The sequence below is a fragment of the Physeter macrocephalus genome, chromosome 15 (assembly GCF_002837175.3).
Source record: "Physeter macrocephalus isolate SW-GA chromosome 15, ASM283717v5, whole genome shotgun sequence".
NCBI lineage: Eukaryota > Metazoa > Chordata > Mammalia > Artiodactyla > Physeteridae > Physeter > Physeter macrocephalus.
Window position 1 is genome coordinate 2,166,885 of NC_041228.1, and position 71,031 is coordinate 2,237,915.

At 55.0% G+C, this 71,031-nt stretch overlaps 1 protein-coding gene and 1 pseudogene across 1 annotated transcript; one reads left to right on the forward strand and one right to left on the reverse strand.

Moving 5' to 3' along the window:
- Positions 1 to 14,666: 14,666 nt before the first annotated feature.
- Positions 14,667 to 45,849, reverse strand: SLC45A4 (solute carrier family 45 member 4). Its single transcript, XM_055091264.1, has 7 exons — positions 45,186 to 45,849; positions 22,128 to 22,316; positions 20,595 to 20,774; positions 18,936 to 19,969; positions 18,046 to 18,145; positions 16,787 to 16,998; positions 14,667 to 15,341 (listed from the first exon to the last, which is right to left on the reverse strand). The coding sequence occupies exons 1-7, from the start codon at positions 45,427 to 45,429 to the stop codon at positions 14,979 to 14,981; spliced, it is 2,322 nt and encodes a 773-aa protein (XP_054947239.1). The 5' UTR covers positions 45,430 to 45,849; the 3' UTR covers positions 14,667 to 14,978.
- Positions 45,850 to 58,342: 12,493 nt separating this feature from the next.
- Positions 58,343 to 59,357, forward strand: LOC102980509 (40S ribosomal protein S3a-like; annotated as a pseudogene).
- Positions 59,358 to 71,031: the final 11,674 nt, after the last annotated feature.

Consider the following 71,031-nt stretch of genomic DNA (forward strand, 5'->3'; position numbering starts at 1 on the left):
TCATAGCAGCACTATTCACAATAGCCAAGACGTGGAAACAACCTGAATGTCCATCGACCGACAGATGAATGAATAAAGAAGATGTGGTACATATATATATATATATATATATATATATATATATATACACACATACACACACAATGGAATATCACTCAGCCATAAAAGAATGAAATAATGCCATTTGCAGCCACATGGATGCAACTAGAGATTATTATACTGTGAAGTAAGTCAGAAAGAGAAAGACAAATACCATATGATATCATTTATATGTGGAATCTAAAATATGACACGAATCTACGAAACAGACTCACGGACACAGAACAGACTTGTGGCTGCCAAGGGGCAGAGGGTTGAGGGAAGGATGGAGTGGGAGTTTGAGATTAGCAGATACAAACTATTACATATAGAATGGATGTACAACAAGGCCCTACGGTATAGCACAGGGAACTGTATTCAGTATCCTATGATGATAAACCATATAGAAAAGAATATTTTTAAAAAGTGTGTACGTATGTATAACTGAATCACTTTGCTGCTATACAGTAGTAACTAACACAACATTATAAATCAACTATACTTCAATAAGAAAAATAGTAACACTGAAAAAAATTAATACAGGATCATATGGATTTGTTCTTATTCATTCTAAGCACCTGTCAAGTTACTTTAATGCAGACTTTTCATTTCCTTTATTCTTGGTGATAATTTCCAAGATCTTATTTGACAGTGATTGCAACTGAAATGAGTACAGAAAAATCAGAGGCTTTTAGGAAATAATCTTTTATATACAAGAGGAAAAAGAGGTGAACAATGGAGTTAAAAAGGGAATAAACTGGGCTTCCCTGGTGGCGCGGTGGTTGCCTGTCCGCCTGCCGTTGCGGGGGATCCGGGTTCGCGCCCCGGTCTGGGGGGATCCCGCGTGCCGCGGAGCGGCTGGGCGCGTGGGCCGTGGCCGCTGGGCCTGCGCGTCCGGAGCCTGTGCTCCGCGACGGGAGACGCCGCGGCAGGGGGAGGCCCGCATATCACACACACACACACACAAAAAGATCTCATGATGAGATGGTCCTGAACCCAAAGACAAGCATCCTTGGAATAAGAGAAGAGACCAACACACACAGGGGAGAGGCCAACTACATGTCATCTGCAAGAGCTGCACTTTAAATATAAAAATGCAAATGGTAAGAGCAAAAGGATGAAAAACGTATACCCTGCAAATGATAAACATAAGGCTGGTAGAGCTGTTAATATCAGGCAAAAGACAGACTTCAACTGAAGGTATATTTACAAGAAACAAACGGGGATGTGCATGAGGATAAGAAGGTCAGTACATCAAGATGACATAATGATCCTATGTGTATACGCATTTAGTAACAGAGATTCAAGATATGTGATGCAAACATGGTACAACTGGAGGAGAAAACAGACAAATCCACTCTTGGAGATTTTAACACACTGCTCTCAGGAACTGATAGAACAAGCAAACAAAAAATTAGCCCGGCTATGGAAGATTCGACACTATCAACCAACGTGACCTGACGTTATAGAACACTACGCCCAACAATAGCAGAATATCCGTTCTTTTCAAGTGCACGTGGGGTGTTCATCAAGCTAGACCGTATGCTGGACCACAAGCTGGAAAAGATTTAAATCACAGAAAATGTTCTCAGAGTGGGCCGTGGCCGCTGGGCCTGCGCGTCCGGAGCCTGTGCTCCGCGACGGGAGACGCCGCGGCAGGGGGAGGCCCGCATATCACACACACACACACACAAAAAGATCTCATGATGAGATGGTCCTGAACCCAAAGACAAGCATCCTTGGAATAAGAGAAGAGACCAACACACACAGGGGAGAGGCCAACTACATGTCATCTGCAAGAGCTGCACTTTAAATATAAAAATGCAAATGGTAAGAGCAAAAGGATGAAAAACGTATACCCTGCAAATGATAAACATAAGGCTGGTAGAGCTGTTAATATCAGGCAAAAGACAGACTTCAACTGAAGGTATATTTACAAGAAACAAACGGGGATGTGCATGAGGATAAGAAGGTCAGTACATCAAGATGACATAATGATCCTATGTGTATACGCATTTAGTAACAGAGATTCAAGATATGTGATGCAAACATGGTACAACTGGAGGAGAAAACAGACAAATCCACTCTTGGAGATTTTAACACACTGCTCTCAGGAACTGATAGAACAAGCAAACAAAAAATTAGCCCGGCTATGGAAGATTCGACACTATCAACCAACGTGACCTGACGTTATAGAACACTACGCCCAACAATAGCAGAATATCCGTTCTTTTCAAGTGCACGTGGGGTGTTCATCAAGCTAGACCGTATGCTGGACCACAAGCTGGAAAAGATTTAAATCACAGAAAATGTTCTCAGACCATGCCAAAATTAAATTAGAACTCAGGGACTTCCCTGGTGGTCCAGTGGGTAAGACTCTGCGCTCCCAAAGCAGGGGGCCCGGGTTCAATCCCTGGTCGGGGAACTAGATCCCGCACGCGTGCCGCAACTAAGAGTTCACATGCCGCATCTAAGGAGTGTGCATGCTGCAACTAAGACCGGGCGCAGCCTAAATAGATAAATAAATTATATTTTTAAAAAACCTCTAATTGTTAAAAAATCAACAGCAATAATTACACAAAAATCTCCATATTAAAGTTATCTTGGAAGGTAAATAACATACTTGCAAATAACCCATGGGTCTAAAAAAAAAAAAAATCACAAGGGAAATTATAAAATATTTTCAGCTGAATGACAGTGAAAACACAATATCTCAAAATTTATGGGATGCAGCTAAAGCAGTGCTCAGAAGAAAAATTATAGCTTTAAATGCCTCTACTAGAAGGTTTAAAGTCAACAATCTGAATTTCCATTATAAGAATATAGAAAAATAAAAACATTTACTCCAAAACAAGGAAAGGAGGAAATAATAAAGATAAGACCAAATATCAATGAAATGGAAAACAGAATCAACAAAGCCAAAAATTGTTTCTTAAAAATAATAGGTACACTCTAGCAAGACTGATCAAGAAAAAAAAAAAAAAAAAAAAAAAAAAGCAAACACAAGTTACCAATATCACGAATGAGACAGGATGAAATCTTATAGCCATCAAAAGGATAGCGTGAAAAACTTTATGGCAATATACTTGACAGCTTAGATGAAATGTATAAATTTCTTAAAAAGCAACTTTATGAAACCAATGCAAGAAGTAGTTGAAAATCTGAATATTCCTATATCTATTAAGAAGTTGACTTTAGTCAAAAACCTTCTCACAAAGAAAATCCTAGGGCCAGTTGATTTCATTAGTGAAGTCTAACAAACTCTTAAGGATGGAATACTAAAATTCCATAGAAACTTTCAGAAGAATAGAGGAGGGGAGGACACTTTCCAACTCACTTCAGGAGACCAGCATGACCCTGTTCTAAAATCTGACAGTGATCTTACAAGAAAATAAAAGTACAGATCAGTTCTCCTCATGAACATAGATAGAAAATTCCTGAACAAGATATTAGCAAATTGAATCCAGTAATATTTTAAAAGGATAAAATAGCATGACCAAGTGGTGTCTGTTCCAGGAATACAAGGTTAATTTAACATTTGAAAACCAATCTGTATAATTCAACATATTAGCAAAATAAAGGAAAACAACAACAAAAATAACTAAACAAATAAAGGACAAAAGCCATAATGATCATCTCAATAGATGCAGGAAAAAAATTGACAAAATAAAACATTCATGATAAAATACCTTGGCAAACTAAGAATAGAAGGGAACTTCCTCAAACTGATAAAGGGCATCTACAAGAGACCTACAGCAGAAAACATCCTTAATAGTGAAAGTCTAATTGCTTTCCCTCTAAGATTGGAAAGAAGGCAAGGATGTTCACTTTCATCCCTCCTATTCAGCATGGTCCTGGAGGTTCCAGTCATGGCAGTAAGGCAAGAAAAAATAAAAGAAGGGGAAAAGTACATTTATTCACAGGCAATTATGATTGTTTACATAAATCCTGAAAAGAATCTATTTTTTTAAATTAGGAAAGTAAGCAAATTTAGCAAGGTCGCAGCTCAAGATCAATATAAAACAAATTCTAACAGCAAACAATTGGAAAATGTAAAAATACTACTTACAATAGCACTGAGAACGCATCAAATAGGAATAAATTTAAGATGTGTCAGACCTGTGCCCTGAAAATTCAAAAACATTGCTGAGAGAAATTTTAAAAGACCGAAATAAATGAAAAGATACACCATGTTAATGGACTGGAAGGTTAAATATTGGCAAGATGTTAGTTCTCTCCAAGTCGACCCGACAGAGTCCATTTAATCCCAATCCAAATCCCAACATACCTTTAAAATAGATATAGTTGTCAATATATATTTACTAAAGTTGTGTTGGGACTTGGATTGGGATTAAATGGAATCTACTGGGTCAACTTGGAGAGAACTAACATCTTGTACAATATCGATACAGATGTATGGATATATTTGGAAATGCAAAGTAGAATAGTCACGATAACCCTTAAAAAGAAGATCAGAGCCAGAGGACTCACACTATGTGATTTAAAGCTTTACTAAAAGATACGGTAATTAAGACTCAGGATAAACACATCAATGGAACAAAATGTAGGGCCTAGACACATAAGTGTACAGTCAGGTGATAGTCAACAAAAATTTCCAGACAATTCACTAAGGAAAGTCTTTTAAAAAAAAACAGTGCTGCAATTAGTGGATAAATGTATGGAAAAGAGAAAAAAACTCAACCCTCATCTCACTGTACAACCCTTATCTCACTACACAAAATTTAATTCAAGGTGGTTCACCTAAATTTAAAGCTATAAAGCTCTAGAAGCAAGCATAGGAGAATATCTCTGGAACGCTGGTATAGACAAAGATTTCTTAGAAATGATACAAAAAGTGCTAAATACAAAAGAAAAAATTAATATATTGGATTCATCAAAATATACCATTAATGTGGTGAAAAGAGAAACCACAGATTGGGAGAAAATATTGACAGTGCTACATCCAACAAAGACTTGTATCCAAAATATATAAAGAGCTCCTACAAATCAATAAGAAGACAAACATTCAATTAAAAAATAGGCAAAAAACACTTCACTAATGAAGCTATATGGTTGGCCAGTTTGAAAAGATGCTTAAAGTCATGAGTCATCAGGGGAATACATATTAAACCACAATGACATACCACTTGTGCTCGTCAGAATGGCTAATATTAAAGATTCACGATAGCAACTAAAGATGAGGCTGTTGAGCAAATAAATGGAACTCTCATACACTGCTGGATAAAAATAGCATAACCACTTTGGGAGAGCTGTTTGTCAGTTTCTTTTAGACACATAACCTACGCTACAACTCCACAATACCACACTTAAGTTTTTTTAACCCAAGAGAAATGAAAACGTATGTCTACAGAGAGACTCTTATGAGAATGTCCATAGCATCTTTAGTTGTAACAGCCCTAAACTGGAAACACCCATCAACTGGAAAATGGATGTGATATATCCTCACAATGGAGTTCTATACAGCAGTAAAAAGGAACTAAACAGCAATGTGTATGACTCTCACAAGCATGCTGAGCAAAAGTAGACAGACACAAAGGCTACGAACCGTTTCCATTTATAGAAGTTCAAAACAGACAAAAGCAGTCCATGGTGATTGAATTCATCATCAGTGGTTGCCTGTGGTACGGGGTGTGTGGGGGATTGAGCTGGAAGGCATCAAGAGAGAATTCTCTAGAATGAAGGAATTATTCCATGCAGATCGAGTGTTAGTTACTCAGGTGTAGGTATTTATCAAAACGCTCATGGAATTGCACACTTGCACCTGTGCGTGTCCCTGTATGTAAATTCACCTCACTTAAAAAACAAAGACTACAGATTCTACGGCTGTTAACAAAGAATTAGGGAATATTTTGAATTTGATACCAATAAATTTGACAACTTAGATGGAATGGAAAATTTATGTGAAAGATATAAACAACCAAAGCTCATTTAAGAAGAAATAGATAACTGAATAGGCTTATTTACGATAAAGAAATTTAACCCATAATTTAAAACCTTCACAGAAAGAAAACGACTTAAAGAATTCACCGATGAATTCTTCCAAATATATGAGGAATAAATAATACAAATTCTACGATAATTTTTTTCATAAAAGCAGAAGAGGAGTTGAATGCTAACTAACATTACCTTGCTACCGAAAGCAGACAAGACATTACAAAGAAACAAATACAGACTAATTTCCCTCATAAACATTAAAATCTTTACAGACGGTTTGGAAAACCAAATCTAGCAATACATAAAGAGGACATTACCTTATGATCAAGTGGAATTCATCGCAGGAATGCAAAGTTGCTTTAATATTCAAGACCAATTGATGTAATTCACCATCTTAACAAATGCAAAAAGAGAAAACACAAGTTCATCAAAACAGATTCAGACAGAGTATTCGACATAATTCAACATCCATTCGTGTTAAGAACTCTCAGCAAACTAGGAATAGAAAGAAACTTCTTCAACTGGGTAAAGAGCGGCTACCAAAAGACCCACAGCAAACACTGTACTTACTGGTGAAGAATGAATGTTTTCACTGCAATCAGGAACAAGGCAGACTGCTTTCTCTCACAGATTGGGAGAAAATATTTACAAAATACATATCTGATAAAAGACTTGTATCCGTAAAACTCAACAAGGAAAACAAACCAACTAAAAAACAGGACAAAAAAACTAGGTTAGACATTTCACTAAAGATATACAAACTGCAGACACAGGAAAAGATGCTTAACATCTAAGGAAATGCAGATGAAAACCACAATGGGACACCATTACACCACCCATAGAATGGCTAAAATTTTTTAAACTACGCTGACTAGGATGCTGACAAGGATGTGCAGAGACCAGAGCCCTCATTCCTTTGACTGTGGGAACACAAAATGGTAGAGCCCATTCTCAAACCCATCAGAAGAGAGTCTGGCAGTTTTTATAAAGTTAAAAATATACATACTCACCAGCTGGTCGTTTGACTCACCAATCCCTCTCAGGTATTTATCGAAGAGAAATGAAAATGTACATTTCATTACTACACACACAAGTCTCCTACTCAAATGTTCCCAGCAGTTTTATTCATAATAACCAAAAACTAGAAACAATCCAAACGTCCATCAACTGTTGAATGGATAAACAAATTGCAGTACATTCATTTCATGGAATACTACTCAGCAATAAGAGGGAACAAGCTCATGGTCCCTGCAATAATATGGATGCATCTCAAATATTTATGCTAGGGACTTCCCTGGTGGCGCAGTGGTTAAGAATCTGCCTGCCAATGCAGGGGACACGGGTTGGAGCCCTGGCGGGGGAAGATCCCAGATGCCGCGGAGCAACTAAGCCTGTGCTCCACAACTACTGAGCCCGAGTGCCACAACTACTGAAGCCCGCGCGCCTAGAGCCCGTGCTCCACAAGAAGAAAAGCCACCACGATGAGAAGCCCCCGCACCGCAACGAAGAGTAGCCCCCGCTCGCCGCAACTAGAGAAAGCCCGCGCGCAGCAACAAAGACCCAACACAGCCAAAAATAAATCAACAAATTTAAAAAAAAAATTATGCTAAATAAGGGAAACCTATCACAAAATACTGCATACTATTATATTCCATTTATATGAGACTCAAGAAAAGGCAAAAACTATAGTGACCAAAAGCAAACGAGTGATTGTCATGCGTAGGAGGTGGGAGAAGGGAACGCCTACAGAGGGGCACAAGGGAACTTCTTGGGGGGACAAAATATGCTGCCGTGAACATGTGTACAGAAGTTTTTATGTGAACATGTGTCTTCTTTCGCCTGGGTATATCCCTAGGAGTGGAATTGCCGGGTTGCATCTTAACCCGACGTGTGTTCGACTTTTTGAAGCACTGTATCATGCTTGCAGTGCTCGTTACACTCTCTACACATTTATCAGAACTTATCATATGGCACACTTAAAACTGGTCAATTTTATTGCCTGTAAATTATAGCTCAAGAAAGCTAATTTGTAAAGCAAAAATAAAAGTTGAAATCAAAGAGAAAAAGGAGGCAAATCATGATTAATCCTGAATTATACACTTTCCTGATGCACGGCGCTCAGGTTAACGAGATGACGCCGAAGGTCTACTCACTTTGTGCCACGCAGACCCAGCCGAGTCCAAAGTCTCCTATGTGCATTGCAGCAGCTGTGCCGGGAACGGTGTCACTCTGGATCTGTCACCTACCGCCAAGAGGGCGTGTGGTGGGTATGCTAGTTGCCGCCACCCCACTTGGCAAAAGTCCTCTGTGGTCCTTCAGGCTGGGTCTCCTTCTTCAGGACCCTGCTGCTCTCCACCCTTCCAGGACCCTGGGAAGAGTCCTACTCTTGTCTTTGAGAGTGCGTATGGGTGTTTTCTATCATTTCTGAGGGCCTGGGAAAGACACTGTGTTGTCCACCTTCTGGTATCTCAGAGCTCAGTTTCCTGATCTAAAAATTATAAGTCTCTCCATTTTGTTGGCAGGATCAAGCACGTAACGGAATGATGTAAAAGAACTGTGCAAATGGGAAGCATATAAAAGCTTTATAATTAAAGCCAATGTGTCCTCCAGACTGAGTTTGAAACCAAATGTGAGACTTCTAAGAATTCAACTCTCCTCCCTAATAAATTTTTCTTCTCCCACTCCCAGGAAAATCCTAAAGCATACTTCCCAGAAACACAAATTAGTGAGTTTTTAGAATGATAGATGAGGTGTAGACAGGTTAGATAGACATAAAATAGATAAGGTACATAGACATGAATACAACTTTTTTTCTGATTTTCCGATAAAGATGAAACAAACACCCCAAACAAAAACCTCTGTTCATACTGTTAAAACCATGTAGTAGACCAATATGTGCTAATAAGGAAAGCTGATCAACTAGTTTGCGAAACAAAAAAACGTACATTGCCAACTCTACATAGTGTGGTCCAATTTTTGTAAAAAAAAAAAAAAAAAACCACAAAAACATTGTTTCTGCTTTAGCACATGTGGGACAGATGTGGAGGGGTGCGGGTTGGACGGGGTCTGGGGCACTGCTCTTCCGTCATCTACCGCCCGTGTGTGTGCGTCCTCCAGCCAGCGGCCTGGAGCGGCCTCCCCTGGCGGGTGACCGCACCTGAGCCAGGTGAGGCGTGGCGGCCCAGCACCTCCGCCCCGCGCCAGGTATCGCGGGCTTTGCGCATCCTGGGCAGGGGCCGGACGGACACCAGGGGGCGCTGCGCGCCCGCTTAGCCGGGAAGAGGACGAGGGCGGGGCCCCTGGCTCCAGGCCCCTCCCCACGGAGAGGGCCCGCCTCTCGCTGCCTGCACAGCGGCAGGAGGGGCAACGCGCGGACCCTTCAGTCCCCACGACAGGGAGGCACGACCCCCTTGGTCCCCACGGCAGGGAGGTGTGGCCAGGTTCTGCCCGCGGGGGCGCTCAGGGCCAGGGCCTCCCAGTTTCCACCCTCCTGATGCCCAGGCGCAACCCCGGGAGCCCGTGGTGATCTCGCCCCCAACCCCACCCCGCCGAGGGTCCGAGCGGGCCCCTTCGCCTCTCCGCCCTCCCCAGGCAGGCCTCCCCAGTGCCCCAACTCAGAGCCAGCCTGCGCCCCACGGCAGGTCAGCAGCCTCGGAACAAATCAACCCATCCTGCGTTCATCTCTCACCGGCTGCGTGACCTTGGGCGAGCCCCTCCCCCTTCCTTCCTTCTGATGCCAAGCGCAGGGCGGCTTGCAGCACACCCCCCATGCCTTGTAGCACACCCCCCATGCCTGATGGCTGCCTGGCCGCTCCCTGGCAGGGCTGGTGGTAACCAGGGCCGTTCCTGAGCTCTCCCCCCTTCCCTGGAAGGCTCTCTTACCAGCTGTCAGGACCCCATTACCCACCACCAGGACAGGCCTTGGCAAGGAAGGGCTGGCTGCCAGACATTTGCCCACACCTGGCCTGGGGCCCCAAGCGCGGGGTCTGGCCTGAAAGGGCTGTGTCAGGTCACCAGCATGCTGGGTGGTTATCATCCCCAGCTGGCTCAGCCTGAAGCCCACCTGAGCCAGGTGAGGTGGGCCGAGCTGAGACCCCCACCCGCCCACCCAACCAACCCCCTCGCCTCTGGCAGGTGCCCTGGAGGGCCTGGGAGTTCTGACACGGGCCCCCAGGTTTGGGGCTGGGAGAGCCTCTGGGGACACTTCAGGAGCCCTTACCTAGTCCACACCCACTGGCAGCCTTCGGTCAGAGCAGGGCGTCTCTGCCCTCCCCACGATGGACCCACCCAGGTTCCAGGAGGGCAGGGGGCGGGCCTGGGTCGGGAGCCCAGCCACAAGAAGGCAGAGGGAGGGGTTCTGGAGAGGTGACACAGACACACCCACGCTGTCACCTGGCAGGGAAAGGTTTATTACGTTTCAACCACAGCGTGACAGAGCGAAACAGACATAGGGAGAGCCTGGTCTACACCGGAAAGTGAGCGTGTTACACAGACAGGACCTTACGCACAGGGATGGGGCAGAGAGCGCCATGCAGCCACATCTACCGGAAAGAAGCCCCGAGACCTAGGGCTCTGCATCAAGACACACAAACACCAGGCCGCTTGTGCCCACCTAATAAAAAAATTAAGTGATGTGCGATATTACTTTTCTTTATAATCCCTTTTCCTCATAAAACGTTATGTGTTTAACACACACTTAATATCACTGCTAAAATCAGCAAGAGCTATTACAGTGCTCCAACTTAATTAAGTTGATAAAAAAAAAAAAGTTGTCCTGTGGCCAGTTCCCAATGGAACCAAATAAGTTCTGTTCCGAGATGCCAGGGGAGTTTCTCTGGCAGCAAGAGGCGCTGCCAACAACCGGGTCACTCTGCCACCGAGAGACGGTCTCGGTCCACAGCACGTGGAGCTGTGCCCCTGGCAGCCTGGGGCAGGGCAAGAGGGCAGGGTGGGCACTCAGCTCGGTGGAGGGCCCAGCGGAGGCGGCCACTCCTGAGGATGGGCTGGCCAGGGGGCCAGGACGGCGATGGGCGGCTGCCCACGAGGAGGTAATGACAAAAGCCCCCAAACGTACCGGGTGTCCAAGGGCCGCGCTGAATCGACACCACTCCGCTGACAGCTGCGCCCCAGGAACGCTCGGGGAGGACCCTCGCGTTAGCCCTGTCAGGCAGGCCTGAGGCCCCAGGCCCGGAAGCGGGCAGAAGATGGATGGTGTGTCCTAGAAGCAGCCGCCTGCAGGTGGAACACGAAGAGTCGGGCATGTCCGCTTCTGGCAGCAACCTTCCCGGGAGGCCCCCCACAGGGGTGGCCTGCGCTCCCAGCTGGGGCGGCCGAAGGTGCACAGAAGGCCGGGTGGAAGCCCAACAGCTCGAAGGCGGCTCACGTCCAGAGAATCTGGTGTCTGACAGCCTTGCTCTGCGCAGCTGGCCCCGTCACTGGCTGCTGCCCGCCCTCCGCCGCAGAAGGGATCGGCTGGCACCTCCCGGAGCATTTTTCAGCCCAGGCTACAGAGGCCTGTGGGGCCCGGAAGGCGAAGGCTGGACAGACAGGACGGCCCTTCCCCACAGGCTCTGCCAGCCACTCCTGTCTCTGCAGCCTGAGAGGCCCCACCTCGGGGCTCCGGGGGCCGGCGAGCTGCGTCTCCACACACTCACGCCTTTAAGAAAACACACCCAAGGGCTACTGGGAGCCAACGACCCAGCCGTCCTGCCTCCCTCTGGGGGACACTGACGGCCCCCCCACCTCAGGGGCCCTCCAGCCACCCAGGCTCCACCTTAGTGCTGACCCTGCCGACAGAACGGGGACAAGGTCCCGCCTGGCCGACCCCCGCCGCGTGGTCTGGGGCATCGCTTTGAAAGATTCTCCACTCAGCGGACTTTCACAGGGGAACCAGGGGTGCAAACCAGACCTATGTGACCCTATTTCGGTAGTAAGTCCATTTATACGACACGGCGACCAACCAGATCCCTGCCAAGCCCTCTGCTCAGGGGCACCAGGCCCTGAGTGGTGCCCGCAGACCCCCGGGGCCCACGAGGCCAACTCCAGCATCAGCCACCCGGCCAGCCGACCCAGGGGTTGTCACAGCCCACTGGTCACAGCCTGACCAGTCCCCCTGGCCGGAGCACCAGACAGAGGACCTTTCGAGTCAGCAGGCCACAGGGGGACGGCTCTGGGGCAGTCGGCCCACGTCGCCCGGAGGTGCAGCGATAGGAAGCACGCACCCCCCGAGCCAGGTCGGCAACCACCGCGAGCAGGCAGCCCGCCCGCCCTGCCTCTCAGCTTTTCTTAAGACACGAGGTGAGGACAGGGCTTCAAGTCAGTGCGACCTGGGAATGAGCTCACCCCCAGGTGAGGGGCCGGGAGGGCAGTGCTCCAGGCCGGCTCCATGACCGCTCCTGAGCCAGACCGCAAGGCACCTGCCCTCCCAGACCGACACAGTTAAGACACACTTCGGTCACAAACATCCAAAGGGCTTCGAAATCTGTAAAACTCGACGGCGGCACACTCACTTCTGCACGGAGCCACCAACAGTGGCCACGCCCTTCCCTTCGCGGGCCTTTATCACAAGCACTCTCCAGCATGGTTCTTGTCCTAACAGTGACTTCAACAAACGTCCTCTGACGTCTTCGCTGGTTCAGATCACGATCAAGTTTAAGGCTGGGATCTCCGGGGTCAACACGCTTTTCAGGTGGTGGTCTCGCCACAAGCCCCTCTTGCTCCTATAAACCAAGCCCCAGCCGGGCCCTGGGGGCCCTGGGGGCCCTGGGTCTGGAAGGGAGCGCTGGCTGTGGATAGGGGCGGGCCTGCGAGGGGTGGCCCTCTCCCCACCATCCCCGCCACCCCCCACGTTGTCTGCTCTCCGGCCTCCCCGCTTTCTAGCTGCCAGGAGACCCCTCAAGGAGCAGCTAAACGCAGGCTGCGATCGAATCACAGCAGGAGGACCTACCATCCGAAAGCTATGAAGGCCACTGAATTGCATATAAGTGACCTGCTGGGGGCACCCGCTTGGTTGGCGGGGGCAGGGGGCGGGGGGCGGGGGGGAGGGTGTTGAGAAGCACACACCGGATGGCCGGTGGGTCAGTGGGGGCCTCGGGAACACCGAGAGGGCCTTCAGGGGTGGGAGGGACTTTCCCGTCCAAGCACGAGATTCCCAAGGCCATGCTCCAGCTATGATGCTATCGAAAACACTCCCATCTTCTGGCCGGTTCTCTGCGATCCTGGGCTTCTGAGGGAGGACACGTGGCCTGTGGACACGTCCGACATGGACAGGCACCGCCGCTCCTTGGGCACAAATCACAGCCTACAAAGTGCCACCAGCAGCGGAGAGACGGGGCAAGACCAGAGGCTGGTCAAATACATCAGACGCGGCTATTCCGTTCAACACACAGAAAATTCAAGTAGTTTATTTAAAAACTGCTTACTTTCATCTTGAAATATACGTTTGCTTTAGAATGATCATATTGCGGCATGATTCTCATGCATTTTAAAGTACTTTATTTAAAAAAACATCAACTTGAGGCAGCGAAGTATTACAATCCTCTCTCACTTTATCCGGGTAATGGGCGGGAGGCCTCCCTCTTTCTCCTGAGATCAGTAAACCTAGACTGACCGTTCCAAAGAAGAAAAGCAGAAACTGCTTAGTTATAAAGAGAGTGTGGTTTGAAAAGCATTTCCAAACAGCTGCAGCATGTGACGACCGTGCTTCCCCGGGGCCCGAGTTTGGCTCTCCGCTGAAACCAGAAACACCGCGCCGAGAGTTGACCCGTGGACCAGACCTTCCTTCTGTCCCAAGACCCACTTCTTCACTGTGAGGGGGCTCTGATTCCCGTGGCCAGCGGGGTGAGCAGGCGCAGAGGTCAGAAGGGTGCAGAGGGTCCGGCGTGCGGGCCTGGCGGTGGGGCGCCAGGGGCAGAGCCACACCGGGAGCTCTGCCCTCGTGATTTCCCCCACAAATGGTTTAAAGACAAATCAAAGTGCAACGCAAGGCTCACAGCCTCTCCAGGGAGGAGCTTCGGACAGGACGACGGGCGGGAGGGCGGGCCCGCAGGCAGGGGCAGGCGCGCTAGTGCGAGGGCTGCCGCGGCGCCGGCGGCCCTTCCCAGCCCGCTGGGCGGGGTTGTCTGGAATTGGCCCTTGTGAACTGCCCTGGTCACCCCACGAGAACCCGTGGGCCTTGCCTCCTCCTGGCTTTGGCGTCACTACTACTGCTGCCCGCCGCCCACGAACGGGGCTGTCCGGGCACAAAGCGGCAGACTCTGAGCAAAACAGGAGATAGATGCCGTTCTTCCAAGAAAACCACAGTTTCGGGGGGGAAAAAAAAAAAAAGAAGAAGAAGAAGAAGAAAAAAAAAATTTTTTTTTTTTTCTTAAGTAATCATAGAGAAAAATACTCTCCAATAGCTGCAGCACCAACAAAATGTGATGAGATCTGACAGAACGTCCAAATACCTGTAGGCGTCCACAGGGGAAAGAATTTGATAAAAATGTTTTAGTCACTGACTACATGACTGCTATCTGAAGAATTCAGATAAGATATAGCAAAATACATCAGATATTTTTTGTTTTCAATTATAACTTTAGAAATGCAAATTTCTTATTTTTTTTTTCTAGATCACTTATGGTCTACGTCGTAAATCTGGTTTATACTTTTAAACCATGCAGAATAATATACCTGCAGAGTAAAAGACAAAGTTGAAATTCAAAGATCTTTTTCGATTAAAAAAAAAAAGATTTCAAATGATTCTTTTTAATTGTGGGAAAAGTAATTAACGTGGTATTTTTGCCGAGTGGCGCAGAGCTACCCTACAACTCCCGAGCCTCCACTCCGGCTTGCGCTGCCGCTAAGGCCCCAGCAGCCAGCCTGCAGCGGCGGTATCGCCCGCCCCTCCCCGCCTCCCCGCCCACCCTGGAATGTGTGTGCACGGGGCGCGGGGCGCAGGGCGCGGCTCAGACCATCGACTCGGTCTCCACGAGCCCCTGCGGGCCCTCCTTCCGGGACAGCTCCAGGACCGCGGGCTTCTCGATGCCGCTGCTCCCGCCTTCGCCCAGAGCCTGGGAAGACAGGCCCTTCTGCTCTTCCTTGGCCTCTTCAGACCCCTCTGGGTAGATGACCAGGAAGGTGGCCGTCAGGAAGCCCAGGAAAGCGCCCACAGAGGCCACCATAGGGATGACGCGTACAGTCCCGACCGCATCGACCACGCTGCCCAGGGCGGAGGCCACCAGGATCTGGGAGATATAGACCTGGCAGGAGAGGATGGCACAGTCTATGCCAAAGCCACGCTTGGAGTTCCCGGGGCTGTGGTGAACGTACTGCAAGAGAGGAGGACACAGGCATGAGGGCCGGGGGCCAAGCCGTCGATCATCCTTCCCAGGGTTTGAACGTTAGCTCAGAAGCCTGGACACAAAACCTGCCTTCCCCCTCAGCCTGCGTGTCCCCGTCCTCACCCGACTTCTATCGAACATATAGCATTGGAGGTTCTGGCCCCTGCGATCGGGCAAGGAAAATAAATTAAACCTATTAAGAACTGGAGTATACGTATAGCTGACTCACTTTGTTATACGGCAGAAACTAACACACCATTGTAAAGCAGTTCTACTCCGATAAAGATGTTTAAAAAAAAAGAATTGAAAGGGCTTCCCTGGTGGCGCAGTGGTTAAGAATCCGCCTGCCAGTGCGGAGGACACGGGTTCGAGCCCTGGTCCGGGAGGATCCCACATGCCGCGGAGCAACTAAGCCCGTGCGCCACAACTACTGAGCCTGAGTTCTAGAGCCCGCGAGCCGCAACTACTGAGCCCGTGTAAGCCCGTGCGCCACAACTACTGAGCCCGCGCTCTAGAGCCCGCGAGCCGCAACTACTGAGCCCGTGTGCCGCAGCTACTGAAGCCCGCGCACCAAAGCCCGTGCTCCGCAACGAGAAGCCACAGCAATGAGAAGCCCGAGGACTGCAACAAAGAGTAACCCCCTCTTGCCGCGGCTAGAAAAAGTCTGCGTGCAGCAACGAAGACCCAACGCAGCCCAAAATAAATAAATTAATCCATTAAAAAAAAATACAAATGAGAAACAGAAGTGTTGTCTTTAAAAAGAATCGGAAAGCAAGAAATAAAGCTCATTATCCGTGGATGATGTGATTGTGTATGCAGAAAGCCCGGAAGAATCCATAAATACACTACAGCAATTAATAGAATACACCATATTTAGGGAATATCATAAAGGCTCAATACTATAAACTTTGAACTCTCTCTAAATTGATATATGTAATCAATGTGTTTCCAATTAAAAAAATCCCAGAAGTTGATTCTAACATTTAAATGGTCAAGAATACCCAAGACAACCTTGAAGAACCAAGCTGAAGAACTTAATACTACCAGGTGTCAGGTCCTATTATAAAACTACTTAAGACAGTGTAGCATCACCCGTCTAAGGACAGACAGAGCCACGGAAGAGAATACAGAGATTCCCCCCAGACAGACACCTGACTTACGACGATCACGGCCCGGCAGTGCAGGTGGGGACGCTGGGTCACATGGCCATCCCCATCCTTTGTGAGGAAGCCATAAAGTTCTGATCTACCTCAGACCACACACACGAAGTCTACCCCAGGGAGGCCACAGGCCGAGGGTGCAGGTGCGAGGGAAGACGTGAGCAGGAACGTCCCATGCAGCAGGGCCGGCGAGAACCCCAGAGCCGCCCACAGCTGGTGACCCTGCCCCGGGACCTCACCCGCCAGCCCCCCACGGCCCCGCTGGCCACACACCTCCTTGACGTCGTGGTACTGGCCGAGCAGGGCGTAGGGGCAGTAGGAGACGCTCATGGAGACAACGCCCATGGTGCTGATCATGATCATGGCCACGTAGACGTTGGCGAACACGGCCATCACGGCTGTGCCGACCGAGAAGCCCAGCGTCCCCAGCACGTAGACGACCCTGACGCTCAGCTCGTAGCTGTCCAGGTACTTCTGTAGCAGGGCTGCAGCGAGGGGCCACCACCGTGACCGACAGGCACCCCCCCGCGGCACCCAGCCTGGCTCAGAACAGGTGGGCGCCCCCTCCTCTTCCCCCGCCAGGCCACAGCTCGCCGTGCCCCCCTCGGCTGCCAGGGGCTCCGCACCTCAGAAGGAAGTCGGCGCCCTTGGTCCCAGACCCCAAGACCTGGTGCTATCCTGCAGCTCCCTGGGGCCCCCCTACGCCGCAAGGTCAGGCCTTCCCGATCCTTCCACCAATCCAGGCACGCTCAGCACCCTCCTGGGCCCTACGCCCGGTCCTGCCTCGAGGACTGAGTTGTTGCTGGTTTTCCTCGCGAGCACCCACCCCTCCTGCGTCTGGAAGGACAGACTCCTGCTCGCCCTTCCGGACCCGGCCCTCCTGGGAAGTGCTCTATTAAAGCATCGACGGCACCGTGGCCCTCGTGAAGGCTGCCCGCTGCCCCTGGCCGTTATCTCGGTCATCCTCAGGTAAGAGCACAGGCAGGGGGCCCGGCCCAGGCTCAGCCAGGAGACCCCTAACTGCGGCTCTGCCCCGTTTGCGGAAGGTGTGCCAGCAGGTCGCGCCCGGGACTGAAGCCTGTCCCTCGCACCCCTATCCTCCGGGACACAGCTGGCCCCAGGGAAAGGCTGCTTGTCTCCTCCGGCCGCCCTGACCTCCGGCAGGGCCCAAACACACCGTATGCGCTCAGGCAGGACCCAGGATGCCTGCCCCACCTCCCCCGGCCTCCTGGCTGAGGGCACAGCTCCCGGCGTGCCGCCACCCCCCGAGCCGTGGTCGGACCCCTCCCCGAGGAGCCTGGGCAGGCGCCTGCCCAGAGGACAGCCCGCGGCGGGTCTCAGGACACCGGTTCCCGGCATCAGGCTAAAGTGGCTTATTCCCAAGATGAGGATGAGTGGCTTTCTACGCTGCCGTCCCTGAGGGGTGGCCCTGTCTGGTCAGGGCCCGCCGTCCACAGAGCAGGATGCCCGTCGGTCTTTCCAGTCACGGAGCACGTCCAGACAAACGGCTCACCTGACTGGGGGCCGCTTACCTGAGCAAGTCGCACCGGTGGCCGCGTAGATGACCAGGCCCCAGCAGCCCATCTTCACGCCCGCGTTGTAGGCCTGCCATGCAGTCGAGTTAGATGGAGCCTGTTCCAGAAACGAGACTGGGGTTCAGGGGGTGGGGACAGCGTGCCGTACCTCCGGGCAAAGGAGGTCATTTACGTCGAAATCTACATCTCGACTGCAGGCAAGCCGCGTAGTACAGCGGTAGCACCACACGGAGGAGGAACGGCCAGGGCCCAGGGCCGGGACCTGTGGCAGAGCGTTTGCAATCCCGCCCCAGCCTCGCTCCTGCCCCGTGTCTGGCAGATGCGACTTGCAGCTCCTGCCTCGGCCCCCGTGGAGCCCAGAGGCCGCACGAAGCAGCTCAGACAGTCCAGGACGGTGAGGACCACGTGGGGCAGGAAGGCCGGAGCCTGCGCTGGGACCACCTCGGACCCCCCGGCCCGACTCTGGGCGACACGGGCACAGGTGCGAGGCAGCTGATGCCACGGGGACTAGGAGCCACGCCCAGCTGGCCTGGCCACGAGCCAACAACATCGCTGTTTTAACCCTCTGCACGCGGCGTCTGTGCACGTCTGTACACGGCGGGAGTGGGCCTTCCTGCCTCGGGCTCCTCGGCGCTCCGGCACTTGCCAAAGCCTGCCGTCTGCTCGCCGCGGACCCCACTGTGAATGCCCTCTCGGGGACCCGTGACGACTCCCGATCGCGTTAACAGGGGCGCGCGCTGGCTGGCCGCGCACACGCACCCCTGCAGCTTTGGGGGCGGCCTGCTGGGCGCCGGGGCGCCGGGGCACCGGGCCGTCACCGCAGCCAGGCTCCGCCCCGCCCTGCCCCGCCCCCGCAGTGCCCCAAGTGGGGGTCCCCGGGCGCTCACCTTGGGGTCCCCCTCGAAGATGACCTGGCCCATGAAGTCGGTGTAGAACACGGCCTCGGCGATGACGGAGAACCAGGTGAGCAGGTGGCAGAGGCAGAGCCGCACCAGCTCCGGGGGCATCTTCAGCATGGACAGCCAGAGCAGCCGGACAGTGGTCTCGCCCTCGCCCTCCTCGCTCTCTGTGTCCCCGCTGGACGTGGTGGCCCCGCTCTGGTTGCGGCGGCGGCAGCGCTGCCGCTGGCGCTTCTGCAGGTCGTACAGGTCGCTCATGCTGCGCGAGGGCTTGATCAGGACCACGGCGTTGGCGCGCCGGTAGCGGTAGCGGTGGGACCCAGTCTTGCCGTAGTAGGAGAAGGTGCTGGAGGCCTGCCGGCGGAACATGTGCCGGCGCCGGCGCCCAGAGCCCGCCGTGGCCGAGGGCTTCCCGTCTATCCGGCTGCAGCCGCCGAGGCCGCCGCGGGGCGGGGAGCCGCCTCCGTTGGGGAGCCCGGCTGTGCTCAGGTGGTTCTCCAGCAGGGTCTCGTCCTCCCCGGCGGGCTCGCAGAGCAGCGGGGGCAGGCGGGGCGGCCGGGCCCGGGCGAGCTCCTGGCTGGTGCTGCAGGGGGTGCCAGGGTAGGAGGCGTCGTGGAAGATGGAGGGCTCGATGTCGTGCAGGAAGAGCAGCTCGGGCTCCAGGCCCAGCGCGGCGTCCGGCACGTGCAGCACCGAGTCGCTCTTGCTCCGCGCGATGCCCGCGTCCAGGTAGTCCAGGGCCAGCTCGTGCTCCGACTGCACCTCGTCCGGGAACAGGGCGCCGCCGTCCAGCACGCCGGCGCGGGGGCCGGGGGCCGGCGCGTCGGCCGCGTCCACGCTGCGCTCCGGCTGGGGGCCGTAGTGCTCCTCGTCGATGCTGAACAGGTGCAGGGCCACCGACACCGAGAACACGATGGCCGCGAAGAAGAAGAGCACCTCGTTCTGCGTCCGGAACCAGGCGCCCAAGAAGGTCTGGGTCCAGTCCAGCCCCCCCAGCACGTAGCCGACGGCCCCGCCGAGGCCTGAGGGGCGGGGCGGGGCGGGGCGGCAGTGAGCGCGCGGGCGCCTCGGCCCCCAAGGAGGGAGCCGAGCCGGGGGGAGCCCAGACGGGGGTTCGACCCCCCCACTCCGCGCGCACACACACACACACACACACACACACACAGCGCACACACTGGGGTCCAGGGCTGCCGCTCAGAGAAAACGGGAGGAACAAGGAAATGAGGAATGACACCTGAGCCCGGGTTCGGAATCCTGACCTGACAGGTTCCGGCTTCGCGGATTAGGGCAGAAACAGGCGGCTGCCCGGGGAACGCTCTCCGCGCTAACCGCCATCCCCCGAGCTCGCATTCCCACACTCCCGGCGGATGGGAAAGCTGCCCAACTGCAGGGAGCGGCCAGCACAGGGCCCTGGACTGGGGCCACCTGGCTAGCATGTCCCCCGCCCCAGACCACAGTCACTTGGCCCCGCCAGGATCCCAGCTCACTGCCTCGCCCACCGGCGTCTGAGACAAAAGCCTCACGCGGAGGCCGCGGGAGCAGCCTCCTCCAGCCCTGCCGAGCGCAGACAAGCCGGGTAAGGACCGGGCGACGGCGAACGCGGGACAGGGGCCTGGGGGCAGGGCCGGGGGCAGGGCGCGCGCTCACCGGCAGAGAAGGCGTGGATGTTGAGGGCCATGTCCTGCTCTTCGCTGTCCACCACGTCCAGCAGGTAGGCGCGGATGGGCCCCTCGGTGGCGTCGGCGCTGAAATCCAGGACCACCACCCCCAGCACCGTGAGGACGATGCCAACGGGCTGCCGGGTGGGGACATCGCCGAGGGACAGACCTGACAGGGCACAAAGGAGCAGCCGATCTCGGCCCAGTGGCAGGCAGTGACCTCCTGGGGAGACAGCGGCCTCCCACCCCAGCCAGAAGGGCACGTGCTCCTTGGCACAGCCTCCCCCTACGGAAGGAGAGTTTTGTCTTTCCTGGCTCTGGGAAGGAGGCTGTGAGCCGTGATCACGCACCTGCCTCAGGTGAGTCCGGCCCTGAACCCAGAGACCAACCTGCTCCCCTGACAGCTGAGCTAAAGCTGGTTTTACTGGATTCACCGCCGTGGGACCGAGGGGCACTCTGTGCACAAAAGTGATGAGGGGGCACTGGGCTCATGGTCTGGAACCCAGGACCAGCCCCTGAGCTCTGCAGATGAGGCGGGTCTCAGACACACCCGCCCTGCTTGAGGGCAGGGAACCTGCTGGCTACCTGGACCCTGCAATGCCCGGGAGCAACACAGGCGCAGCAAGACAGAGGGCACCGGGCCGGAGCTCCGAGCCGCTGCGTTTGGGCCACAGTGGGCCGGGCCCACCTGCACACACAGGTCCTCGAGAGAGCCGCAACATGCCCTCTAAACTGTGCCCGTGGGTGCCAGGAGGGCGGCACCCCCGGACTCCTGATCCGGGGGCATCTGGATGGCGGGGAGGTGGGTGGGCGCTCAGCTCAGGGAGGCCTTCCTCGGCCGCCCCCACCAAGCTGGCACTAAGCTCGCCCCAGGCGGCCTCACGCAGCCTCTGAGCAGCTAGCCGAGCGAGGCTCTGGCTGCACAGCGAGGTTTTCTGCGCCGCCCTCCCCAATTCCTGAGCCTCCTGGCGTCAGTGAGCCCTGCCTGAACTGATGCAGACTTGGGGCAGGCTCGCCTATGTCAGAACACAGATTAAGCCTTCGACTTAGAAAGTCGTTGCCAGAAAACAGGGTTTTGTTTTTCACCAGTGCTGACAGTTGCTCTCAAGCAAAAGCTATTTTCCCACATGCAGTTGTTTTAATTGAAAACAAAACAACAACAAAAAGAAGCAAAACAAACCACGAGTACACGAAAGAAACAAACAAAAAAGTATCACACTAGGTCTGGACATTTTCAATACCAAGCCTAAGAAAAGGAGAGAAAAAAAAGAGAAAAGATAATTTCTGAAATAATGCTGGAAACAGGACGTGGTGTCAGATACGCATTAAAAACAAACGGATCACAACAGGAAACGCTCCCTGAGAACAGGTTCCCACGGCGTTCCCACGTGGGGCCTGTGGCCTGGCCACCGCCCGGGCGCCCAGGGCTCCGCACAGCTGCCCAGTCCGGGACCAGCCGGTCCGAATTCTTTAAACCTACACATCTTATCGAGCCCCGGTCAGGGCTCTGCAGGACACTCACCGATGGCAGAGCCGTTAAGGAAAAGTGCCACTCCAAAGAGCACGCCCACGCACAGCACGAGGATGAAAGGCCGCCGGCGGCCCCAGCCCAGGGTGCACCGGTCACTCGCGGAGCCGATGATGGGGGTGAAGATGAGGCCAAGGATGGGGCTCAGGAACCAGGTGAGGCTGTAGTACTGCTCCGGAAGGCCTGCAACAGACACGCGGGCCGTCACACACGTGGGCGGGCGGGCGCGCTGCAGACCACCTGCCCCAGGCAGCTCGGGCCACGCGCACACACCCCTGCCAGCTAGAGAGCCCCCGGGCAGACGTCCCCACCTGCCAGGCCCGGTGTCTGAAATCAGCCGAAGCCCGACCGGGAAGCATCAGGTGGCCCCGAGGCCAGACCTGGGCCGAAGAGCCGCTGTCCCGGGACCTGCCCAGGGCGCACTCGGCAGGCGGGCACAAAGCGTACGGTGCAGGACACAGGACCCAGCGGGCCCGGGCCGCCGTGCACACGTGGAGAGGCACCTGCAGGGGCGGCGGCACGAGGGCAAGACCCTCTCATTCCTCTGGCACCGACCAGGGCCTGGGGTCTCAGGGGCTGCTCAATGCCACCCTCCGGGACCAGGCACTGAGCCCGTCAGCCCAGAACAAGGCAGGCCGGGGACTGACGCCCTCCGCTCCCGGGATCCCGGGCCTCACAGCTGAAATCTATCACGAGGGTCCTGCAGAGGGGCCTCGCAGCCACTGACACACTAAATGACCCCAGCAGTGGGCTTCTGAGTGGCTACTGAGGGGCGGCAAGAGGGGAGGCCTCAGTGTGTGTCCAGCTGGAACCAGGAGGTTGTGCCTGGTGCTTAGTCCTCCTAACTGCCCAGGGAGGCCGGGATCACTGTATCCATTTCACAGACGGGAAATCTGAAGCTCAGAGAGGTTTAGGTAGGCAATCTGCCCTGGGTCACAGAGCGAAAAAGGAGGAGCCTAGGACTTAAACCCAGGGCCGCCTGATTTCAAAGTCTATGTACCCCCCGCCCCACTCTGCACGCTTCCTCCCTATAACACAAACCCCACGCCCGTCGCCACCGGAACAGCGAGAAACGAGTCGGGCTCAGTCACGCGCAGGACGACACGGCGGAATCCCGCCCATGCTGGGTGCACAAGGGCACACGCTGTGGGTTCCGTTTACACGATGTCCAACGGGGCTAGAGGAGTGTCTGCTGGCAGAAGCCAGGGTGCTGGTCGCCCGTGGGAGCGGCAGGGGCTTCGGGCTGCTGTGTTCTGATCTTGATCTGGATGGGGGTCCCCGGTGACAAGCCACCCGGCTGGAGACCTGGATCACGCACCTCTCTGTACGTCACGCGTCAGTGAAGAGTTTACATTAAAAAATAAAAGCGCGCCTCGGCACGCCAGCGATTGTTAGCTAACGTTTCACACCAAAGACGCTGAGAAACGGAATGTCGTGCTGAACTACTAAGAAAAATAAACTGTGTGGGAGGAGGAAATCGTTTTCAAAGGAGGAGGGAAGCACCTTTCAAAATCGTTGCTAACGTGCCCATTAAAATATTTACGCATTCAGCCTAGAATTCAAGGTGTCAGCCTCGACCTTTACACCACACAGGACCTTAGGAAGGGCGAATTCTGCTCCTGATTCAAGTCAGCAGAACGTGCTGGTATTTCAGGAAGTGAGAAGCTTGCCGAGCGTGCCCCGCTGACAAGCGGCGGTTTACACGGCAGGCCCGGGTCCTCGGCGTTCGCGGTCCAAGTCAGGCACTGAAGGAGAGTAGCGGATGGGGTGCCGGGCAGCGGGGGCAGAGGGGGTGGGTGTTTCTCTGGCCATGGCCGGTCGCGCTCTTTACAGAGCAGACGGCCCTGCGACCCCGGCCGGGCCCCTCACAGGGGACAGGGGACGGGGACGGGAGGTGCGGGACCCGCGGCATCATCCCACGCAGCTGCCTGGATGTCGGGGACACGGGAGGAGTCAGCACTGGATCCCTCCCGGCACCTCAGCTAGGCATGGCCGGAGGGAGGCTGCCGGGCAGGGCGGCCAGCAGGGCCCCGCTGTCATCCCGTCGCTGCTCAGAGGAGAGGTGTTCGTTCCAACCCCTCTCCTTCTCAAGGTCAATGCTCTGGACCACGACTGAGCAACTCGGCGGCCCCTTTTTGTTAAGAACGTTGCTGCGTTTTTTCATGGTCGAAAAAGATCAAAGCAAGAACATTTCCTGACATGTAAAAAGTGTCCGTAAATAAAGTTTTACTGGAACGAGGCCACACTTGTCCGCTGATGAACGGCTGCTTTGAGCCCCACGGCAGAGCTTGGAGCTGCTACAGACACGCGGCCAGAGCGCCAGGAACATGCGCTCTGGCCGCGAGAGGAACCGCCTGCCAACCCCTGCTGTAGACGCAGCGCGGCTGCGTGCTGTCCACGGTTTGTCTGTCTCCCGAGGTGTGCTCGCTCGGCTCTATGACCGACATGGGAAAGAGGGGTGCGAGATTTCCCAACAATGACTGCGAATGACTGCTGGATGCTGCCCGTCCGTCTTGGCTTCACCCGTGTCTTAGGCTCTGTTCATCAGGAGCACACGCCCCTCACTCCTGAGCCCACCCCTCCATCCTGTGAGCTGCCCTCTGTACCCCCGGCAACGCTTCGTCTGTATCCGAAGCCCCCTTTGTCTGGGGTTAATACTGCCCCCAGCCGACTCAGGCTGCCAGTTCCCACCTTGTCACCTCAGCCCCTCTGCATCAGTCACGGTGTTTTACGAGAAGATGGGCGGGTCTTGCTGTTCCATCCACTCGGGTGTGTCTCCTCGCTGGCGTGTGTTTCGTCACTTACATTTAGAGTAACTGCTCACGTGGGTGACGTCAGGGCTGCCGTTTTACCACTTGCTTCCTGTCTGCCCCCTCCTGGGGTCTCTGTTCCTCTTGTTCCTGCCTCCTTTTGGTTAACTGAGTATTTCTCCACATTCCATTTTCACTTACACATTGGGTTTTTAGCATTATTTTGTAGTGGCTGCTCTAGAGACTGCATTACATGTCAACTTTCAGTCTATTAGTGGATATCGTTCACATCACATAAAAAATTAGTGACTGTCTGTGCCCGTTTGCCCCAAGCCCCTGTATGTTGAAGCTGGCACATACGTTTCACCTGCAGACACGATAAACCCCACGCTGCGCTGTGAGTTTTACCTTCAACAGTCATTCATTTTAAGAGAATTAACAGGAAACTGGCCTTTTATTTTTACCCACCCATCTTACCATTTCCATACCCTTCCTTCCTTCCTTCTTCCTCGAGATCCCAGTGTTCGTGTGGTATCACTTCTCTTCAGCCTGAAGAACTGTTTTTAGCTTCTTCAGCATTCCTTACAGAGGTCTGTCTGCTGAGGACAAATGCTTAGAATTTACCTAAACTCTCTTTATTTCACTTTTCGTTCCTAACGGATATTTTTGCTGGATACAGAACTCTGGGTCAACTCCTCTCCCCGCCAGAACTTGAAGACACGATTCCACTGTCTTCTGAGAAGGCTGTGACAGCCCACATGACTACATACATGTCTTTTCTTCCTCTGGTGCCTTCGAAATTTCCCCTCTGTTGCTGCTTTTCAGCAGTTTGACTATGGTGAGCCTAAGCGAGGCTTTCTTTACATTCATCCTGCTTCACGAAGCTGCAGACTTAAGCTTCCACCAAACTTAGGAGGTTTTCAGTTAGTTCTTACTTCACATTTTGATGCCCCATTCTCTTTCCTCTCTTCCCGGACTCCAATTACACATATATTAGACACTGCCCCACTGCTTCCTGAAGCTCTGCTCATTTCTTTTTTCAACCTTTGTTCTCTCTGTTCTTCATATTAAGTCATTTCTAGAGACCAATTTCTTAGTGCACTGAATCTTCTCTCATCCTTAAGGTTAATTTTTATTTCAGATGCTGCATTTTTCAATTCCAGAATTTCCATTCGGTTCTTTTTTAAAATAGCTTCTATTTCTCTGTTGAGATTTTCTACTTTCCACTTAGAGCCTGTTTTCCTTTGTGTCCCCGAGCAGAGTCAGAACATGTCTGATGATCCCAACACAAGTCATCATCTTGGGGTCAGGTGCCTTGTGGCCTTTTCTCTGGAGTGAAGGTCATGTTTTCCGTTTTCTTTTCTCCCCAAATGTCTAATAGTATTGAGTCGTAGCGTAGACACTGTAAAACGATGTGTGGCAGAGACTATATGCCGTTACCTTCCTTCGATGAACAGTGATAGATTCCCCCCCAAAAGGTCAATAACTGGACTTTGAATAATTCTGGTAGAAGCGTTTCTGCACAGATACGCGGGTATAAAACACATACAAAAAATGAACATAAAGATTCCTTCTCTCCTTAAGTACATCTTAGAACAGCCATGACTGAGTTTAACTTGATATGTATCTCAGAGCTTAAAAACCCAGGAAATTAATAACAAACTTTTGCACAGTTTAACTTGAGGCACATGCGTTTACTGTCCTAACACTGGAAATACTTTCCTGACATTTGATTTGATACTCTTATTGGTTAAGATTTTGCCCTTTAGAAGTTTTCCTAGGAGAAAATACAAGAAAAAAGTATCTATCCAGATTACCCATCACTCTTTGAACATTACAATTTAGGAATAACATGATCTTAAAATAGGTCAATTTTGAAAAACACTGACAAAATGCTGGACTGTTATTCTTATATTCAGGATCTCCTTTTGAAAAAGAAATGAGTATAAAAAAGTAATTCTGTCCTGACATTGGTGGGATGAGATTACATTCGTACTGTTCACAAATCCAACACACAAGAGTGTCCGTTTTAAATGAGATCAACGCCAACAGGTAACAAGAAGTAGAGAAGCCAACTTTAGGGGATGCACTCATCCTACCCAGTCCCTCGCGGGTTTTACCAGCGTTGATACTTTTGTTTTAACAAACAATTGACTTGGCTGGACTCGAACTCAAAACTGTCTCCCCTGTTTTTTTTAGCTTTAGCTAAAAAAAATCTGTCCCATTTCAGGAATTGCCCAGAGATACGAGCAGAGATGACAAATGGAACTTGGGGTCCCCCATCAGCTCTAACGCTGCCCTTGGGTTCGGATACCCAGCTGTGTTTTAGCCCCTCTGGGCGGCATCCTGGGAGGCCAATCTGCAGGGAGAAAGCCATAAAACAATGAGAAGCTCACCGGGGGCCCGGCCCTCCTCCTATTTTGGATGCTCTGAGGGGAAACTGCACGGATAAAACTGATCCTTGAAGATTCGGCCTCTTAGCTGGAGGGGCACAGACAGTGGCCAAGCGCTTGCTTCTGGCCATGGGCTCATTACCACAGTGGCGACCATGTGCTGAGAGGGGCTACACGGCCTGGTCACAAGAGAACTGCTTGTCCACACTCTCTCTCTCTGGCCTACACAAACATTCTGTGAACGTCTGTGAGCTGCAAGGCTCTGCGTCAGACGGGAGTAACTGAAGACCGACCACAGAGGACACCGGAGTGCCCAGGAGACACGCCCCGGCCCCAGCTCGCCCTCGGCTGCTAAGTGCCCACCGCCCACCCCCAACCGACCGCGCCGGCAAATGTGGGACACTCTGGGTCTGGCCGATGGAAGGAAAGCCTGTGCTCTTCCCAAGTACATGCTACGACATGGACACGCGTGGAGAGGCTGGCCATGCAAGGCGACAGAGACAGCCATCTTCACCGGAGGCGCCCCCTGGAAAGCCGGGCTTCTCGCCCCTCCCTGGGAGGGAGCACGGCGTGAGCAGTCTGCACTGCCCCGGGACCGCTCGGCGCCCGACAGGAGCCCAAAGGAGCCCTCAAGTGGCAGCTCACGCTTCAGCACCCGACAGGCTGACCCAGTGCCAGTTCCCCTCGGGCAGCGGCATTTGCACTCCCGGGGCCCCTGTGCCTGCTGGCCGTCGTGTGTGTACTTTGCCCAAGGAGCTGCTGCGCTGAGGACACTGGCCTGCCCGGGTTGAGGGCGCGGCTCACCCCGCACGCGGAGTTTCTGAGGTTCAAGGGCGCGTCACCAGAGTCACACTCCATTCCATAAGCCTCTGCTCAGGCTGGAGTGCCCGCCCGCCCGCCAAAAAGGCTCCTTTGCACCAAGCTGTGCCCTGTGCTAAGTTTGCTGAAGGTGGCCTTTCGGGGCAGGGCTGTCGGGGGCGCCTGTGCTCCGTGGGCGCAACCCCTGAGACGCAGAGGCGACCTCTGACCTGTGTGACAGTACGAGGGTGAGGTACGAGCTTCACAGACGTGAACTGGCAAGTTCTGTCAACCTTCTCTGAAAACACACACGTAACTGAAATTAAAACGGGCGCGCGATTTAAAGGGGCTCTTAGGAACTCATTAGGAAAGTTGTCAAGCTGGGTGCCGGTCAGCAATTCACCCCACACCCGTGTCCTGCTCGCCCAGAAACACCACCATCACCAGCCTTCGCACCACCCAGGGCGCTGGCCGCCTCAGCAGGGAGCTGGAGGGGCTGCAGGTACGTACGGATTACCTGCTTTGGGGGCTCCCCGGAGCCTGGGCCGCCTGCACCAGCGCATCGACCCCGAGAGACCGAGGGACGTGGCTCGGGGCTGGCGGGGAGTCAGGCCCTCAGCCCAGCTGCCCCTTCAGCTTTGCCCTCCGCCCCCGCCAGCTCCAGCCTGTCCGTCCGACAGCTGCCGGGGCGGCCGGGCTGCACCTTCCTCTGGTTACGGTGCCATCGTCGCCCCCCACCCGACCCTGTTCAAACGACTCCTTCCTCACCTCCCGTTCCCTCCGCCTACTGCAGCCTGGTTTCCCCCCGAGCCCCCACCCCCACCCCGAAACTGCCCTCGGAGGTGACCAGGCCACCTACCTACCAACCCAGCTGGCCCTTGTTTATTAGACTTGGCCGAAGGCCCCAGGAGGGCAGAGGGCGTTGGCACAAGTGCCGGCTCCTGGCACAGAGCCCGGGCGAGCATGGACGCCAGAGCCACGTGCTTATGAGTGAAGACGCTGCCGGGCCCTTCCACTCACACCCCCCACTCCTCCCTGCTCGGCACGGGACCCCCCACACCCAGGGAAGGCCTCCGTGGAGGGGGCACCGGGCAGAGGCTGCAGGGCCAGGAGGAGCTGGTCAGGCCGAGGAGGCAGGAGCGCCCAGGAGGGGCCGACTGGTCCGACGGTGGCTTCTGTCCTCCTGTGCCTTGTGCCCGGTTCTCCTAAGGTCACCCTGCGCTGCACAGGGAGCGCGAGCCCACCAGGAGCTGAGTGCTTGGGGTGTGGGGACGGCAGGGGTCACCCCGCGCCGGGCAAGAAAGACAAACACTTCCCATCACGTCCCCAGAGCAGCCCCGGAGAAGCGAGCGAGCCCTGAGAACACAGCCCCGACCCCGTCCGTCCCTGGCGTGGCTGCCGCTGGGACGCCCCGGACACGGCATTTCCCAGCAAGGCTCTAAACACACGCAGCACCGGTGTGTGTAGTAAATAATTTTTGTTTTCTTCCCGGCAAAAATGAACAACAATGGTGGGACCAGAAAGGCTCCCCGTTCACAGGAAACGCCGAGGGTGTCACCGCTCGCCGAGGGCTGTGTGAGGTCACGGGCGACAGCGGCCACGCTCAGTCACGCGCACGGCCTCCCATTCAGCACAGCCAGCGGCTTTTTTGATAAACTGGTCCTTCTGGGGGGAGGGGGCCAGGGGACTGGGAAAGCTGCCTATAAATCTTTAACAAAAGATCTGAAATGGGAATAGGAACTACATTCTTTCTCTCAATAGACAAAGCCTTCCCCATCAAGATATGCTTGTATTCTCAGACAAAACCTTCATGATAACATTAAAGCCATGAGAACTCGCTCTCTGTGGGAACGCTTGGCAGCCTGCAGTAACCCCGGATGAACGAAACCGACCCAGTGGGGAACGTGGCACTAAGCAGCCCCCTTGAGGGCCACAGCCGTGAAAAAGAACGGGTCCGGCCGGGGCCCCGGGGCCCGGACACAGCCGTGGTCCCGAGGACAGGGCCCCCCCCGAGCACAGAGGGTCTGCACCGGGCAGGGGGCAACCCCTCGTCCAGCTGGAGGGAGGGCCACAGAGCTGAAGGAGCCTTCCAGAATCCCAGGAAGGCAGGAAGAAGGATTAAGAAAAAGCAGCTCAGATGCCTGTTCTTGGGCCCCCCCACCCCACCTTGGAACAGCAGCCCCTGGTGTTCCGAGTGCGCCGGGCCGGGCCCTGTGGGTGTCCGCGGGGGCTCCTGTGCGGCCCAGGCCCCTTCCCAGAGTCCAGGCGCTCGCCCCGGGCTGGACCTGGGAGCCCAGAACTGGACACAGATGTCCCCCATCACAGCGTTCAAGAGCAGGGATGGGCGCCTGAAGGTGCCGGCCCCAGAACCTGGGCCACGCGGGGCCAGCCCCAGTGCCGCGGGGAGAGCCACGTGACGCAGAGTTCGTTCGGTTTATGCATGAGGTGCTCCCTGCGGGTGGACTTGGAGCTATTTCGGATGAAGAGGCAGTAGTCTGGAAATAGCACGATTTGCACTTACCAAAGGCACCATTAGTCAAATTACGGAAGGTTCCGAACGGCCTTTCTTCTGGTAAAATAAACATGCCCCAGCCCCTCACGTTGGCCCTGAGGCTGGGCTGCGTTTCCAGGGAGTAAACCGCCAGCCCCACTCGGGGGCTGCCCAGCGCCTCGGTGGGAGCACTGGTCCTGTGCTGAAACGAAGAGGAGCCTCCAGGGTCCAGCAGGATGCCCTCGGCCAGATGCACGCAGGCACTGAGGCTCTGGAAAACCCGGGGGCGCCCTTCCTGCTCTGCTGGGGCCTGGCTGTGGGGGTCTTTCATCCCCCAGCTCCCAGGGGCACAGCCCACTGCAGCAGACTGGAGCAACGGCCCCTCCGCGCCACCCACCCATCCCACACTCTTCAAAACAGATGCTGCACTAAGCAAGCGTGCCCAGGGCACGGGTGGGGGGACCGAGCCCGCCCCGAGCCCCGCGACGGCCGCTCGGCACCCCGGCCCAGGCTGGCCCCTGTGCAAGGCCCGGACGCAGTCCAGGTCCAGTCCAGTCCAAGGTCTCTCCCAGCTCCGAGAGTCTGCGACCTGAATTAGGGCCGCGGGGAAAGAACCCAGCCACCACCCCAGCCGCTGCGATTCCCAGCTCTGGTTTTAATAACAAGTGGGCAGCAACGCCCCCAAAGCTCCGGCGGAGCAAGGTCATGGAGCACGTGCTAGGGCCGGGGGGACCCCTCCTGCGGACGCCGGCCAGCTTCCCTGGCGTGAGTCAGTGCTCCCTCCGGCCGACCTCACGATACCCAAGCGAGGTCAGTGAACCGGGGTTTCAGAGAGCCTGTGCACGACGTCTCCACACGCAGACACGACACACAGAAGTCACCTCCAAGGGCCGGGGACAGTGAAGTGTAGACGGATACGTAGTTAGGCACGCGAGTGTGTTACCTTCCTTGTCAACGCACGTCACCTGTAAGCACGCAATTAACGTTTAAATAATGGATGTGCTCAGCCAAGGACGGACCCAGAGGATTCCTGGAAATTTAGGAGGTGGCTCCAGCACGCCCCTGGGCTGCAAGCAGGGCCCGGGGCCTTCAGGGTCTGGTCATTATATGCTGCCTCCTGAAAACGCTATTACATGAAAACTAACAAGTGTTTGGAAACTTAAAAAATTAAATTCTCACTAAACGTTGCTGTTACCTTTATCAATAAAGATCTCGAGTACTTTTTAAAAACCTCTAACCCCATCTCCCTTTACCACATCTCCGCCAAGCGCGGCAGGCGCAGCTCCTGAGGGGCAGGGGCGCTGAGAGCCGAGTTCAAACCCCAGCTCCACCACTGACCTAACCCTGTGGGCGCCTCCTTCCTCACCTGCAAAAATCCGTAAGATAATGTCATCTGGAGATTTGTATAGGGATTAGGTCGCTGGAACAGCTGCTGCTGGCGTCGTCACCACGGGGTCCGCACACCTCACTTCTAAGAGCAGGAAGCGGGAACCAACACCGTCGGCCCCGCTCTCCTCTCCTAGTTCGCTGCAGACTCGGGCCTGGCCTGCCCTCAAGAAGAGGAGAGGCTCGAATTCTGATTCTACACTTTCTGGCCATGGACCCCTGCGCGAGCCACCTCCCTTCCTGAGCCCCAGCTCCCTCGGCACAGACGGCCTTGTCCAGGACCCGGGGGAGGACTGACCGGTGACAGGCCACATCCCTGGGCCAGCGTGGGAGCCTTATTCACTAGCCCGTTTCGACGCTGCCCTTCTGTTAGCACTTCCAGAATCCCTCCACCCTGCCCACCAGAAAAGGGTTCCAGGGGTGGTCAGGGAGTGTGCCAGCTCCACCCTTCCCCCGGTCCTAGACAGCTTGCCTCCAGAACCTTCTCCTCTGCACGGCCACGGCCAGGGCCTTGCCATGCTGCAGCGCAGCAGGGCCCCGGAGCTGGTGACACGGGAAAGCCAGCGGTCGCGGTCTGGTTCCCCGTCCAGGCTCAGCTCTGAGCCTTCCTCCCGGCAGCCGGGCTCTCGGGGCTTCCGTGCCCTGGCCTGCGGTGCTGTCCTGCGTGGCGCCCTCGGAACCCGCTGTGAAAGTGAGTGTCCTCCCCTTAAAGCTGGCCTGCCCTCCCCGAGGACAGGGGCTGCGGTGCCCCGGCACGTGTGGCCCCACCGCCAGGGAAGGAGGAACGCTCGGGCCCAGAGACGCAGATGGCCTGCAAGGGCCGGGCCGGGCCGGGCCCACCCTGCCCCGGGCCACACCGCTGACACCACCCCAGGCGAAACCGACAGCGCGAGACGCCCACCCTGCTCTCCAGCTAGGCGCGATGACTGAAACTCATGAGAGGCACGGCGGGCCCCGTTTATGAGTCATGAGTGTCAGATTACGGGGGGCCCGGCTGGTGCCTGGAAAAGCGCTGCAAACCCAGGTGGTGGCTGCGTCTACACAGGCTGCGTTTCCAGCCTGGCTGTGGTTAAACCCTGCTTTGCTGTCCCAGTCTAGCCCAGAGAACGGTGAAGCAAATGAGGACGTATTCGTAGGCCGGAGACTGTGGAGAGGACCCGGGGAGCAAAGGCCTTCGGCCAGGCCTGCAGCGCAGGGCGGCAGCGAGAGGGGGCAGAGTCAGGCTCCCGGCTGAGGAAGAGGAAGAGCGAGCGGGCCTGCACGGAGCAGCTGCTGGGCCCAGAAACCTGCCATCAAAGCAGGCAGCGGCACCCCCTAATCGTGCTGTGAAATGACAGCAAAATGCAAGGGTGTGTGAGTCTAGAGGGACTGTAAGGACACATAAATAATTTGGTTGAAACTGATGAAGCCTCACACCCTCTCGCTAGGCTCGGGGCCCCCGCCCCTCCTGAGCGGAGCCTGTGGCCGATCCTTGGCCGTGCTGACCTTCTGCGGGCCCAGGGGCAGGGCTCTTCCAGCCGCGGTCCACAGCCCAGCGCGCAGGTGTCCGGCCCTGACCGCCTCAAACTGAGACTCACGCTTTCAGTTTCTGCCCATTTTGCATTGCGTGCTACGTACACCTCCACTGCGATTTGCAGTTAGAAGTACTTTAACAATCACTCCCAACTCAACATGATGGGTGGCAGTCCTTCAAGTTTCTTTCCGTGATGTTTCCATCAGTTTACAAGCTGTAAGATACACCCCACATCCTCTCTCCACTTAAACGGGGGACAAACAACCTATACTCACCCCAAGACAAACGCCATCCATACACGATTTACATAATTTATTGATATATGTGTATGCGTTTTGTGTAAGATCTAAATAGCTGGTTTTTTAATGACAAAATGACCATCATCTGGGAAATATTTTGCTGGTGGACACGTTCTATACGGATTGCTTTTAAGAGCAAAGAGGAGGACCTCCCTGGTGGCGCAGTGGTTAAGAATCCGCCTGCCAACGCAGGGGACACAGGTTCGAGCCCTGGTCCGGGAAGATCCCACATGCCGCGGAGCCACTGAGCCCGTACATCACAACTACTGAGCCTGCGCTCTAGAGCCCGCGAGCCACAGCTACTGAAGCCCGCACGCCTAGAGCCCGTGCTCCGCAACGAAGAGTAGCCCCCGCTCGCCGCAACTAGAGAGAGCCCGCGCACAGCAACAAAGACCCAGTGCAGCCAAAAATAAATAAAATTTTTTTAAAAAAGACTTCTAAAAACCATCCTTGCTTTACCACTGCTCGTGTGTGCAATATTGGCAAAGGGCAGAATTGCTCAGGTTTCTCTGTAAATCACCTCCTTGGAGTGGCATAGAAGGCCTCCTAGGATCTGGCCCACCAGGGGCCGGAGCTCCCTCAAACGACTCTGCACCAAGCTCGTGCCACGCAGACTTAGTCACAGCTTCCCTAACACGCCACACTTCCCTCTACACCTCTGCCTGCCATGCCGCAGCCTGGAATGTGCCAGCTCACCTTCTCTCACTGACCCCTACTTACTCTTTGCAACCGGGAGGCCCAGGGCCACGTCCTCCACGCAGCTTCCCCGTCCCCCGCCCCCTCTCTGTGCCCGGGGGTTGCCTCCTGTCCTGTTCCTGTTGTCCGCATGCCCCCCTTTGACAGAGCAGGCAGTGACCTGTATTCTGACTGCCCTTCCTACTCTTCCTCCCCCAGACCGTGAATCACAACCTTGACCCCAGGCCCCGGGAGCACCGGGCACAGCCTCGGCGCCAGCATGCTTGATGACCTCCCTCCAGGTCTTCCCTGACCTGGGACCCCTCGATCGCTGGCATGAGGGCGCCGGCATCCCCACACGGACCCCCACGTGCACGCGGCTCCACCTGAAGCAGAAGCCTCAGGCTGCTCCCGCCCGCCCCCCGGCACCTGGCACCACGCCTGGCACCTGGCAGGTAGGTGCTCAATAGGCATTTGATGGAAGAACAACAGGCACAGCGCTCCTTGGGAAAAACGACTGCAGCTGACATTTCATTGTTTCTAAAATACAATGATCTGAAACACAAGGAAATCCAGACTTCCCAATGCAAACAAAACAGCCCTACACAACGGTTTTCCAATTATCTCAGTCAAAATTCAGGAGACTTTGACAAACTCCTGCCTATTTATGGGTCCCCCCGGCATGCTGCCTGTGCTTTGGGGGGCACTGCGAGGGTCCCCCGGCCTGGGTGGGTGGTCACGTCAGGGCTCCCAGGCACGGACACACACGTGTGTCTGCAACTCTCGTCCACTGGACAGAGCGGGCAGCCTGCCACCTCCCAGCCTGGGCCATGTGTCACCCTTCAGGCTTCCTTAGTCTCTCGTCAGCAGGAAATCCAGTTTTCAGTCAGATATTCTGTAAGGCCCATCCAGGATTTTTTCACATTTAAAAAATGGGGGTAAAATATACATCATGTCAAAGTTACCACTCTCACCACTTGCAGGCTCTGGGTTCAGTGACGTCAGGGCCATCCCCACCGTCCCCCCAGGACTGAAACCCTGTCCCCACTCACTCACTCCCCGTGCTCCTCCCCCAGGGCCCACATTCTGCCCCAGGGCCTCATGGAAGTGGAACCACACAGTCCCTGTGCTTTTGCGTCTGTGTCGTTTCACTTCGACTGAAAGCCTTTCGAGGCCCATCCTCCAGCCCGGTGGGCGCACTGCCCCCTGGCTCGATGGCACTCCGGGGGCAGGGGGACAACGTGGACACAGAGCCCAGCGCTCTCTACACAGGGAAGGCCCGGCTGCTGGACAGCCGTCCCCCAGGTCCCAACGGGAGTAGCCTGAGCGCCCTCCCCCCAACAGCAGGGGACCCTGCAGAGCGGCGCAGACCTGTCCCTGCCCTCGGGCCTGCAGACGGGCCGCCCGATATAAGCCTCAGGCTGAGGCTAGTGCCACGCAGGGCGGGCAGGTCCAGGGGAAACCCATCCCCAGAGGGCCTTCCGATAACATTCTCCAGGACTGTACGGCATCAGTTCCCAGCGATGCGAAAAGAACTGCTGGATAAGAAGCACGACAAAGAAACAAACCCTCCGCCACCTGAAGGAGGATGGCCAAGCCTGGGCTGGTTTTCGCTGAAAATGAAAAATGGAAGCATCAATGCAGCATTCAAACCCAAACACTCTGAGCTGTTCTCAGCCCAGGGACCGAATCCACACCAGGGAGCGTTCCCACACACTGAACAGCGGTGGCACGGAGCACGGGCCCAGAACCAGATGCCTCAGGACCCCCTGCCCGCTGTGCCAGCAAGGGTCCTCACACGTCCCAGGCATGGGCCGGCGGCCTGAAAGCCTCTGGCCCCGGCGACCGCAGGGCCTGTGGGCATCGCCTCGGCTCGGGCAACGAAAGCAAACAGTTACAAGCTGGGCGCTGTGTCCTTCCCCTGGGCTCCGGTCCCCAGAGCCACCACTCGCGCCTCGACCACTTGCCCATTTCCCGGACCTTCTGGTACGAGGCCTCCAGACTCCTTGAGCTGTTCCTCTTTCAGGCGACATGGTGGCCCGATTCTCTGAAAATAGCCCGTAAGTGACGCAGCTTCGTGAAATCAAGGAGTGCCAGGTGTGTATATATATAGCTGATTCACTTGGTTATAAAGCAGAAACTAACACACCATTGTAAAGCAATTATACTCCAACGTATACTCCAAGATGTTTAAAAAAAAAAAAAAAAAAAAAAAAAAGGAGTGCCAGGTGACCCTCATGAACCAGCAAGGTACGCCTTAGGAATTCTTGCGGCACAAAGGAAACTGTTTGAGGGCAGCGAGGTGCTAGATCTGCTTTTACAAAACAGAAAGACCGACCAAGAGCGCCACCTGCAGAAGGCCCCTGGGGCGTCATTAGACACAAAGGCGATTCCTAGGAAGGCAGTGGGCACATCTGAGCTGCAGAAGTGCTGCAGAGTGTAAAGCACACCTGTTGGAAGGTCCACGCTAGATGCGTCATGCAAAAGGTAACTCGCGACAGGTCACCTGTTAACACACCATTGTAAAGCAATTATACTCCAACGTATACTCCAAGATGTTTAAAAAGATGTTTAAAAAAAAAAAAAAGGAGTGCCAGGTGACCCTCATGAACCAGCAAGGTACGCCTTAGGAATTCTTGCGGCACAAAGGAAACTGTTTGAGGGCAGCGAGGTGCTAGATCTGCTTTTACAAAACAGAAAGACCGACCAAGAGCGCCACCTGCAGAAGGCCCCTGGGGCGTCATTAGACACAAAGGCGATTCCTAGGAAGGCAGTGGGCACATCTGAGCTGCAGAAGTGCTGCAGAGTGTAAAGCACACCTGTTGGAAGGTCCACGCTAGATGCGTCATGCAAAAGGTAACTCGCGACAGGTCACCTGTGGGCAACATCGCGCTCACGCGAGGAGGCCACAGGGGACGTGCGTTTTCACTTGGGATGCAGCGTGAACCTCATCGCTCGATTCTCACCAAAGGCTTGTGTTCCCGGGCGCTGCCCTGTGGATTCTGAACACTAGCCTGAGTCAACAGAACAAGAAGGCGCTGGGCGGGCCGGGCTGTAACCTCTAACTCAGGGTGGGGTGAGGGGGCCGGGGCCTGGATTACAGAAGGGTGTTGATGTGGCGGGTGATTCCGCGGGGCCCCCGGGTCCCGTTCCCACTCTGCTGCAGCAGCACTGGCCTCGCTGTCAGTTTCCCTCAGCAATCCGGGGAGTGCAGGAAAATGACTAGCACCTAAGGCACTTAAACTGCGAATGTTTTCTTTAAGGCAGGCTCTTAAAGGGTAGGTTTTTCCCACAGGAAGAAAAGGTGAGGTTCAAGTTGGGACAAATCATATCCTAGGAATCCTGATTCACATTAAGCTAGGACAGAAAGTGGAAAAGTGTTTTAAGAAGAAAAACAGACATATACGAAATGAACAAAGTTTCACTCCTCCTGAATGAGGCAGACAAGACTAAGCCTAACCTTCCGCATAAATAACCCTACAAACCACTTGGTCATTCCCAGGCCATCGCGGCACCCCCGACTATCATCGATGTCTCACTGTCAACTGAGAGACCACAGGACATTCCTCTGTGACTCTCCGTTTCCCTCCAGGACACTTCCTGAACCAAGAAGGAAACAGCGGGAGGGGGTCTGCTGCCCAAGGGAAAAGGCTGTCTGGGAACAGACTGGGTCAGGCCAGGAGGGCGCCTGCCCCTCAGGGAGGTCTGCTCAGGGCTCTGGGCAGGCTTTTCCCAGACTCTCAGAGGGGACCCCACGTTCCCACTTGATCCCAACTCTGAGGACAGATTCATCAGCTGCACCTGAGGGCACACACACATTAACATGTACACATGCACACATTATACCCATGCACACACGCGCACACATGCACACATTATACACATGCACACACACGCACACACGTGGCGTGCAGATGACGGGCACCTACCTCCAGTGCCAGGCATGCAGCAGGAGTTGGTCTGCAGAAGCTCCTGGGCAGCCCCTCCCTTGCCCTCAGACCACCGGCCCTGCGGGAAGCAGGCACGGACGCTGCCATGCCTGCTGGGGCCCCTGGGCCCCCAGCCCCCAGCATGTCACACCTTCACCCTCTTCTTCGCCTCAAGTTTGTGGGTCTTACCAGAACCCCCTCGACACTAACAAAACAGCAGTTTTTATAGGTGCCCCTCTGATCTCTTTTTATCTGATGCTTTGAGCCTGAAGCCTAAGAACATAACATATTTTTACAGGCCCCTCCAAAAGCTGCAATGTTGGACGAATGGTGGGACTCCAGTGTGTAACAGACGTGGCCTGTCAGGAAGCGGGAGAGATGACGCTGATGCTGAAGGCACCTGTGGCCAGCCCCGAGGTCAGCGGGAAGCCTCCTGCGAGGGCGGAGCCAAGGCGCCCCCCCCAGCCCCCGACCCCGGAGGACACAGCTTCGGCCTGGAGAGAAAGCCGCAGGCGTTCTGCTCTGACCTGGACCTGGGTTCTCTACCTGCCCTGGATGCTCTGCTGCTGCTGGGGGCTTGTCGCGCGTGTCACACGTGCGGGAACCTCCTGATGAAGGCGCACGAAACCGGCTGCCTGCAGGGGCAGCACCAGGTGCTGCAGGGCAGGAGGGGCGGCCGTCTCACTACCGTGACCGCTGAACTTGGTGAAAATGCTGTATATTCGAGAAAGCAGAACTGAAGTTTTTAAAGGCACCCTCCCCTGCGAGGGAGGATTTAGAACCACGGTGGCTGCACTGGGCCTGCTCTGTGTTCTCCCCGAGCTCACGGCGCGGCAGTCATGGGACTGCTGGCCTGCAGCGTCTCCCACGAGAGGTGGGAGTTCCTCCCATGCGGTCTTCTGTCCCCTCCGCGGCCGACCAGAGGTCTCGGCCAACAGGACCAGGGAGGGAGGGCTGTCCTGGCATCACACCCACCTCCTCCTCTGCTGTCGCGTGGGCCTTCCGTCCTCCACGGCCCGGCAACGCGGCATCGCCTTCTAGCACTGAGGGACGGCACTGCTGCCGGTCCAGAGGCTCCGGCACAAGAGGTGCTCACTTGGAACCAGGGGCCCTCAATTCAGGTCCCAAACTGGCCGGACAAAAGCCTTCCTGTGGACGAGGCCAAGAGTGCTGCCGCGTCCTTGGTGGCGGGGCACACACTTCACGCCAGGGGCCAGCAAACACAAACGGTTTACGGTGTTCCGATTTAAACTGCACTTACGGGCCTCCCCGGTGGTGCAGTGGTTAGAATCCGCCTGCCGACGCAGGGGACACGGGTTCGAGCCCTGGTCCGGGAAGCTCCCACATGCCGCGGAGCAACTAAGCCCGTGAGCCACAACCACTGAGCCTGCGCTCTAGAGCCCGCGAGCCGCAACTGCTGAGCCCACGTGCCACAACTCCCGAAGCCCGCACGCCTAGAGCCCGTGCTCCGCAACAAGAGAAGCCACCACACTGCACCGAGTCAGGACCCGGTGGTGCAGTGGTTAGAATCCGCCTGCCGACGCAGGGGACACGGGTTCGAGCCCTGGTCCGGGAAGCTCCCACATGCCGCGGAGCAACTAAGCCCGTGAGCCACAACCACTGAGCCTGCGCTCTAGAGCCCGCGAGCCGCAACTGCTGAGCCCACGTGCCACAACTCCCGAAGCCCGCACGCCTAGAGCCCGTGCTCCGCAACAAGAGAAGCCACCACACTGCACCGAGTCAGGAACCGGGAATAGATATTGGTTTGGCAAGAGAACCATCTCATGAGAATTAAGTTACCTGGTTTGTCACCTGCGGAGCTCCCTGGGTGGTGGGTGCCCCAGGTAACGAGCTGCTCGGCCCAGTTTAGGTTTTCTGACCTGTCATCAGTGGGGTTGCTCCTGCCCTGGCCCCCGGGACCACTGGAAGGAGGAATGATCCGGCCTCCTCCGAGGGCGCGCGCAGAGCCCAGGCACGTGGCTGAGGCTGGCTCCCCGGTACCCACCCCACCACCGCGGCCTGAGCTCACTGACGGACCACGAAGTTGGCCCTGACCTAAACACGGGTCCCAGCTGCGCCACCCTCAGCGCCAGACGATGGGGGCCTGGGAAGAGATGGTGGGGTTCCAAAGCGGCCGCCGTGAGACGGGCTCCTGAAGCACCCACACCCGCCCGGCAAGGCCGCCGACCTTCGGAAGAAGCCGTTTCGATTCCTGCGACACCCTCAATCGTGGAAAGAATTATTCCAGCCAAATAGAAAATACAGACTCTAACAAAGCCACTACCCTTCAGTATGCCACAAAATTACCATGTGAGTCCCAGACGACTTGAGATGGGCGGCCGCGGGCTGGGACGCCCGCCACGGGGGAGAACCGCGCAGGGGGGATGTGGCAGGACCTTCCCGGAGGCAGGGGAAGGGAACCTGCTGGCGGGTGAGGCGCCCCGCGATGGGGCCCGGCACCCAAAGCTACCAGGATCTCCGTGGTCTCAGAACGAAGACCGCGTGGGGCTCCGTTCCCTCCCGATTAGGGCGTCCCGGAGGAGGACTCAGAAGTCAGCGTCTCCCCCGTGAAGTGGAGCCAGCAGGGAGGGGACGAGCCCCCCACCCCGGTGCCCGCTGGGACCACAGAAGCACACGGGAACCGGTCACGATTCCCGGGGCGCGCACGCTCCGCGTGCCGTCCGAGCACCACCTGGCGGCCACCACCGCCCGCCCCGTCCGTCCTGCCGCCGGGCGGCTGTGGGGTGGAGGGCACCCCCTCTCCCGGCCCGCGAGCCCCCCGGTCCTCAACGCAGCGGACCTGAAATGCAGGTGGAGGGAGGGGCCGGGCCGAGGGCTGGGGGTTTAAGCTGAAGGCACCGACTTCCCTCAGCTCTGCTCACCACGCGGCCCCCCTGCCACGGCAAGCAGAGAAACAGGCTCTAGTCACGGACGGCCGTGAGACCATAAACCAGAAAGCTGTGTAACCAACAGTGAAACCTACAGCTTCCACTGCCGGGCTGCTGGAGCTGAAACACGGGCCAGACGCTTCAAGGTTTAAACACACCCGACCTCCCGCCGTGGGCTCCCCGAGGCAGGCGGGCCAGCCCAGCCTCTGCTTCCTCGCGCGGGATGGCGACTGATGCCGTCTCCACAGTATTTACGTGTGTCCTCACCCGAGTGGTTGGGCGTCTCTAACGGAGACCGGCCACATCCGCTTGAGGGGCAAAGCACACGCAACTGGAACGAGAGGCAATGCATAGGGCTCCGTGTGGGCTGGGCACTGACTGGTTCCCTAGTTCCCCACAGGCCTTCTGTGTCCTACACGCCAGCAGGTCCAGAGGCCTCGTGTGCCCGGGTCGGGGCAGGCCGTCCGGGACCGAGGAAACCAGGAGTCCGGGCTTTGACGAGGCCACGCGGACACGTCTGGCATCTAAGGCGCGTCCCTCGTTCTCTCCTTCCACACACACACACGGTGAGCCTCCCCTGGGCACGGGCCACTAGGTGAGCCCGTCTGAACCTGCCCTGAAAGGGGGGCAGGGCGGGGCGGGGACCTGCAGGAACAGTGACGGGAAGACGGCGCTGCGGGCGCTGCTCGGAGCCTCCCCGGGGGCGGAGGACACGCACACGCTGACCACCAGAGCCTGGCCCGGGGACGGGCCGCGCGCGCTCACGTCTAAACCGCCACTCGGCGCAGGAGCGGGGAGAGCAAGACAGGATCATCCCTCGGGCAGACCCAGACGCCCACGGGCGTCATATCTGGTAGAGGACTTTTTGATAGAGAACTCTCGCAACTCATTAAGGAGACCGTCAACCTGAGTGAAATATCGGCAAAAAACGTGAACACACACTTCAGCTGAGATACACGAATGCCCTCTAAGCACGTGGAAAGAGGCTCAGTGTCAATATTCACTAGGGAAACACAAATGCTGTCAAGGACGTGGAGGCTGGAGGGACGGCCTTCTCTTATAAAGTAACCCTGGCACTTACCGCCCGGCCAGCCGCCCACTCCGAGGTCTCTACTCACGAGATGAAACACAGGCCCACGCAGAGCCTTGCAGGAGATGCTCAGAGCAGCTTTATTTAAAACAGCCCCCACATGGAAACAATCCAGAAGCCCATCAGCTGGTGAATGAACAGAGAAGAGGGCGGTGGGTCCATTCAGTGGACCACTGGTCAGTGCCGCAGGATGGATGGCTCAACCACAGAAGCACTGCAGAAACCAGGCCACGGACTGTGTGATTCTGTTTATACGAATTTCAGAAAGGGCAAAACTGTGACAGAGGCAGGCGGGTGGCGACTGCGGGGCCACTAGGGAGCCTCCTGGGACAACGAAACTATTCCTGGTCTTACCTATGGTGCTGGTTCCGACTACAGACATCTGTCTATCAAGGGGATCAAACTGTCCACGCTGAGTGGGGGAATACTGTTCTGGCTTTAATAATTACTAACATACAAAATCCAATAATAAACACGAAGCTCTGACTCAATTCAGAACATTCTGATTACTATGTTGCCCCTAAGAGTATAATGAAAGTACAGCCCTGAGAAATACACCGGCCATCTGCTGTCTGTTCACAATCTAAGCCCATCTAGGAGCAACTCTCATTAAGCATCATTCCTTTAGCCTATGCAGACAGCCCGTCCACCGTCCTGCTCTGCCCGTGACCATGACCCGTGCGGTGTTCAGGGTCAATGACAAGGGTCGCCTTCACCCACTTTGGGTCGGTTTGTCACGGCCACACCTGTGATGACAATCCCATTTCCATCATCATTCTGGATGTTTATATGGAACAGACGTACCTGCGACTTTCAAAAGCTACATTTAATGTCTAGCCTACGTATCACATAGTAAAATATCTAACACGTGTTACGCTGGAATATCTAAAATAGATACAAGCCGCATGTAATACACGAAATACTCAAAACCAAACAATGAAACGTAAGTTGTGTGGAAACTGAGACTCACAACCCGTAAAGTGTGAAGGTTCCAAGGAGCTGTGCTGGTTCCAGGGTTTTGAGCCATAATAACACATAACTTATCACCAAGGAAATGTGGCAATAAGAGCTCCCAAATCTCTACCTATTGTATCAACTTATTTCTCAGTAATCAGAGGTTCTGAATCCTGTATTTGTCACCATAACCATGGTGAGATGATCTAGAAGTTAAATACTGGTGCCCGACTCTGACCACCTGAGCTTAGCCACGTCGCCTTCGTTAAGGCCTCAACCCACGAACCCACATCCCTGCACATCAAAGGGACAAAATAAATGCTTGGTAAGATTAAGCGCCACCGGATGTACCCCATCCTGAGGTCTGGCCACAAAGGTGGTCTCCAAGCCTCTCGCCACACTGCCGCCCTGGCGCCGCCCACCCTAAGAGGCCTCCCCAGCCCGCCCGGGAGGGGGTGCCGCAGCCTCTGGGGGCCGGCATCTCACCCCAGCTCTTCTCCTCCCAGCAAAGGCGGGTCACTCCCCCACCCCCAGCACGAGGACTAAGTAAGCCGCACGGGGACACACGTGGCGCCCGGTCCGCCCCCAATGGCCTGGCACGTGTGGGCACCCGAGGAAGGTGAGCAGGGTAAATGAGAGGCGATCAACACACGGATGAAAGAACAAAGAGTGGTGCGCGCTCCACCACCCCCAGCTCTCCAGAAAAGGTTCTTACCTCATCCGGGCCACGGGCAGCCTGCCTTCTCAGGCCTCATATTTTTAAAGATGAAAAATAAAACACCCGGATGCCAAAGGGAAAACATGTTGAAACACAGCAACCTAAACACTGAGAGTGACGAGCCTGCTCCTTTATTAATGCGCCTGACAAGACAGGTACGGCACCTGCTGTGCTGTGAAATGCCCAAGTGCATCTGCCCGCAGAGCGCCCCGGCGCCAGCACGGGGGCCCGTTCGTAAGTGAAGGAGCCGCACGCTTCTCTAACTGATCTGCAGCACGCTGGGCCTCAGGCTTGTGCTCTCTGAACGAGGAACATTTGACCACATTCAGAGAGACTTTCCTGTAACAGCCAAAATAAATAGATTTTTCAAATATTTTACTAGGCACATGTGGAATTCTAGAATGAAACACGCTTCTAAATAGTTTGGCCCCATCATCCAGTTGGAAAATTACAGATTTTAAAACTTTCTTAGACGACGGGGAAAATTACATACCCTGGCCACATTTTTAGGGCCTAAGGCACCCCCGGTTGGTAATCTGGAAGGGATGCCAGCGTTTTCATATACCAGGCTTAGAAATGCTAAGCTGAGTGTTACCTCTGAGAATCCGAGTATTTCTGGAAATACCCATCATTCAGCCACCTTTAGTCCACAGTAAACTCAGATTTAAGTCGATAATAACAACAATATGATGATAGTAAAACAAAACAAACAAACACACACAGCATCCTCTGGTGTTTCCTACAGCCAGGCCTTGTTCTGAGCGCGTGCGTGTCTCCTGCCCAACAGCCCGGGCTGGCCTGCGACTGACCTCACTTTACGGAGAAGGAGCGAGGGGCAGCGGGGTTCAAGGGCTTGCCCAGCTGGTGGCCGCGTCTGGAGGCACCTCGGGAGAGGTGGGCACGCGCTGGGTCAGAGCTTAGGGACGCCACACGCGCCCAAACGCCCAGCCACCGCCTGGCTGGAACCTCTGACTCCACGTGAACATCCGAGGACCTCCCCCCGCCACCCCCCGCCCGCCGGGAACACGGGGAAAACCCATCAGAGGAGGCTGAAGGGAGAGGAGGCCGGGGACAGCCGTCAGCCAGTGTGCGGCGCTCCGGGTGCCAGACACTCGCAGGCGTGTGAGGCCCGGTGCTAGGACCCCACGGAAGCCCAGGCGGCACTTACCAATCTGCAGCAGGATCGGCGTGACCAGCGCCGTCTCCATGGCGTAACAGAACTCCCTGCCAAACATCACAGCCCCGTGCATCACCCACAGGCGCACGGGGATGCGGTCTACGGACCCCTCGCTGACGGTCTCGTCGTGCGTCTCCGCCTCCGCGCTCCCCGGCTTCTGCAGGTCCGGCAGGGGCACCGGCAACTCCTGAACTTGCAGAGATTCTGAGTCGGCGTTCTGCGGAGCCATTTTCATTACCACCAAAAATATATATATATATGTGTGTGTATATATATATATATATTTACTCTATCTATATAAATAATTCTACCATATATCTTTAAGGATAAATTAAGACGTCTTCTCTTTCTGCTTCAGTGTGTTCCTCCAGCAAGTGATAATACTTATTATATTCCTCTTTGTACAAACAGGTATCTCGAAACTTCTCACACTCGGATGAGACACGCAGCAGAATAGAACGATTTTTGGTTGGATTAAACATATGGCTTGCCGGTTTACTGTGAATTAGAGTTAAAAATCCATAAATGCCATTCAGTTAATACCAGTTTCATCATCATCACTGAGGAAGTGCGGAAGCTCCTTTCCTTGCTCCAGAGAGGCGGGCAGGTGACACACAGAGGTAGGCCGCCGTCGCTCCCCATCGAGGGGCTGGTTGATCTGCAAGAGAGGAAAAGCCCTGCCCGATCAGACGGCGCCTCGGGGCCTCCCACCCCGCGATCCGGGCGCCCCGCCCGTGGGGCTCGGCCTCCTCCTCTCGGAGACCCCTGTTCCCTGGTGCTTTACCCTAGGTCCTCTGCGGAGAAGACAAAACCCAATTTTTAGAAGAACAACATTTTCCTGCATGGAATCAACCGTGGGGGGAGGACAGAGACGGGATGACAAAGGGAGAAAGGGAGACAGAAAGAGAGCTCGGCATTTATGCTCCTGGGCAGTGACAGCCCGCCGGGTGCGGGGACCCCGCGCAGGGGAGGGGCAGGCGGGAGGCTCAGAGCCCACCCTGAGGCGCTGGATTCCTGTTGTGGGCTGTCTACAGCCGCGGTCCTTGATGTGACTCTACGTTAAGGTAGATCGGTAGCTGAGGTCTTACCGAAAGAAAATTTCCAACAATTGTTTTAAATAAAAATATTTCTGGTTAATAGTCACTTAACCCAAGACGATCTTAACTCCTTCTCCCCTTCTCCCCAGAAAGGACCAGAAATCAAGGGGTGGCCTTCGCCGAGTGCCCTCCTCAGGGAGCCCTGGAAGTGATGGCGGGTCCCCGGCCTGACTGCTGGCACCACTGAGCTGCTACCCTGGGGGTCCGGAACCCCAACCTCACTACTCCACCACGCTGGGGTTTCCTCATGCTCTCTCTCCTTCAGCCCAAACTTCCCAGGGAATCACAGGTCCAAGTGATCCTACCTACTACATATTTGCTTCTTAGGCCCCCAGTTTCACGACAATTCCCAACTGCAGCCTTCACCTGAGATTTCTATCCCGTTTATGAATGTCCTCTACTGTATAATCAGTATCTGGATTAAAACCAGTGTTTCCGGGCTTCCCCGGTGGCGCAGTGGTTAAGAATCCACCTGCCGATGCAGGGGACACACACGGGTTCGAGCCCTGGTCTGGGAAGATCCCACATGCCGCGGAGCCACTAAGCCCGTGTGCCACAACTACTGAGCCTGCGCTCTAGAGCCCGCGAGGCACAACTACTGAGCCCACGTGCCACAACTACTGAAGCCCGCGCGCCTAGAGCCCGTGCTCCGCAACAAGAGAAGCCACAACAACGAGAAGCCCGCGCACCGCAATGAAGAGTAGCCCCTGCTCGCCACAACTAGAGAAAAGCCCGCGCGCAGCAACAAAGACCCAAAGCAGCCAAAAATAAATGAATGAATGAATGAATGAATGAATGAATTTATTTGAGGGGTAAAAAAGTGTTTCCAAACTGGCACCCTGCTACAATCTTTTTACAAAACATTATCATGAACCTCTCTCACATATACAATGTAAAGAGAACAGTATTAAAACACAACACCCAGCATGAACACCTGCCAACACCCTACGGTTCTCATTCCGCTCCTGCACTTCGGGTGATTCCCATCCTGAGACAAAAATCCCAGGACCTTTCCTTGAGTCAACCTGTCACTCTTACACCAAAACAGGGCCGACGATTTTAAATGCCTTTTTCCACTAGATAAGATGGGTCATTTTTATGTGAAGACACAATATCCAGATGTGGCTTTAAAACCTATATTGATTGATCACCCGAACGAGTGTAACTAGTTTTCTCAGAAATCCTAACGACTTAATTATAATCATCAAACCCTTCAGTTCTGTCCCATCACCCCTTGTACCACTGTGTATCTCTATCCTGAGACTCAGGCCCGAAATACAGCAAACTCCGCCAAGAGTCGTTTCAGCAACGGCTAAAAATTAGGCAATAAAGCTCTGTAATAGTGCACTCAAATTATTTTAAGGCCATGGGTTTCCCCCGGGGCCAACCTGCACCCTTGGGGACCCTACCCTGGGTGATGCCTGGAGATGTTTTTGGTCGTCACGACGAGGGGGAGGGGCTGCTACTGAGGCTCCCGGGTGGAGGTCAGGGATGGGCTCAGCGCCCTGCAGCAGCCAAGATGCCTCCACAGCAGAGCATGACTGTTCCCTAAGGTTACTATTAAACAGAAAAGGTTCTCCTAAAAATGCTGAAACCCTTATCACACTCTGAATCAATCAGCTAGCCCAGAAGCTGCAAACTCCACTTCACTTTGCGTTGAAGTGAACTCACTTCCCTCTGTTTTCCTAAACCAGCCTCTGCTCAACGGAGAACAGGAAGCACAGGGGAGCTCAAGGCACTGGCTCCACGAGGAGGGGTGGCGTCTAGGGTCAGGTTTATAAGCAGGAAGAGGTGCAACCTGTTCCCTCCCAGTCGATCACCTAGGCCACAGGTGGTGGCATTTCCTGGTATTTATTTGCAAAGAGAAGGTGGGTAAGAGCCGGCGAGGGGCTGCAAAGGAAGCCCAGCCGGCCGCCTGGCCTCCATCAGGTTCAGGCTCTGGGTTCCAACCCCAGGCCTACGGCAGCACTTGCTGAAGGGCCTGCGGAATCGGCTAAAGATGGCTAAGCAAGAAGTCATTGATTTTACTGGGAAAGCCAAGGAGGTAGAGACCGAACCCTTGGGGAGCAAAGGGCCCTGCGTCCTTAGGAAAGCCGCACGCCAACAGACCACCAGGTCAGTGCAAGCGTGTCCCCTCTACAGTGCAAAGCAGGTCACCACACCCGAGTCCCTCCTCATGTTTGGGGTTCCCACCGAATTTCTAAGAATGGTCCAACAGTGGCCTCTGGAAAGAACGTGAGGGAGAGAGGGAGGGAGCCCCCGGGCGGACGCCTCCACTCGCAGGACTTCTCCAGGGTAGGGTGACCGTCTCCCTCACAGCCAGGGGCGGGCACAGCTGCCTAACCTGTCAGCGGAGTCTGCTTCACACTCGGCGTCCTGCTGGCCAGTCTGGCGGCCCAGGGACTGTGCACTTCCAGACGTACCCAAGGGTCCCACTTTAACCCCGGCCACGAGCACCGTCTTCTCAAAAGGGGAGACTGCCCGGAGCTGGGGCGGGGCTGTGACCTGTTGGGGGGCTCGTCCAGCATCCAGATCCTGCCCTGACGCCGTTTGGGGGTGGCGGGGGGAGAACTCAGCCTTCAGGGCAGGAGGGCCCTCCACCCTCGCTGCGTCCCGTTTTCCCAATGGCCGTGTGGTTGTCTCGACATGATTTATTTACAAGTCCACTCCCGGCACTTGGAGACTTCTCCCTTACCATCTCACACTGACTCCGTCTGCACTGGGTCTGTATGTCTCGGTTCGTTCCCTGTTGCCTCCGTCCCACGAGCCCGTCTGCCCGCGCCCAGCAAGGCACTAGGCAAGGACAGAGCCGCCAGTAGGTCCTGAGGTCTGGGGAGCCACTTCCCTCTCGTAGCTTCTCTTCCCAGAGCTCTCCTTTTCACTCCTGCCTTTTTATTTGCAAGAGCTTGATGGGTGTGTGACCTTTAAGAGCTTGACTAGTTCTGCGGGGGGAAATGTTGGTATTTTCAGTGAGATTCCACTGATTTTATAAATTAGCCGAGGGAGAACTGCCATCCTTAGGGCAGTCTCTCCATGCATGTATCCAAGTCCACCTCAGTGCCTTTCCGGAGGGTGTCAAAATATTCCTACAGTTTTGCACATTTCTTGTTAAGTTTCTTCCTAATTATCTTATCTTTTTTGTGGCCACTGTAGATGGGATTCTCTCTTCCTTTGTATTTTCCAACTGGTTGTTTGCACACGTGAAGAGGAGGAGTGCTTGTTCATTTCCTCGGGTATAATTTACACACGGTGAAAAGGTACCATTCAATCAGTTTTGACTAATTTATGTGGAGACACAAAGAACATTTCCAATGCCCTGGAAAGTCCACGTGAGACCCTTCCCATCCAGTGAATGCTAGGGATTTTTATACTTTAATTTGATAACCTAGTTCTTTAACTGAGTGAAAATGGGGGAAAGGGAGACTATAAGCAAATTAACAGCAAATCTGACCATTACCAAGATGCATCTAGTCCCCCGCTCACCTGAATGGAGAATCGGGACTCGCCACCGCCACCCCCCAAGCCCAGTCTGAACTAAACACGGCACCTGCTGGGGCGTGGGACAGGGACCCGGGGGGCATGCGTGCGCCTTTCCTGGGCTCTGAAAGCCTTCCCTTTATAGCCTCCCACCCTTACTCTGTCTTGAGGGCCCCTCCCCATCAGTGCTCTGCTCTGCCCGAAAAGGGAAGGGGAAGGAGGGCAGCTTTGAGAAGAAGAAAAGTAAGGTGTGAGTGGGGTAAAGACGCCTGCGCTCAGGGCGTCACCACGCCCAGGGGGCCGATCGGGACACCACAAAACCAGATTCGCTGCTCATGACATGGTGCCGTGAAGCAATCTTACAGCAGACAAACTGTTCTCTTTAAGGAAGCTATTTCATACAAAGGCTGGTGTTGTTAAGTATATAATACCTAAAGCCATGAAAATGCTCTCTTCTGAAGCACCTAATGTCAAATGCCCAAGCTAAATGACAACACGCTGAAGCAGTTTAAGGAGGATTAGGCTGCTCCTTCCCGGAAGCGCTGGCAGCTGTGTATTCCTAAGGGCCTCCCCTTGGGCTGTTGAAAAGTGTGGAGAAGTTTACGTTGTGACCTATTCCGGTGTCTGCTCCTCAAAGAAACCAGACAACCTCTGAAGACAGGTTTCCCTCCGGAGCCTGCTGCAGGGCCTGCCGGTCTCTCACTGCCAACAGTCGGGTTATGATTCGCAGGTGCACTGAGACAAGTGAAACTACAACTGTTCCAATCAACAACTTCCCCTACTGTCCTCTTTCTAATTTAAGGGTAAATGATGCCAAAACACGTGACTTGCTACAGTTTGCTGTGTGGAAATGCTGGCTGTGTCACGTCATCAGGAAGTTAACTGCAGAATAATTTTTGACAGGCAACCCCAGCTTCAGTTACAGTGAAGAGGCTACATGACAATCCCAATACTTACTCCATATGAATGCGGTAACGAAGGTCAGTGACCCACACGTGCTGGAAAATGGACGGAGGGGCGTTAACGCACGTCTGTTCCCTTCACGGGCCCCCACGTGCAGGCGTGCGTGCAGCACTCCTGGCGCGGGAGACGGGCGGCGCGTGCTGCGCGGTGCCTGGTGGTTCTGTGCACGCACCGTTTAAAACAGGCATCTCTACCCTCGAAAGACCCACTACAACTGCTAGTACCTTCATAAGACATCGCCAACTATTAGCCTCAGCTGAGCCCACCTAACCTTCCTAACTTTCCGCGGCACACAACACTAATCTAGGATGACACAGAAGCCGGGGAAACTGGACAAACAGCTGCATACCACACAGAAGACCAGCTTTTGGACCAAGAGTTAAAAAGGTATAAAATCAAATCAAGCAAGGTCAAAGTACCCTTGATAAGAATGAAAAAACATTCTGGTAAATTCGTTTATAAAGTTATTTCCTCTCGGACTTTCCTGGTGGTCCGATGGTTAAGAATCTGCCTACCAAGGCAGCGGACGAAGGTTCGATCCCCGGTCGGGGGACTAAGATCCCACACGCCGCAGGGCAACTGAGCCCGTGCGCCACGACTACCGAGCCTGCGCTCTAGAGCCCGCGAGCCACAACTACGGAGCCCACGTGCTACAACGACTGAAGCCTGCGCGCGCCTAGAGAACAAGAGAAGCCACCACGATGAGAAGCCCTCGCTCGCCGCAACTAGAGACCACCCGCACGCAGCAACAACGACCCAACGCAGCCATAAATAAATACATAAACAAATTTATATTAAAAACAAAAAAAAAGATGGGCCAAAGACCTGAACAGACACCTCACCAAAGAGGACACGGAGATGGCAGATAAGCACCTGAAAAGATGCTGCATATCATCTGACATCAGCGAAATGGAAATTCAAACCATGAGATGCCACTGCACCCCTATTAGAATGGCCAAGATCCAGAGCACTGACACCACCAAATGCAGGTGAGAGTGTGCAGCATCAGGGGCCCTCGTCACCGCTGGTGGGAGCGCAGGACGGTGCAGCCACGCTGGAAGGCAGTTTGGTGCTTTCTTACAAAACTACACACACTCTTACCATGCGGTGCTCCTTGGTATTTGCCCAAAGGAGCTGAAAACTTAGGTCCACACAAAAACCTGCACATGGATGTTTATAGCAGCTTTATTCATAATGCCCAAAACTTGGAAACAACCAAGATGTCCTGCAGTAGGTGAATCAATAAATACATCAAGGAAACAGTATCCAGCACTAAAAAGAAATGAGCCATCAAACCATGGAAAGCCATGGAGAAGCCGTAAATGCACATTACCAAGTGAAAGAAGCCAGTCTGAGAAAGCTACATGCTATAGGATTCCGACTACATGACATTCTGGAAAAGGCAAAACTATGGAAACAGTAAAAGGATCAGCGGTTGCCACCCCCAGTGTGTGTGGCGTGAGGGTGGAAAGAATGAATAAGCAGAGCACCGATTTTTAGGGCGGTGAAACTACCACTATCTAATGGTAGATACATGGCATTACACATTACACATTATGTGCCCAAACCCAAGAATGTACACCACCAAGAGCGACCTTAACGTCAACTCTGGTCTCTCGAGGATTAGGACGTGTCGATGTAGGATCAACCATTTACCAAACACATCACGCTGGCGGGGGAAGCTGACAATGGGGGAGGCTGTGTGTGTCTGAAGATGGGGGTTTACAGGAGGAACTCTGTGCTTTATGCTAAATTTTGCTGTGGACCTAAAACTGTTCTAAAAAATAAAGTTTATTTTTTTTAAAATGTTGTATCCTTACATTAGAAAAACGGAAGACACAGTCAAAAACATCTGACCAGAAAGGCATTAAGAGGTGGTCACGCCATGACTCGGGGACCCTTTCTCACACCTGAAACTATCCAGCTGCGAATTGACCTGCCTCAGTTATTATGTGTGTCACTTGCAGAAACCCAGGTTGGTTTCCTGTGATCACTCACTCCAATGTGCCTCTAGTGTAGTGTATTTGGGCTAAAGAATTATAAAATTAACACAGACTTAAACTAGACATGTTTAACACACAGCTCAACATCCATGTGGATTAGTGTGTGCTCTGGTCTGAACGTCTGTGGCCCCCCTCAAATACACACGTTGAAACCCTAACCTCCAAGGTGATAGATTAGGAGGTGGGGCCTCCAAGAGGCGATCAGGTTATGAGGGTGGAGCCCTATGAATGAGATCAGTGCTCTTATGAGACCCCAGAGACATCTATGAACCAGGAAGCAGGCCCCCTAAGACAGACTTCCCCCGTCTACGGTATTCTGTTATGGTAGCCAAATGGACTGAGACACTGAATCTGTCTGAAACAAGGAGATTCCTGGGTTCCACCTGGGCGCACCGAAACAGAACTCTGGGCAAGGGCCCGAGAACCAGCAGGCCAACTCGCTCCAAGTGTGAGCCACTGGCTGCAGGCACATTGCCGCCCGTGCCCCCTTCACTCTCCAGGGTCCCGGCTGGACAGCGCACTGCCCCTCTGGATAGAAATGACCAAAAGCTGATCTATGACTTAACTCTTCATAACCCAGCCTTTGAGCATTCTGTGTTCCAAGACCTAGTCAAGGACACTTCAGAAACCAAACATGACCCACGTCAGACCTGACGCCCCTTTGGATCTGTGCTCCTTTCGATCAGTCTGCTGTGAAGTTGGGGGGAGGGGGGGACGAGGAGGGATGTGACTGCGTGTGTTCTTGTGCCTGTGTGTGTGTGTCTGTCAACTACTCGGAGTATTAAGAGACCGAATGGAAGGAAATCTGGAAAGGGGCCCCAGGGAGCGAGGGGATGACACTATTGCTACACCGTAACAAGTCAGTCTGATTAAAGTTCTTCTCAAGGGATGAGCAGCCCGCCAATGCTCCGGCGCGCTTCTCCTGGGCTTCTCTGCTGTGGGCTACGCAGCCCAGCCCTGCACCCTGGCCCCTCCCCAGACGGAGCCCGGTCTCTTCAACCAGAGGGCACCCTGCAAGGCGGGTGACGGCTCTCGGCACACGCCACACCCACCGTGAGCTCTCAGAGCGGGGGACTCAGACCCTCTTGCGTGTCTGCAGGACGGACAGTCCCGGTTGTCAAGGTCCTGGCAGCGTGGCATCCTTGGAGGTGGCCTGGGCCCTCGCTTTTCCTTCAGGTGCCGTCAGACCCGGGGGGCACCCAACACCAGCGTCCCAACCTTTCTCCCACCCTGGCGCCCCGGGGAAGGGAGAAGGCGCTCCCTGCAGGAGGTAAGTGGGCCCGGGCCGCCCACCCACTCGCTGACAACAGGGCCAACCGAGGAGCAGCTCGGGTCACACTGGGTGGGCACAGGCACCCGGATGGCTTGATTATAATGAATTCGCAAGCACGGAAGGCAGAGGACCAGGCGAAGCATGATTGCTCCATTCAAAAAAGAAAACCAGTTTTTAGAAATCCCTCCCCCTTTAGAGAGAAAAGCAGGATAATCACAGAGCTCCAGGAAAATCCATTTCTCTTCTGAACAGGAAGCAGAAACCAGCGTGTCAACGCCAATGAACAGTAGAGATCATTTTTTATGCGCCTTTAAACTGGCATACTGCAATTTAAGTAAACTTTCAAAATACACACTCTCCTTCAGAACTATTTGTTAAAAGTCACCCCCAGCCCCCCGATAGATCACAGCATCTCACAATGTCAGGCCTATGTGGGGTTCTTCAGGAATCACTGTCTTTTTTTTTTTTTTTTTTTTTTTTTTTTTTTTTGTTATGAGGTGGGATCCTCCCGGACCGGGGCACGAACCCGCGTCCCCTGCATCGGCAGGCGGACTCTCAACCACTGCGCCACCAGGGAAGCCCAGGAATCACTGTCTTTAACGAGACAGGACACAAGAGCAGGGGCTCTCACCGTTGGGGTTTACATGTAGCGCACCCCAAACCGTCGCCGTCCTGCCTGTCGGGGGTCCCGGTGCCCTGTGTAGAGCCAACACACCTAACACGTCTAAGCAGACTCGTGCCCGAGCAGCGGGGAGGCCTGCGCTGGCCCTGCCTCCTCAGAGGTAATCTGTAGGCATCAAAAGGGCTTCCGCCAGCCCTGGGCTTCCTGGTCCCCAGGACGGCAGGAGGGCCACCACTGATTCCCCCACCCCGGCCAACGCCTGTGACCCCGAGGGCGGGCAGAGGGCAGGATGGGACGCGGGGGCTCAGATGGACCTAAAGGACAAGGGAGGTCACGTCTAAACCAGAGGGGAAGGGCCTCCGCCACGGCGCTCCCTGCAGAGGGTCTGGCAGGCACAGCCGAGCCCATCCGTGTGTGCCCAGCACGCTGGGTGAACCTGGGCCAGCTGCGCACCCACGGCGGCAAAGCGCATCGGGGCAGAGCCCTCCTGGAAGGGTAACCAAGAGGCTCCTGAGAACAATGTCCCTCCAGCTGTGAAGCGACCGGCCAAGGGCAGGGCGCTGATGGGAAGGATGCCAGGCAGCTTGACTGTCTCCACCCCCGGGGCCTTGGGTCTTCTCTGACAGCACACCCAACTCCAGAAGCCCCTCTTTCATCCAAAAAGGGAACATCAGAATTGCCACGAACTCCTACAGAGCCAGAATTCCTAGGACCTCCGGGGACAGGGCATGGCTGCAGGTCCCTCACGGTCGCAGCCCTGCCCAGACATGGAGGACTGCGTCATCTCTTAGGAAAGGAACCTGCGGCAGGATGAGGGGGTGAGTGGCGTGGAGCTCATGACAAGCACCAGGGAGCCAGCCCCCTTCCTGACTCCAGTCCAGAAGGAGCAAGGAAGGCTCGGCTCCCTCCACCAACCAGACAACCTCGGGGGAGCCCCGGTCAGCTCTGAGGCCATGTGTGTGGGAGCCACCTTCCTCCCCCCCGCCCCCCGCACAGAGAGCACCGTACAGGAATCCCTGCTGCCCCTGCCGTTCTGCCCCGGGGGCAGGGCAGCTGCCGCCCCGGACCATCTAAAAGCAGCGTGTCAGGTTAAAATAAGCAGAAAGGCACGTGGAAGCAAACTCGGCAAACTCTAGTGACAGCTTACATAACAGAAATCGTGTTTAATACTGGATCCTATCAAAGCACTTACCATCTATCCTACCTCCTAAAATTGAGAGGGCACGCCATTAGGACGGAGGTCAAGCGCGGTCCCAAACAGAACATCCGTCTTCACCTTCTACTAAAGCAAACTGTTACTGACACATGAAGGAAGGCAAGGCCTAGCATCCAACGCTCAGAAAGCTCATCTAGGAGGAAATTACACTGAAACAAGGACAGACTGCTTTGTCCCCAAAGAAAACATTCTCTGCAACAGCTACCTTCTTTGAAAACTACAGAAAGACCTGCCCACCTAACTTTTCACCTCTGACCTTTACACGGTTTTCCTTCATTTGCACAATCAGGTGAGTAGGTTTTTTGTTTTCTAATTAAAAAGCTGCCAGAGGTTTTTTTTTTCTTCCCCTTCTTCTGAATGCTTCTAGCATCAATCTGCTAGTTTAAGCCGCTCGGGTCAGAATGAAGCTTTGGCTACCATGGAAACAGGAGCAAGCTTTTAAACTGGGAGGCTCCTGGAACCCCAGCTAGCCTAGGAAAACCGAGCTTCAGGATCCACCTAAAATGCCAAGTGGGCAGCCACTTCCAACAGTTCCAGGAGAGACTAGTATTTCTCCAAACTTCTCATTACTTCATCTAAGGCGCAGGGCCAGGTACCAATAAACGCAGGCTCTGTCATCCACGATATGGAAGAGACGGGCAAGCTGCCTAAGGAGAGCTTAGGCAAATGGTAACAACCAAATGGTACTTTTAAAAAGTGAAAAGAAAGATTCCTCACATTACATACATATAATCAAGAACAAGGAATTCCCTGGCGGTCCAGTGGTTAGGACTCAGCACTTTCACGGCCGTGGGCCCGGGTTCAATCCCTGCTCGGGGAACTAAGATCCCGCAAGCCTCAAGGCACGGCCAGAACGAAAAGGAAAAAGAATAGACCTCAAAGACGGGGGTATAATTAAGGGATACCACTAAAGACTGCCGAGATGTAATGAACCCTTCTGATGGTACTTACATGGGATATCAAACCAAAGCAGTTTCCAGACTCTCCGTGTACCCTAAGGCAAAAAAGGATGCAGTGCTGCAAAAGGAGAACTGGAGACAACTCAACTGTCTAATATGGGATTACGTGAATTACGGTCCATGTGTCAGGTAAACACAAAATGTCAATGTTTTTAAAGAGAGGAAGTACGAAATATATTTGAGGAATGTTAAAATCAAAACTAGTTTTTTTTTTTAAAAGGTAACATTTTGGTGAATGAAGGGAACATACACAGCTTTAGTCTGGGGTTAAATTAATTCTTACTCTCTGAGACCATAAAAACAAACAACAGGGGCTTCCCTGGTGGCGCAGTGGTTAAGAATCCGCCTGCCAATGCAGGGGACATGGGTTCGAGCCCTGGTCCGGGAAGATCCCGCATGCCGCGGAGCAACTAAGCCCATGCACCACAACTACCGAGCCGGCACGCCACAATTACTGAAGCCCATGCACCTAGAGCCCGTGCTCCGCAACAAGAAGCCACTGCAATGAGAAGCCCGCACACCGCAATGAAGAACAGCCCCACCTCGTGGCAACTAGAGAAAGCCCGCGCGCAGCAACAAAGACCCAATGCAGCCAAAGATAAATAAAAATAAAATAAATTAAAACACCACCACCACCACCACCACCCAGCATTCTGCAGTCACCGCCCCGACCCCTGCACACCCCTTGCACACCTGAACGTGGCTGAAGGTCAGGGCGGGCTCCACACAGGGGGGGTGAGTCATGCCTGCACCATTTACAGGACAGCCTGGCACTGCTGAGCTGCCAAGAACGTGGTCTAAAGCCACACTGCAGACCTTGTGAAGTCTCTACACCCTTCAAAAACCCTCCCACCGACTCATGGTCACCTACAGTCGGTTTTACCCGGAGGGAGGCGCGGTCCATCAGGGAGGCCCTGTGCTGGGCCCCAGGCCCACTGCAGGCAGGGGACAGGGGAAGGCAAGGCAAGTGGCTTCCTCGGCCCAGCTCAGGGAACCGGCTGGAGCGCACAGGACAGCTCCCACGAAGGGGGAGGGGGCAGGAGGGAGCTTCCCGAATGGCGTCAATCAGACTGCAAGCTCACGGAATCTGTCCTCCCCTCTACAGAGAGGGGTAACCCCTTCACCTGCAGGGGCCCCGATGCTCTGTGAGGAAGAAACCCTGTCTGGTACCTGAATCCCCCTGCTGCCTGGAAAGGTCAGCTATTCAGAACCAGCGCTTTCCTGGGATCCCGGAAGCTGAAGTGCTCAAAGTAAGCAGTACTATCACCTGTGCAATTAATCATGACAGTCCTGGCTCCGTCAAAAATGACTTCTTAAAAACTGCAGCGCTTCCAGTATGTATAAAAAGCCTTAAGATGTAAATACCCTTTGATCTTGCAATTCTGCTCTTTGGAACTCTTTGGAAAGCAAAGCCCTGAACGGGGATGCTGACTACACCACTGAGAAACCTGCGAGGGTCCAAAAAAGACCTGGCCCCATAAAGTAAGGCAGATCCTGACACAAAACCCACATTGTGGGATTACCTGCTGACACGGAAACATGCCTAAAATTAGGTACAGAAAAGCAGATTAGAGCCCTTTTGGCTCTCTGAGCAGCATCATGGCGGTCGGAAAGAACGAGCGCCTCACGAAAGGCGGTAAAAAGGGAGCCAAGAAGAAAGTGGTTGGCCCCTTCTCTAAGAAAGATTAGTATGGTGTGAAAGCACCAGCTATGTTCAATATAAGAAATATTGGGGAAACACGAGTCACGAGAACTCAAGGAACCAAAATCACATCTGATGGCCTCAAGGGTCGTGTGTTTGAAGTGAGCCTTGCTGATCTGCAGAATGATGAAGTTGCATTTAGAAAATTCAAGCTTACTACTGAGGATGGTCAGGGCAAAAACTCCCTAATTTCCACGGCATGGATCTTACGGTCTCACCCGTGACAAAATGTGCTCCACGGTCAAAAAATGGCAGACCGTGATTGAAGCTCATGCTGATGTCAAGACTACCGATGGTTATTTGCTTCGTCTGTTCTGTGTGGGTTTTACTAAAAAACGCAACAATCGGATTCGGAAGACCTCTTATGCCCGGCACCAGCAGGTCCGCCAGATCCGCAAGAAGATGATGGACATTGTGACCCGAGAGGTGCAGGCAAATGACTTGAAAGAGGCGGTCGATAAATTGATTCCAGACAGCATTGGAAAAGACATAGAAAAGGCCTGCCAATCTATTTATCCGCTCCATGATGTCTTTGTTAGAAAAGTAAAAATGCTAAAGAAGCCCAAGTTTGAACTGGGAAAACTCATGGGGCTACATGGTGAAGGTAGTAGTTCTGGAAAAGCTACTGGGGATGAGACAGGTGCTAAAGCTGAACAAGCTAATGGATATGAGCCACCAGTCCAAGAATCTGTTTAAAAATCAGACTTTTAATGGTGACAAATAAAAGACCTTATTTGTGTGTGGGGTGGGGCGGGGGGGGGGAAGCAGATTATAAATCAAGTACACATTATGGTCCCGTTAAGTTTTTTTTTTAAAGGCATGGATGCAGAGAAAAAGGTATTCTGAGTGACTCATCATTTTATCTATCTATCTATCTATCTATACTTATTGCTTCTGTAGAACCCCAAATTATTTTTTAATTTAAAAAAAAGTAATAGATTTTTCTGGTTGCCCTATCCAAACATCACATAAGATCTAGATGCGTGGAATGATATTCCGGAGTGTTCTACAACGAAGATGAATCTCCGATGGCCAAGACAGTGCAGAGAGAGGTTTGCAATGCCATGCAGCCTGAGAGGGGTGGATGGGGAGAGGAGGGGCAGGGGTGGCAGGTTTGAAAAGCCACCTGTGGACTCACTGAGCTGCTGGCAGGTCCACGGAGAGCTGCTGGCAGGTCCACGGAAAGCTGCTACGGACTCGAAACTGATCACTAAGAAGTATCTCAGAAGCTTTCCCCAATCTGACACCAGCAATAAAGTGACTCAAGACTGTTGTATAAGCGCACCCAGGGACACAGCAGATCCCTCCCAAGCACTCTGGTACGTGGAGGCTCCCCCCCTCCCCCGGTGTCCCCGGCGAGGCCCTTCACTCGGTGGCTACTCCAGCTTTCCAGTCGCAACCACGGGGCTTTTCGTTCGATGGCGCCTATGGCCCCTTTTGGATCTCAGATTTAGCTCTGCTTGATTTAGCCTTCTCCCCACTGGAGTGACGTCAGACGCCCGCCCCTCGCTGCACCACCGCCTTCTCTGTTCATCACAGATTCGCCCACAATGCACTGCTCTCAGGGGTTCTCACGGTCGGCCCACAATGCACTGCTCTCAGGGGTTCTCACGGTCGGCCCACAATGCACTGCTCTCAGGGGTTCTCACGGTCGGCCCACAATGCACTGCACTCAGGGGTTCTCACGGTCGGCCTCGGCTACCAGCAAGGAGTCAGGGTCAACTCTTTTCCCTCCAGGCCAAGCGTGGCCGGCAAGACAGAAAAGCCCTGCAGCAAGGTCTGAAACAGGTCGGCTTTGGATTGCGGCGCTCCACTTCTTGTCCAGGGGTTACAAAGCATCTTCCCCTGCCTGCAGCCCAGAGGGCACCACACTCCCCAGGCCCAAGGCTGCAAACACCAACAAGCCCCTTTTCTTTCCCATTCATTAACCATGGGTGCCGACACCCCAGGACTAAGCACTGCCCTCTGTCTGGGGGCTGCCTCCTGCCGGAGCTGAGAACACAGCGAACACACAGCAGCAGGGGCTTCCCCGGTGGCGCCGTGGTTAGTAACCCGCCTGGCCAATGCAGGGGATACGGGCTCGAGCCCTGGTCCGGGAAGATCCCACATGCTGTGGAGCAACCAAGCCCACGCACCACAGGACTGAGCCAGCGCTCTAGAGCCCGCGAGCCACAGCGACTGAGCACGGGCGCCACAACTACTGAGCCCGCGTGCCTACAGGCCGTGCTCCACAACGAGAGAAGCCACCGCAATGAGAAGCCCGCGCACCGCAACAAAGAGTAGCCCCCGCTCGCCGCAACTAGAGAAAGCCCGTGCGCAGCAAAGAAGACCCAACGCGGCCAAAAATAAATAAATGAATAAATAAATTTATTTTTTTTTAAAAACCCACAGCAGCGGGAAATAGAGTCTGAGCCCGAAAGGAGGCCCAGGATTCCCAGGCACCTGCCAGCCAGGTGAGCGCCAGCGCCGGTGGAAGGGCTAGACGGTTCCAAGCACACCTAACACAAGGGCCAGAAGTACATACGCTGCCTTCTGCAAAACGATACCCCACACCACACAGTGCAAATCCACACAGGGGCTGCCAAATGTGGCCACAAGTGCTTCCTTCTACCGTTCTGGGGACGAGCAAAGCTCCAGCAGGCTCCCCCACCTGGGCGCCCGATGCTGGCGCAAGTCCAGTGGTGACTGGGCGGTAAATACGGTCAGGAAGCCACAGGTAAGAAAGACCACAAGTACAAAGAACGACCACCGATACTGCCCACAGAGCGATACCTTTCCACTAAGCTGGACAAAAGTCCATGAGAGGGAAGCACAGGAGTATTTAAAACCTGGGGAAACAGTTAAAATCAAGCCTCCCTGGGCACCATGGAATCCCCAGATACATAAACATACTGTATCTAGTTTATGTAAACTCCACATGACAGTATGACCTGAACGTGTATTACAGTCACCGCAGGTGCCTGTAAGATGAGAGGGATCAAAACAGATTAGATTTTACCTCTACTGAAAACGAAAGATAATGCTCTTAAAAGTCACTGCTTTTAAACACAGCACTGCCTTCCCACCCATGAATCAGTTACACTGCACCCCGGACTCCCACCCCCACACACACCCCTCCCTCAGGTCAGCCTGGCACAGCGTCCTGACACCAGGACCTGTGTTTCAACCTCTCGAAACAGGCGTTAAATTTAAGAACACACAGCACTGACCACAGGACCTTACTGCTTACGATGACTTTCCAGATGTATTAAACATAAACGCAAGGCACAGTGCTTCCTCATTGTAAATAAGCTTGTCTTCCTATCCAGATTTTTTCTGTGTATATGTGTTCTACCAATTAACTACTTTTGCGGTTTTAATCCTACTTTATCTCTTCTACTTTGTTTTGTGTAAAAGGGGAAAAATGAAAAGCTGGAATCCCTCCATAAACAGACAGATAGACAGATAGGTAGATTGATTGATTTAAGGGGTACAGAGTTTCCACTGGGGGAGAAGAAAAAGTTCAGGAGATGTACAGTGCTTGAGAGACACCTAGAAAATGACCTGAAGAGTTATGTGAGCAAGAAATCAGATTTTCCCCTGTAGAAGCTCCGTGCGTCCCCCAAATAATTCGGCCAACCATCAGTGTTTTAAACGTGGATGCTGAACCCACAGGGACGCTGGGGCGTGGGCAGGGATGAACCCCTGTGTGACCGCGGGGAGGCAGCAGGAAGACCCAGGACACACACTGCCTCCTGGCCCCGCTCAGGCCACGGCAGCTCCGTGTGCCGCTCAGGGGGTGAGTCAGGAGGGAGGGACAGAGGCAGACAGAGAGACAGAGACAAAAGAGGAACAGCGAGTCGGCTGACCCAGGAGGAAGTGCTCGGTGCTGAGACCTCTGCAGGTCAGGGCACCACGGGCGCCCACGCTCGGGCAGGGCAGGGCCACTCGGGCCCATGCCATCAGTGACGGGCGCCACCTCCCACGTCCCCGCCTCCGGCCCCCAGGGCAGCCCACCTGAGTCCCCTCTGCCAGCACCGGCCCGGCCCCGCCCCCTCACCGGGCCCAGCCCCAGGTAACTACGTTTTAAACTCGCTTCCGGACCTCTGTCTCCGGTCTTGGTCCACCCACCCTCCCACCAGCCACGCTCGAGTCCCCACGTCTGTCCCTGTGCCCAAGCTGCAGGACCCACTTCCGGACTCACCTCTGCCCGCCCGCGCCTGCACCCAACACTCGCTCCTGGACCACCGGGCGGGGGCGTGGACATGGGGCCCCCTGGCACCGTCCTGTCCCCAGGAAGCACCCCACCTCCAATCCACACAGTCCAGAGTCGAGTGGGGCTGCCAGGGAGGGGAAACGGGCTCTGGAGAAGACCCAGAAGTGGTTCCTTTTACTGACAAATAACACCCTCAGGAAAGCTCTTTATTTAAGTTCACTCTCAGTGTGCTTTCCTTTAGACCTGAAACCTCCTGACCACTCATAAATAATACCACTTACTGCACATTCTTGTGATTTATATCACTTTTTCTTTCCTGCACGCTGTTAAGTCTTTGAAGACTGCATGGCGAGGCCAGTTTTCCCTCTGGAAGGAGGCACCTCCGCTTTTAAAGCAACAATTCATAAAAAGTGAGGGCTCCGAGTACAAAAAAGCCCGCATTCCTAAAAAGCCTGCCAATCATAAAATGAGTAACACCCGAATGTATTACAAAACCAGCTCCCGGCGCCAGGTCTCCCCTCTCCCAGCGCACACCAGTAACAAACAAAAAACACAAGGATAAAGACCTCTTTACAAGAAGAGCCAACACGATTCCATCTGTTAACAAAAACTAACTGTTGCGTTAAAGGTTGCAAGTTCAAACACAATCTGGCCATTGTAAGCAGTGCCTCAGTTTATCAATGTAACAATGACTCTCTTTCAAAGATTGATAAAGCTCTCAGCAAATAACTCGCCCTCCAGCATTTTTAAGATACTTCGCAGGATAAATATTAGCTTGGGACTTGCCTACATGAGAAGTGAAAGCTGCCAAAGAAGCAGTTTTACAAAGAAAAAAAGAAGGAACAGCAGCAACTGGGGGAGAGCAAGCCACCCTGCCCCGGGCCCCGGGGCCCCTGCCCGCCCTTCCTGGGCCCCTGACAGGTACTCTGTCTGCAAACCACCCCGGCAGACAGAAAGGACCGGAAAATGGAGTTAATTAAAAGGAGAGATGAGATTTTAGGATGGCTGTTGGCATGAAAGTGAACAAGGAGCGTTACAGCTTAAAGTTTTGTTTTTTTTTTGTGTGTGTGTGCGGTACGCGGGCCTCTCACTGTTGTGGCCTCTCCCTTCGCGGAGCACAGGCTCCGGACGCGCAGGCCCAGCGGCCATGGCTCACGGGCCCAGCCGCTCCGCGGCATGCGCGATCCTCCCGGACCGGGGCGCGAACCCGCGTCCCCTGCATCGGCAGGCGGACTCCCAACCACTGCGCCACCAGGGAAGCCCACAGCTTAAATTTGATTTAAACTTAATTTCTTGACAGGCAGGTAGGTCGCCTGGGTGGCCAAATGCAGGCAGCCAGGGGAGGGTGGGCCAACGCGACACCCAGGGACCCCGGTCGGTCAGCACCCCCATGGCCAAGTCGGGTGGGCGCGCAGCACAGCTGTGCGGCCAATGCCCACGACTGGATCCAGATGTTACTCACCCCGACTTCCCCCGGGGGGGCTGTTAGCTTAAAACTCAGCAGGAACTGGATGCAAACTCACAACAGCGGCCGTAGCACAGGGGACGAAGGGATCACCAGGGGACGCGAAAGCCTCCCCGGAAGCAGGTGGCTCAGGGAGTGGCTGCAAAAGGGGTGGGACAGAAGACTCAGCCGGGGTCCCACAGACCTGGACCCCCACATCCTGGCTCCTCAGACGCCATGTTCCCTCCGAGACAGAGCAGGGCAGGCTCAAGCGTCTCAGCCTCCCACGAGTTAGCTCAAAACGCTCCGGAAACAAGCTGAGCTTCTGAACTCGACGGCAGGAAACGGTGCAGAGATGTGGATGCCAAGCCGCTGGTAACAGCTGTGACTCGGACACTCTGCGTGCAGATCCCACACCTGGAGGTGGCGGCCACACCGACACACGGTTTGGGGGATGGAATAATGCCACGATGCATCATGCAAAACAATGCAACGATGCGGAAGAACGCTGCCGCTTCAGGGCTGTGAAGCAGGACGGGCGCCTCTGATTACATTCGGAGAAGACTGTGCTGGAAACTCCCTGGCGAAAGGAACGCCTTGCTCGCCTCCATTGCAGAGGATGCGCTGTTCAGGTACGTAGCCCTAAAGGACACAAATCACCAAAACAACGCGGAACCCGCTAACTGAGAATTTAAGTTTGGTTTGAATGGCCCAGAAGAATAAAAAAGTAATCTAATAATGATGACACCGTCAGTTTTCTGAGGATTTTTACCCAGAACGGTCACTGGAAAAGATAAATATTTACTAGAAAAACAATTTAGGTCAAGGGTCCTACTCAGTTATCAGAACCAAGTGCAGCCTCTCTCTGTCAAGGAAGGTCCCGAGCCGCTGCCCCACAGCCCTGCCTCCTGCGCAGCACCTGCCCCACCACTAGGATGACCAGAAAGGAGGTGTGTGAACGGGTGCTGGAGAGTGGGCGTGCCGACAGCAGGGCGGGCAACTGGGCGTCTAGGTGCGGGTTTCCCTCTGACCCTCCCGCCCCCACTTTCAGGTGCCTTGAGGGGAGGCGCCCTGGTCTAGACCACGCGGCATCCCGTGTCCGCACTGCCTGCCCCCCAGCAGCCACGGGGCACGGGGCTTCCGGCAAGAGCAGGTGGGTTCGCGCCCTCCACCGCGACCCGCCCTACCCCTCCGTGGGGACACCCACGTGTGGGCGGCACAGCCCAGCGGGCAGGCCTGGGAGGGGGTCAGGCGTGCTGTCCAGAGCCCCAAGGCAGACCGAGGGTGCACAGGGCTGGGAGGGCAAGAGCTCGGAATTCACCCAGGTGGGCCGTGGGGCTTCAAGGAGCCTGGCGCAAATGTGAGGACAGACACGAAACTCCTCTGGAAGCAGGACAGGAATCCACAATCGTTGGGCTCCAGGTCAGAGACGGTGGTGGCTTGGAGGAGCCAGGCATGGTGCTGCCCTTCCCCCACCCTCAAAGGAGAAACGGGGCCAGGAGGCCAGGGGAGCCCGGCAACAACGACAGAGACGCCGGTCCCTCCTGCCCTCCCAGGTGCCCCCATGCCGGGGCTTCCTCAAAGTTCTGAGCCTGGCCGTCTGTCCTGAACGGACCTGGAGGAGGGCTCTGTGAACTCGCAACAGCCCGATGTGCGTGCTCACCTGTCCGGACAAGAAGAATCTACAGGTGTGCCACGTCCCACGCAACCTGTGACCAGCCCGTGGCCCCTCCTCCCTCCCTAGGCTGTCCTGCCCCAGCTGCGGGCATCGCTCACTCCCCCCTCTCCCGCTGACTTTCCAGGCCCCTTGCTCCTCTGTCCCCAGCACAAGGCGGAGCCAGACTGAGGGGCACCTCGGGCGTCGTCTCGGCTCAGCCCTCCTGGTACCGCGCCCTCACTTCTCCCCTCCGCTGTCCCTCTGATCTCGCCTTCCTCGCCCTCCAGAGCAGCCAACTTCACCCCTCATCGCCCAAGGCCCATGCTGCACGCAACAGACGCCCTCCTTCCCTGTGGAGGTGGCTATGCCTTTGAGCCTGAACGAGCGGCCACAGGTCTGGGGCCTGCGCTAGTCTCCTTCCCTCCTAAGGCTCCAGGGTTACTGTCTGGCCGCCTGGAAGTGGCACAAGCTGGATGAGGCCGGAATGAGAGGTGGCAGAACAGGGTCTGCACAAGTTCAGATGGCCTCCGCCCAGTCCAGCGGGGCGGGGCCTGGTGCAGGGGGCCCGGGTCCGGCTCCCCGTGGAACCAGCGCCGGGCGGCCAGCAGGCATTTCTGGCCAGGCTGCAGGTACAGGGGATCATCGGTAAACCACCCAACCACCCGAGCTCTGCTACTTCACAGCTTGCTACATCCGAACTCCACAACCTCACCACCAAACGACCCCGCACGTCCTGAGCTGTATGCAGAGCCTTCTGGGGGGGCGAGGGGGGCGAGCCTAGGACCCCCAAGGACATCAAGAGCCTCTATGCTGAGAAAAGCTGGGGGCACTTGGCGCTCCTCCCCGCGGGGAGCCAGCAGCAGCCCCCTCCGAGCAGGCCGGTGTCTAAGGTCACAGGAGCTGCCCCCGCCCCCAAGTTCTGGGCCTCCCTGCCCCCCGGCTTCCGTCCAGTGCCCAGGGACACACAGGAGAGGCAGGCAGCACGGAACACAGACGAGGAAGCCTACAAGATCTCAGCGTCTCCAGAAATCCCAGGTCAACGCTGCTCCCAACCCCTCCTACCCTTTTAGGGGGACCCCGGGGCCACGGGACAAAGGGCAGCAAAGGGGCTTCAGTCCCTCGGCGCACAGCTACAGGGATTCTTCCATGACGACCGCTCCGTAGCTTAAAGGCACAGAAGAGGGAGGGCAACGCAGACCCCGACTCGCCCCCCAGCCGAGACCCGAGACGCAGAGCGGTTCCAACCCCGACGGCAGCATGAAGTCGGGGTGCAGGCGGACGCGCAAAGGCGACAGTGCCTGGTGCTCCAGCACCACAGTCCGTGCCGGCCACGCGCGCGTCTACGCGAGGCAGAGCCTCCGCTGCACAAGTCACACACGTGCTGCTTGGACCCTGTGCCCGTCACCAAGGTTGAGAAAGTCAGCCGTGGGACGTCTGTGTGGTCTTCGCAGCACAGCCTTGCCTTAACAAGGGCTGAGGTCACACTGCCTTCCCCGGCTTTTTTTTTTTTTTTTTTTTTTTTTTTTTTTCCCCTTTTTGCGGTACGCGGGCCTCTCACTGCTGTGGCCTCTCCCGTTGCGGAGCACAGGCTCCGGACGCGCAGGCCCAGCGGCCACGGCTCGCGGGCCCAGCCGCTCCGCGGCACGTGGGATCCTCCCGGACCGGGGCACGAACCCGCGTCCCCTGCGTCGGCAGGCGGACTCTCAACCACTGCGCCACCAGGGAAGCCCCTCCTCCCCGGCTTTTGACAACAGCTATATAAGCACTTGCTGTACCCCGAGATTCAGTGATGACAGTGACCTCCTGCAGTTCAATCGTGAAAATGCTGAGGTGTGTGATCTACGAAGGTCCCAGGAGAGCTCGCAGTCACGGGGGAGCCGAGGGGCACGGCACGCGGGCCCCAACGAGGCCGGCCGGCCGCAGCGACAAGAGGGGCAGGTGCTGGCTTTAGAGGCGGGCGGAGGGGCCCGGCAGGCGCCAGCCAGCTCACAGCATAGCCCATCATCCCGGGATGGAAAGTTGGCCAGGGCTGGTGAGGACGTCTGGTGTCTATAAAAATATTCCTCCCGGGGGAGCCTCTGGAAACAGAGACTCCGAGATACTTTCATTCTTTTCCTTATTTGCCGCTCTGAAAAATAAGCCGTTCTTCCTATTCTGAAATGGAATACGGGTCAAAACCTTCTACAGTGAATAGCGACCCAAAGAAAAAGGTCACCAGATCCAAAATATTTCTCGTTTGGCCAGTGGCCCAAAGTAACTCTATTCTGTTTATTTGGTTTCTCTCCCGGGGGATAAAAACCTAATCCAATATAGCAAATCGGCCCCTGTCCGTCTAAGTTCTGTAAAGAGGCTGAGATGCGGGAAGCTTCTCGCTCCCTCTGGCGGGTCCTCCTGGACGCTGCCCCCTCCCCAGCCCAGGGACTCCCCTGTGTCCCCACGGGGCCTCACACGGGAGAAAGTAAGTGCCCACTTCGCCGTGTCTCTCCTGGGCGTCCACCCCACGCACCGGCCCCCGGCAAGGCCAACTCCGGAGAACGCGTGACTAGAAAGGCCTGAGAAGCACCAGAAGCGGACTGAGAGCGGGGCTCAGGGTCAGCGTGGCTCCCCAGCAGGGCTCCTTCCACCACCCAGGCCGGCTCCCCCCAGCGCCTGCGTCTCGCCATCTCCAGCAAGGGAGAAGGAAGCGCGAGTCCCTGCCTTCACCCCGGTCCTCAGCCCGAGGGCTTCTGAAACAGCAACCGCCGGGCCCACACCCGACACCCAAAATCTCAACAGGCCTTCCTGGGTCACGACCCCACTTAACACTCGCAGCTGAGGGCCACATCCTCACGCCACGGCCGGTCCCTGCCCGGGCTGCAACACCGGCAGTTACCCACGTCTGTTCAACCTTCCCCTGAAGCACCGCTGAGCGCCCCCTCCAGGGTGGCGGGCCCTGTGCTCGGCCCAGACCACAGCGTGTCCCAGTTTTCTGCAGAGGGACCAACTCAGAGGAGTGGACACACGCTCCCAGGGTGTAAATCCCACCCGAGCAGCTGGTCTTTAAGCCCCTGAGAGTCTGCATCTCCCCGGTGTGCATCTGCGCCCACGCTCACTGAAGGTATTTCCCGAGGACCTGCACAGCCCCAGAAACCAGGCCAGCAAGGCGAGGGAGAGAGGGAGAGGCAGGGACAGGAGGCTCGGCTGAAGGCCCAAGACGGAGGCTGGTGCAGAACGCTCAAGAGGCGGAGGAAGGAGCAACTGAACGCACAGGTTCGTACACACTTCCTGAGGCCCCCCACCGAGGGAGCCCAGGATGTGTGCGAACGAACGTGAGATTTCAGTCTTCCCCAAACAGTCCCTGAAGACGCTCCATCAGGAGTTTTAGCAACGCTTCTAGAACCAGTGAGGGGGCTTTTCACCCTCTGACGTCAGTCCACAAGCAGGGGGTCCACAAGACGCTGCTTCTCAGGACACATATGAGGGCCCTCAGCCGGAAGGGGCAGTGGGGAGGGAGGGCATGAGGGGGTCACATGGAGGGAGGGCCGTGGGGGGCACTTCGGGCCCCCCTTCTGGGCATCTCCTGAGCGACAGCTGCCTCAAAGGCACCAGGGAGACAGGCCTGGCTCCAGCCCTTTGGCAGCCCCTGGGCTGGGGCCCCAACACCTCCACCTGTGCCCCCTTCCCAGCCCCCGGGCAGGCAGGAGCCTGAGCTCTCGGTCGCTCCGCTTCCAGCCCCCCGACAGGAAGATGGGGCTTGGGAACAGACAAGGAGGAACGACGGTGGCTTGCAGCAAATGCCCCTCTGTGCCCGCGGGATGCTTCCCGGCGGGGAGCCCCGTGCGCTCGCTGCAAACAGACCAAGGCAGAGCGAGGTACGAGCGTGCAGGGCTGCAGACACACCTTTGCTGCATCTGGAAAAACGCCTTTGAAGCACATTCTCTACCTAAGCCATCTTAAATCCTCTCCAGAATAAGGCAAATATAAGCCAAATAAGTTACAGCTGAAAAGCAAGCGTTTCCCCATTGAGGCACAATGAACACAGTAAACTGCATTTTATCCTGCACCTGACAGGGCTCCTGCCCCCGCCCTGGCTCCCGCCGTCCCTTAGCAGCAGCCCTCCCCTCCACACCGCTGTCTTCCAGCTTGTGCACACCTGCCCCCAGCAAAACGGAAGTCACTGCCCTTGGCAAACTGCTCACACCTGTGTGCGGCCGGGCCCGCGAAAGGTACCTTCCCCGCCAGCTGCAGGGGGCGGGGAGCTCCTCGTGATGCTGTCGGGCTCCGCCTTCAGTATCCATCACCCTACACTGAGAATGCCAGAACAGCAAAGCGGCAAACCAGGTCCCAAGACCACTGCCCGATCTGAGGAAGCCACTGTCCTCTCCAGGCCGCAAGCACCGTCCCTCCTCTCCCACTTCCACGAGCTCGGATCCCGCTTAAAACCACACGTGGAGAGCACTGTCATCACAGGAGAAAGGCCTGCAGGGCTGGCAGGAAGCCTGTCATAGACAAGCTATAAACTCAGCACACCTCACTCTCCCCTCAAGACTAATTTTAACAGGGAGAAGACATAACCACAGCTACAAACCTTCCCTTGGGGATACAGTTTACAGCATCATGACTCAGCTGCCTTGACGGCCTGACAGGTGAGGTCACCTGGGTGTGTCATGGGTGTTTTCAGGAGTGAGCCACCGTCAAACAGGGTCAGGAGGGCCGGAGGCGCACCTCGCCCGGGACCACCCTCCCCGGCCTCCCTCCTGCAAGCCCCCTGAGCCCCCTGACCACCCCGGGGCTGGCCCCCTTGTTAACCCTGCATGGTGCATCTGGATTTCCAAATTCCTCCCAAGGAACCTGGAACATTCCCAAGGCCAGGATGGCCGAGCTGGCTGAACAGCCAGTTACAGGCAGTTAACTACAAATAGGAAAATTGTGTATTTGGTTAAAGAGGTTTTTTCTTTGGGGCATCTGATAAGTCTATCAAGAAAAGACTTCAGGCCGTAAAAGGCTCACTGTGCCACCTCCCATCACACCACCCTCCAGGGGCTGCAGCAGGCGCAGCTGGGCCAACGGCCGCTGGGCTGGGGGCTCAGACGGGCAGCAGCAGACCGGCGCCCTAAGGGTCCCATGGGGGGCGAGCCATGGGCCCCTGGGCTCTAGTGCTGCCCCACCCCGTGCAGGCCCAGGCCCCTCCCAGCTCCCAGAATTCCAACTCTCCCAACCGGATCACAACTTGTGCGTACAGGCCGGCCA

What these genes read in the sequence shown, in the direction of transcription:
- SLC45A4 (XM_055091264.1), bottom strand. Translation starts at nt 45,429, where the DNA reads ATGAAAATGGCTCCGCAGAACGCCGACTCAGAATCTCTGCAAGTTCAG. An exon ending in GCCGATCCTGCTGCAGATTG is followed by an intron (nt 22,317 to 45,185) that starts GTAAGTGCCGCC and finishes TGTCTGTTGCAG; the next exon opens with GCCTTCCGGAGCAGTACTAC. An exon ending in CCTTAACGGCTCTGCCATCG is followed by an intron (nt 20,775 to 22,127) that starts GTGAGTGTCCTG and finishes GTGCCCTGTCAG; the next exon opens with GTCTGTCCCTCGGCGATGTC.